Source organism: Ambystoma mexicanum, chromosome 3p (assembly GCF_040938575.1).
Source record: "Ambystoma mexicanum isolate Mex_15411 chromosome 3p, UKY_AmexF1_1, whole genome shotgun sequence".
Taxonomy (NCBI): Eukaryota; Metazoa; Chordata; class Amphibia; order Caudata; family Ambystomatidae; genus Ambystoma; species Ambystoma mexicanum.
Window position 1 is genome coordinate 46,788,709 of NC_090925.1, and position 72,089 is coordinate 46,860,797.

General features: G+C 45.5%; 1 protein-coding gene across 1 annotated transcript; it reads left to right on the top strand.

The window, feature by feature from the left end:
* The first annotated feature begins 47,084 nt into the window (after window positions 1–47,084).
* Window positions 47,085–48,029, top strand: LOC138579480 (olfactory receptor 5AR1-like). The gene has a single exon (XM_069649810.1). It carries the CDS (start codon window positions 47,085–47,087, stop codon window positions 48,027–48,029), a length of 945 nt encoding a protein of 314 aa, XP_069505911.1.
* The last annotated feature ends 24,060 nt before the right edge of the window (window positions 48,030–72,089 follow it).

The window sequence follows — 72,089 nt, forward strand, 5'->3', positions numbered from 1 at the left end:
ACTGGACCTAGCATTAAAAATAAGAAATACATGCATTCACTGCAAGTGTGTGCTGCGCTCCGGGCAACCACCCAAAGAACAGTACAGCTTTAAATAAATGTGATGAATACAGCCTCTTCCTGGGAGTTCTTCTTCTGGAGGAGTGGGCTGCTGGATAAATAGAAATATCAGGGTGGTATCCAGTGCTCTGAACAAATCCCAGGCCTCAGCGAGGCCGGTGCCTCTTAATTAATCATGTAAATCCCTCCTAGAGCCCTATGCTCTGTTACAAAAAGCAAGTCAGACCACTGTGTGCTGTCTGATATAACTCTGAAGCATGTGGGTTACAAAGTGAAGGCATCCCATTTCTAACCAGTGTACTGACCTACCCTTTCATCTGGCAGCTAAAAGAAAACAAGCAGTGGCAATTCTAATAGCTTTGGCATTTACTCGTATTTGCATGTTGCATTTATAGGCACCTGGGTGCAAGGAGGAAAGTGCAGTTTGAAAGGTGGATATGATAAGGGGTGCAGAATAGGAAGGGGAATAGAGCAAGGGAGGAATCCATTGATAGAGGGTGCCATTGATGATGAGCAAGAGAATGAGAGAGGAATAGAGCAAGGGGGGAAGCAATTGATAGAGGGTGCGATTGATGATGAGCAAGAGAATGAGAAGGGGGGTAGAGCAAGGGCGCAGGGCATTGATAGAGAGGGCCATCGATGATGAGCAAGAGAATCAGAAGGAGAATAGAGCAAGGGAGGAAGCCATTGATAGAAGGTGCCATTGATGATGAGCAAGAGAATGAGAAGAGGAATAGAGCAAGGGGGGAAGCCATTGATAGAGGGTGCCATTGATGATGAGCAAGAGAATGAGAAGAGGAATACAGCAAGGGGGGAAGCCTTTGATAGAGGGTGCCATTGATGATGCGCAAGAGACTGAGAAGAGGAATAGAGCAAGGGAAGAAGCCATTCATATAGGGTGCCATTGATGATAAGCAAGAGAATGAGAAGAGGAATAGAGCAAGGGGGGAAGCCTTTGATAGCGGGTGCCATTGATGATGAGCAAGAGAATGAGAAGAGGAATAGAGCAAGGGGGGAGCCTTTGATAGAAGGTGCCATTGATGATGAGCAAGAGGATGAGAAGAGGAATAGAGCAAGGGAGGAAGCCATTCATATAGGGTGCCATTGATGATAAGCAAGAGAATGAGAAGGGTTGTAGAGCAAGGGAGTGGGGCATTGATAGAGGGGGCCATAGATGATGAGCAAGAGAATGAGAAGGAGAATAGAGCAAGGGAGGAAGCCATTGATAGAGGGTGCCATCGATGATGAGCAAGAGAATGAGAAGGGGAGTAGAGCAAGGGAGCAGGGCATTGATAGAGGGGGCCATCGATGATGAGCAAGAGAATGAGAAGGGGAATAGAGCAAGGGAGGAAGCCATTGATAGAGGCTGCCATTGATGATGAGCAAGAGAATGACAAAGGGAATAGAGCAAGGGTGGAAGCCATTGATAGAGGGAGCCATCGATGATGCGCAAGAGAATGAAAAGGAGAATAGAGGAGTAAAGGAGGAAGCCATTTATAAAGGGTGCCATTGATGATGAGCAAGAGAATGAGAAGGGGAGTAGAGCAAGGGAGCAGGGCAATGATAGAGGGGGCCATCGATAATGAGCAAGAGAACGAGAAGGGGAATAGAGCAAGGGAGGAAGCCATTGGTGGAAGGTGCCATTGATGATGAGCAAGAGAATGAGAAGGGGAATAGAGCAAGGGAGGAAGCCACTGAAAGAAGGCGCCGTCGATGATGAGCAAGAGAATGACAAAGGGAATAGAGCAAGGGGGGAAACCATTGATAGAGAGCGACATTGATGATGAGCAAGAGAATGAGAAGGGAATAGAGCAAGGGAGGTAGCCATTGATAGAGGGTGCCATCGATGATGAGCAAGAGAATGAGAAGGGGAATAGAGCAAGGGAGGAAGTAATTGATAGAGGGTGCCATCGATGATGAGCAAGAGAATGAGAAGGGTGATAGAGCAAGGGGGAAGCCATTGGTGGAAGGTGCCATTGATGATGAGCAAGCGAATGAGAAAGGGAATAGAGCAAGGTAGGAAGTAATTGATAAAGGGTGCCATCAATGATGAGCAAGAGAATGAGAAGGGGAATAGAGCAAGGGAGGAAGCCATTGATAGAGGATGCCATTGATGAAGAGCAATAGAATGAGAAGGGTAATAGAGCAAGGGGGAAGCCATTGAGAGAGGGGGCCATTGACGATGACAAAGAGAATTTATTTATTTGCATTTTTAAAGCGCTCACACAGCCCGCGGGCATCGAGGCACTGTTACAGGAATTGTTTGTTTTTTAGTTGAGTCATTTTTTTTTCTTAGTTGCATATTTATAACGTACTTAAATACCCAGAGGTTTCTAAGCGCGGATCCGGGATCAAACATGTCTTACTTCCAAGGCGAACACGTTGCCGCTGAGCTATCCTCCCAGGACACGTTGCCATGGAGATATCCCCCCGGGACTGAGAATGAGAAGGGGAGTAGAGCAAGGGAGGGAGTGATTGATAGAGGGGCCATCGATGTTGAGCAATAGAATGAGAAGGGTAATAGAGCAAGGGACGAAGCCATTGATAGAAGGTGCCATTGATAATGAGCAAGATGAAATATGAGCGAGAAGGGGACAGCGTGAGAGTGTAAGAAAGGAGAGATAGGACGAGAGGGGATAGCGAGAGGGGTTAATGTGGGTGGAGGGATATATGGGGTAGAGTGGAGTAAGGTGGGTGGGGAATAGAGGGTGTAAGACAGGGGTAAAGGAGATGAGTACGGTGCATGGTGCTAAGAGTTCCTGACTGGTTTGACAGAAAGATACTGACTGGGAGGCTCATCGTTGCTTGTTGACTGGATATCCTGGAGAGGCTAGCAGTGTGACAGATGCTGGTTTGAGGACACAGAAGACCTGTTCATTGCTGATGGTCCCTGGATTGATGGGAAGATGCTGATTGGATGTCTCATCATTGCTTGGAGGACTGGTAGATGCTGTTCTAATGACACAGAAGACTGGCTCTGGTGCTGATGATCCCTGGTAATTCAACCAAGCAATAACGAGCCGTTCCATCAGCATATTCTCACTAAATTGACTGGACAGAAAGAAGATGCTGGCAGTGGGCCACACTGGCATATGCTGCTATTTTGAGGGCACATAAGGCTGACTGTGATGTGCATGGTGCCCCGCTGACTTGACATGTTTCTGTTTAATGATGCATTGTTGCTTGGTTGACTTGGGACCAATGGGATGCTGACGAAACTAAGCAGCATAGCAGAGAGTGTTTTGCAAACACAGAAGACTGGTTGTAGCATAGCAGTAATAGGAAGAGGCTGGTAGTCTGCCTGACTTGAACAGACAACATGCTTAGCTGGAAAATAATCAACAACCTAGCTCAGTTTCAAGGAGGAGAATGTTTAATCTTTTAAGCGAAGCTGTCACTGCCATTAATGATGTATCTCTGCTTAAAATCCAAAGAGTCACATGGCATAATCAACAAATCACTATGTCTCTTGTCTCCACATTTATTTTGTAAATAAATGTGACCTCTTTTCAAACAGCAGAACCACTTTGCATGTTATGTAGTTGTAATCAAAAATGCTAGGACCTCACAAAGTTCTAGTGGCACATAAAGGAGACATGGCCCAATAGAGTGAATACCTGTCACAATCCTGCTAGATTAATAAGTCTTTGCCATGTCAAGCTGTGACTGGAAAAGAATCACATGTACTCAGGTCTCTGGGTAGTGCTCAGCAATAACCTTAGCAGAATGTGTCTAAGAAATGTGAAGCCCAGGAATTGAACATGCTGGCAGAAGGGAGAATTTCCATTTGGTCTGTAAAACATGCATCCAGCTATCTAACAAATCTAACTATCTAAGATGCAGGAATATACTTCTTGGTTTAAGCATTCAGGCTGTGTTATTCTACCCTCAGTGTGTTCATAATGGCCAGGCCTACAGTCACACTAGCAACGTATTCTGTCGGTTCGCTGTACCCTTTGTGCTGCTTTAATCGTAGAGCTCTGCAGTTGAAGTTTTCTCTTTTCCAGCACCACATGTTTTTGCTAATTCTGTCACCTCATTCACAATCTGGTCTCATGGCATACTTGTCAAAGAATGACAAGTTAATTTTCATTGCTTTAATTAGTTCACATACATTCGGCGAATCAAGATCCTTTCTCTGAAGTTCCTCAGATAACATGTTAATATTTCAGAGACTCACTTCCATACTTAGCAAAGTTACTAAAAACACAGAGCTCTAAATATTTCTGAGAGGTCCCTTGGCTTTTGAAGTAGACCCCTTCTCATTGTGATTCTTTTGCATTGAGAACAACAACTCAAATGTTTACATGAGTGTACCAATAAAGCCGCCTGATAACAGCAAGTCTTTCTAATTAAAAAAAGTGCAAGTATTTTCTAATTTAAATACCAATTTTCCTTACGTGCTTTTGCAAATGTTTGATATACGTAAATATCTTCAAGGGTTAATACAGAAATAAAATATCTTAATGACAGTTTCGCTGATGCAGGGTTTAGACAATGTGTATGGCAGTGAATATAAATCACCTGTGGAGCAGTTTGATTTATTTTTGCCTGCACGCCAATAACACAGCCATGTCTTTTGTTTCATCAAATAACACTGCAAAGTACTTCATCACTTTCCTGACAATAGTCTCAGATACAAGATTTGACACTATTGAAAATCATCAAAGAAATCCAAAACCCTACAGCCCTGCGGAGTTGGTCGCACAGTCTTTTGTCTCTGCTAGGAATGCCTACTGCGAACTGCCTCCTGATTTGCTTTGGACTTCCAGTCCTCTTTCTGCTTCAATTGCTGTAGCTGTTGCCGTTCACTTCAAATACTACCAGACGCCGCGGAGTGGGCCACGGAGTCGGTCGCAGAGTCTTTTGCTCTTTGTGCTCTGCGGGCTCCACTGTCCCGCTCCCACCCAACACACTTCTGGACACACTCAATAACACCCTGTATCCCGCCCCCTGAACTAACAACTTGAACCGATCAGTGCCGGCAGACTACATTCTCCCAATTGTGAACAACTGCCCTCTCTTCCTTAAAGATGGTACCAAGTCTTTTTGCCTTCTAGCTGCTACCAAGAACATACAAAACAAACAAGCTGCACGCTGTACTCACGGAAGCATTCACTGAGCCCTCGTCCGTGCTGCCTCCGCCTTCATCCATCTGTATGGCAGCATGCAGTCATGCATACGCTCACCCCACGGATACAGTCTGAATTCTCAGAACTCAAACCTACAAGCAGAATACGACAGAAGCTGAGAGACCGGAAGGGTATGACCCTTGGATCCAGCCCGCCGCTCACTAGACTCCACACGCCATGTTGATTCTATTTTCTTTTCCCAACGTCCTCAAACACTCGAAAGAGCAACAAATTACTGCCTGGAGGCACGCGTGAGAGCGAAAGGGCTTGACCCGTGGATTCGGGCCACCCCACGACAGCTCCTGCAACCTGGATAAAGGAAATGTATATCTAATATTGCCCATGAGAAACAACTGAAACCCAGGAACTATTGTACGGAGGAACTAGGGAGACCGAGAGGGCACTGTCCTTGGATCCCTTTCCAAGAGAAGCTTGCCACCACGCTCTACTCAGAACTTCATCCGCTTTCTTTTGGAAGGCCCACGATCCACCCCAATCATCAAATTAGTTTTCGGCGGTAAAAGGGAGACCGGGAGGGCTTTGCCCTTAGATCCTGCCCACCACTGACTATACCTTCATTACCAGGAATCCATAAAGCAAACAGAAGATAAAGGACAATCTCTATCAACCAATTGTCACCTGCAATAACATACTGAACAGTCTGTGACAAAATTCACATATCTAATCCCCAGCCAATTTAATCCTTCGAGACAAAAAGCAAAGCCCCACCTCCGACCCATTTTCCAACATGTCCGCCACTCCCCAGATTAGACAACCTAATCTACTTGGCCCCAAGACAAGGCAACGAGGAAAGCTAGGCATAAAATCTACAAGCCTTCTCCCTGCAGATTCATCACAACTGACTCTCGAACAATCAATGCTGAAGCAAAAGAGTAAAAAAGGAGCCGCTGATCCAGCCAATCAAAAAGCACATCTCGAAGATGACAGGTCTCAAGAAGATGTGAGGCCAGTAATCACTCCTAGCCACTCCCCCCCTTTTGCATAATGAACAATCAATCCACTTCAACAAAGCAGCCACTACTGTCCACAAGCAACAGGCCAGCGATATGAAGGTATATAACACCAAATCAACTTACCCACAGGTTCACCTCCCGGCGGAACTACCGCTGGTCCCTGCTGATCCCTCCATCACCGAACGACACACAGACCATCCCACTTGCTCTTCCCCCACCCCTCCACTCTCCAATTCGGAAGATGTCAGGCAGCTTGAATGTCCGCAACGAAATCAACCACCCTTGGAAAAGTCAGCAATGAAACAAGACCAGTCCACCCTACAAACACCGAATGCATCAAGCAACCAACATCAAAATATGCCGGCGGAAGCTCCTAACAAATCTGTCAATTCAAAGGGCACCCGTCAACAACCGAACAATCCCTCCACTGCCCTAACAAAAAAAGAAAAAGCAGGACTTGCCAAATTACTGTGGCTACAAACCTACACAACCCAAACATTTCTTAACCAACCGAATTTACAACAACCATGTAGAGAGACCAAAAAGGTTGCACGTCTCTCCCTTGAAAATACTGAAATAGAATCAATCATGAGTAGCGCAGAAAGAACAAGGAAGTGTTTGGGGACTCCACTCAGCCGGAACAATTGCATTCCACCTCAACTCCTTTTACAAAATCATTCCATCCCCCCATTTTCTCCAATCCCCTTGTAAAACTTGAACATCAGAAACCAAGCAATCTTGCACGCCTACCTGACAACCAGTTCAATTATGAATCGAAAGAGCCTTTTCATACCTCATATCAGCCAAATGATAACCAAAAACACCCACTATACCACAATCCCTAAAAGACAAACCTACATGCCCAACCCCGGAAAACCACAATGTTAAGACGGATTTCTGAACTCTGTCCTGGTGGCGCAGAAGTTCAGAAGGCCAACCTAATTACTTGGAACAGGGTAACCTCTGGACGAGCCAGACCAATCAAGGTAGCGATCGCGGCGGTCAAGACGAGGTCTCAAGAGGGGTGAGGGTGACTGAAAGCCCGCAATGAGCACACAAAGCAAGATCACTTACAAACTACTCCAAACAGTTGTTATATTAAAAATATATACACATTTATTTCAAGGCCTTTAAAACAATGACCGTAGCGAGAAAATCACAATATCACAATATTAAACCAACACATACCATATCAACACAATATATATACAAATACGACAGTCGCAAGCGTTATATGCATGAAATGTGTAGTCCACCTAAAAGGGAGGGAAAACAGGCAGTGCAAAATAATGCTTAGACCCAGTTCACCTTCAGAGGCACCTAACTAGATGGAAGTCCGAGCCCTGCGAAGAGTGGAGCCTTGTGCTCAAAAGTACCTGCATGCGCTGGTGCCAACGGGCACAAGGAGAAGCTCTTCGAGGGAAATCAGGCAGTTCAGTTTAGTGCACAACAGAAGAACAAGTTCCGCGACTCAAGCGCAGCCTCCACAGTGGGTAGAAGCAGAGCGCGAGTACGGAAAAGGGTTGCTGTTTTACACAGCGGGGAAAAGCAATGGGCTCCTGCAGGAGGGCGACCAGATCCTAGCTATGCTACTCACCGGTCCCCGATGCAAGCAGACCCAGGCTTCTCCGCGTTAGTTTCAGCAGCTGGTAGGTTCAGAAGAGCAGGGAACGCCTCATCGTCGTGTTGAGTAAAAAGACGTCCCAATCGAAGAAACCGGCACAGTTTGTTACCACAGCAGGGCAACGGAGCGGCCGTGTGTATCTGAGCCAAATGTACACTACTCACTTCAGACTTGGGAACGCCAAGTGTACGAAGCGTGTGAGAGTGACAAGGACTCGAAATACTACACAACCTGGTGGCGGTTACAGAGCAAGACTCCCGTGTAAGCTGGTCAGTCAGCTGGATGGCCCAGAGACGCTTCCGAAGGCTTACGAGCAGGAGATGGTGAAGATGCCGAGAATAGCTGTTCCCGCTATTCCAAGGGTCGAAGTACCAGTACAGGCCTTCTGGTTCGATCAAAGGCGAAAAGGGTTTCACAAGGCGACAGCCCTGCAGAGGAGAAGTCCTTCAGCGGGTCACCAGCGATTCCTCGGTCCAGCCTCTTGGGTCTTGCCTCCCAAGGGTCCATCCCACCGAGGTTGTTACCCAACCAGGCACGGTGGCCTCAAGGGAGCCACACCCTGTCTCTTCTCTTCTAAGAACGAAAGACTGTAAAGGAGCCTAAGGAAAAGCAGAGAAAGGATCGACTATGCAAGGATACACAAGAAACCTCAGGTAGGGACTTCGCTCCTGATATACCCTTTCTCAGATTAGCATGGTCATCGAAACTCCAGGTCATATAACTGCAATCCCCTTCCGGGTTGCACCAAACCATTTTGCCCAGTATATGTTGTTGTCAAAGGGATTGTTGAATGTTATCATCTCAGTCGGGAACAGTGGGTACTCCTTTTCATGTTTACGTCTACTAACACCTTCATCCGAATTGTTTTCTCAGTAGTTTTGTGATATTGTGTAATTCAGATCTTGATCACACACAGTTCTACTAGTACTAATATTATCTTCCCTAGTAATACCTTCAGCGAATCCACTAACTTGTTGGCATACATGTCCATATGTATGACAACCAGCTCTAGTCTTTTCAGTGTTCCTTTAGCTTCCTTCTCCATTTTGGTGTGCATTTTCGATAATCTTGTCACTGCTTCTGTTAGTGTGCAATTCTCTCTGTCATTTGCTTGTACCAAATGTTGTTAGATACTCAAGCAGTGACAGAAAGATATCGGTTCACCACTCCTATGGCTACCCTTTCCACCTGACAGGGCCATCCACCCTGCTGAATTTGGGGTAATGTTAGTTGAGGATACAGCCATAACACTAGCAACAAGGGATATTCGCCAAAAAATTAGAGCAAAAACACCACTTGGAAATAAGAGACAAGATAAGCACTTTTTTTAATAACCGTCTCCGTTACCTGATGGGCGCTCGCGAGCCAGCAACCAAAATGGCCACTAACTACTAAGCTCTGCGTGAAGCTGGCTGAGGGAGAATGCCGTAAGCAGCTTTAGCCCATTGCTGTTGCTCCCGGGGCTTCCATTGGATGCGGGAGACGCTTCTCCTGAAGAGGCTGCGACCGGTGAATGCTGCACCTGGTCGGCGTTTGGAGTCCCCTCCGAGCCCATTCTGCCAGGGCCTGTGTGCCTGCTGTTCACTCCTGCTGGGTGGCAGTGGCTGGGTGGTAGGGCTGGGTACAGGGGACTGCGGGCAAGCACACAGCACCGATGTAATCTGCTGCTTGAGGTTGCAGGCCCCCTGTGGTGGTGTGAAGCAGGGTGAGATAGCTCCGATGGGCCCGGGGTGAGTGCCCCCCCTAGTTGGGCCCGCTGGCTGTCTTGGAGGGGCCCACACTGATCCGGGGAGGAGGAGGTACACTGGCTTGTGCCGCTCATGGCACTGGGTCTCCCCGGGATCATGGGGAGGAGGACTGTTTGAGGTGTACATTGGAAGAGCACAATTGGAGTGAGTCCTCCGGATGGAGATGGGTTCCCTTGGGGCAGATAGCCCGGTAGGACCCTACGTGGGCTCTGCTATGCTACACTGCACCGGATGGTAAAAGGGCACAAAAAGTAGGGCCGCCTGCAGTTCACAAAAAAGGAGGGGTTGCCACTGAAAGGGGGCACCATGGTTTCCCCCAGACCCAGGGAAAATGATGCAGGAACCTTTTTGGAACTGCGTACAGGTGTGCTAATGCACGGGGGAGTCAGCCCCCCGACCGGCCGAGCACAGAGTGGGGGTACTCGAGGGCACAGGCACCGAAGTATCAGAAATAATTTTGAGGCCTTCAGAGTGAAATGAAAGATGTATGGGTCAAAAATGAAGACCTGGAGGTGCACTCTAGACTTAATAACGTCAGTGAGATGGGAATACCGGGGACAGTGTCTTCACACAACATGGAGGTGCTGCAAAATCCCCCTCTTTTTGCCGAGTTCATACTGGAGAGAGACTACAGGATATCAGGTCAGGTGCAGAGACCAGGGCAGAGCCCTCGCAACAGTCTATATGAAAGTGCTAAATTACCGTGACCAGGACACCATCTTTTACAGGACCAGTGAGCTGGGGAACACTCAATACAGGGAAGCTAGAATATCCTTTTTTCAAGACATTACTCCATCGATGCAAAAGGCTAGGCTCTCATTCCTGGTGCCGAAATGTATGCTACAAGTGTCAGGGGGTCCCCGAATGGGATCCTCTATCTGCTATATATTGTGTGTCATTTGCGGGAGGCGGACTACTCTATGACCCTCCCGGGACAGTGCTCTTTTGTGGTTTGAAAAAGACAATCTGTAACGAAAAAAGGGCCATTTGCTAAGCATAATGTTGGAATAGGTCCTCTCCCCTCACTGGGTGGACGGATGAGGTTTGTGCGGACTAGGTCATTGTGTCTGGCACACCCGGATATTGCCCATCAGTTAAATGTTGGTGTCGGGTTCGGGTGGGGAGCGGTTTGCTACTGTTAAGGGGGATTGGCTAGTATGGTTGGAGGGGGGTTTGGAGGGGAGTGCAGAAGTATGCAGGTTGTTCAAATGGGGGTGGCGGGAGGGGCGAGAGGGATCAGTGTGGGGTGAGGGGGTTAATTTACAAAAGTATTCACATCATCTCATGGAGGGCTGGTGCAAGACGAAATGCTAGAGCTTTTAAGAGGCATGGCAGATTGTAACATCATAATCTGGAATGTATGGGGTTGAATAATCCAAGGAAATGTAAGAAGGTGATACATTACTGCGAGAGACATGGGGCTAATGCAATCATGTTGCAGGAGACCCACCTGATGGGGAGGGCTAAAGAAGGGGTCACAAAATCCTGGGGTTCCAGCAAATACTACTCCTTATAGTTTAATTATTCAGCTGGGGTGATGACATTGATTCACAAGGCACTACGGTTTCACCTGCTGGAGTTGGTGGTTGATCCATGTGGTATATTTGTCACTGGGCCTCATTACGAGTCGGCTGTGCCAGAATCCGGTGATTCTGTGACGACGGTTACTCCACTTCCGCGACCGCAAGGTTGTGGCAATAAGGGCCGATTACGTCACTTGGGTCGCGCGCAACACACCGAGGTGGAAACAGAGTCACCGCTGTCATGTAAACACCCATGCACATGGACTTTACGCCACAGAAAACGGTGCTAAACCCATGTCCGCCCCCGCCGACACGGAAACACCGGAAGCGGAAACACCAACACCGGAAGCGGAAACAGCATGACCGCGGGAATAAAACAGAAACAGAGAGGCGGCCATTATACAAAGCACAATCCACTGCCATCCTCAGACACCACAGGTCAGATTAACTCCCTGAGACTGACAACTCATCGAATGGCATCCAGGATACCAGCACGCAGACAGCGAAAGCCGCGCTTTAGTGAGGCTGAGCTCACAGTTCTGGTGGACCACATTGTTGAGCGTGCGGAAATGCTCTTTAGGGTAGACCAGCGGTGCACTACTCAGCAACGGCGCAAGGAGGTGTGGGCGGAGGCAGCACGTAAGTGCACAGTGGTCGGTGTGACCACATGCTCTGTGAAGGACTGCCATAAGAGGTGGGATGACCTCAGGCTCCGGTTGCGCAACCTCATGACTGCACACCGCCAACACAGCACTGGCACTGGTGGAGGCCCTGCATCCCCTCTTAAGTTGCAACCGTGGGAGGAGCGCTGCAGCAGTGTCATGCACCTCGAAGGCATCCACGGCATAGGAGAGGCAGAGGCAGGAGTGAGCCCACCTGCACATGCTGGTAAGTGCACATAGTACAAAGCCATAAGTGTGAATGGGAGTGACCCAATGGACCCACTCACAATGCCCCCACCCCAACAGGGCAGGAGTGACCCAATGGACCCACTCACAATGCCCCCCCAACAGGGCAGGAGTGACCCAATGGACCCACTCACAATGCCCCCCCCAACAGGGCAGGAGTGACCCAATGGACCCACTGACTGGCCAGATGACAAGTAACACATCCCCAAAGCATGAACCCTGGAAATGCACACAGTGCGTGCCTGACTGAAGCAGACACACGCACTCCTGAGTGCATCAATAGTCACAAGTGTGTACATGCAAGTGGTCATGGATTATGTCGGATGCATGTGATGGACACACACAACTAACAGCATGCCCTCTGTATCCCCACAGTCGAGACAAGTGACAGCGACGGCCAAGAAGCAACGCAGCGGCCGCCTGCACGCTCCGAACTCAGCACTTCTGCCCAGGAGGATGATGCTAGCTGCTCCAGCACACAAGGACCGGCTGCATCAGGCACACCGGCTACATCAGGCACACCGGCTACATCAGGAACACCAGCATACGCCACCATCCCCATGCAGGCACCCACCCTAGCCCCGGATGATGATTTGCAGCCCATCTGCACAGCTGAGAAGGCTGCATCAAGTGATGGAAGTGGGCCGGCCATGCAGGCCGAAGCAGTACAACAGGGTGAGGGGGACAACCTGGATGAGGTGTCACCCATCCATGGCCTACAGTTCAGCCCCCAAGAACTGCACAGCCCCATGCGCTCCCCAACTCCCTCCATGGCTGAGCTCAGTACATGCTTGCAGCACTTTGAGCAACAACAGGCCACCCTGATGCATCTGGTGTAAAGTCAGCTGGAGGAGGCCAGGCTGCAGCGTGAGGAGGCCGTGCATCAGCGGGAGGAGGCCAGGCTGCAGCGTGAGAGCAATGCTACGTCGGTGCGGCAGCTCTCCAGGTCGATTGGATGATTTGCGGCCACCATTGTCACCCTGGCACGCCATGTCAGGGAAGGGAACAGTGTGCAATCCAGCATTGCTCAGTCAATGTTGGTAGCCCAGCAGGTGTTTCAAGGGCACTTGCCCACAGTCACACCGACAGTCTCCTCAGCCAGCACCACCCCATCCAGCTCTGCCACTGCCAGGACACAGAGGCGTTCTAGTCGGGTGACTGGAGCCGCCAGCAAGGACACGGCACCGCATAAGCGCACCCGCAAATAGTGGCATGTGGGGATGCCAGTCAACATGACATTTGGGGACGCCATGGGTGTAGGGGGGTGGGTACATTTGGGTGGTGGGGGAGGTCCATTAGGGGGTTAGTTGTTTGGGGCCTGGTTGGGGGTGTGTACGTTCCACGGGTGTACAGCTTACCTACCCAATGCACTTTCTTACCTGGTTTATTGAAAATACTACACCTTTGAAAAGTACCATAATGAGTGGACATCTGTCATTTCATATGCAGTACAATTAAATGGTATTTCCGGTCCTACATTTTTATTGTCCCTACGGGTCGGCCATGTGTTTTTAAACATTAATCGGTCGATCGTAGTAAAATTTGCTAAGGACCTGACCCGACCTTTCGTCCACTTAACAAACGATAAATCTCACTTTTACATAAATAGACAATTATCTCCATATTTATGGCTCTCTAGGGCTGCAAAGCACGTGGACAATATACAAAGATGGAGCGTAGAATTCAAGTTCTCAGGGATGGCTTTACACAGAATGTTGCAAAGTAAGAATGTATGCACGTTCACAGTGAAGGTCAGCTGCTTCGAATTATTGCTTGCGGGCCAGAGGGGCCCACAACTCGCAGTATAAGGTTCTATTGTTTTTTGACCTTGACAGACAGGCACTGTGCCTAAAGACTTCTTTTGAAGGAGGGGTGCAATAACATAAGAGATGATAAGGATGAAATTTCAGAAACGAGACCGATTTTCATGTTTGTTCACTATGAGAAAGATCGTTGGCACAGACGGAGAGGTATTTAGGGACTGCATTATGCCTAGACAATGGAAAATGCAAATCTAATGTAAGTAACCCTTTAGATGATTTTATCCCGGAATATATTAACAATAGCGTAGCGTTAAAGGCCGGTTAAGTTGGACTTGTTCGTTCAATGTTGCATTTTGTTCCGCGCACTAACAACGCTGAAGTGGTCCCCTGGCGCTCAGGCGGCACTGAAAAAGGCAGAGGAGTGGGGGGGTTAGTGGGAATAACGTAAGATACTCTGTTGCACTATCCTCGCTAGCAAATAGTTTCAGGCCTAATAAATCAAATTAATAATTTAATGAAGATCGGCTGGAAAGACTAATTTATGTTTTTAATACAGGTACATCCTTCCATACTGCCAATGCCATCGTTTCCAGACCCCGGCCGACGGGTTCTTCAGCTGCCAGGTGCATCTCCATGTCAACAACTTCACCACCCTGACCACTTTATGGGACGATCGGCAAGGGCCAAATTGCCCTTACGCGGTACTAGCGGCTAGAAGCAACATACCAACCGTTAACGGTGGGGTAGTGCCTCGTTGTTGGAACAGCCTTGCGATTATAGTGTGACCATAGTGCTTCTTTTATCGTAAACCAACACCCTGTGTACCGCAAGGAACAGCGCGTGACTCAAGATGAACTTTTGCGGATCGAGAGCAAAGACAAATGCGAATCGCTGAATATTCTCTAAACATTTGACGTCAAATAAATGTACTTTACCAATTGTACAATCTTGCTGTTTGCTTTTAAACCACAGTTTCATATTCCGAATTGTGGTGCGCTGTGTTGTGAGATGATCTGTGTTGTTTTACGGGTTCTGTGTGAAGTCGCGTAGAAGTCGACTGGGCGCGTTTGGCTACGCAGCCCAGTAACGTCACGGAGAGAGGCAGGGAATATGAATGCTTTGTTGATGTCAGGCTCAGGGGCGGGGGATATGATTTAGTGCCGCAAAAGCAGGTCAGCCAGGGCGATGGGGCAAGTGATAGGATTATCACATAATGTTGGCGCACAGCAGCCTGATTTATCGTTTGTTTAGTGAACGAAAAGTCGGGTAAGGTCCATAGGAAATTTTTCTACGATCGACAGATCCATGCCTGAAAACACATGGCAGACCCGTAGGGACAATTACAATTTGGTCACGGAAATACACTTTATTCATTAAGTGGCATCACCATATCCCTGAAATGCTGTGGATGTGTTGTCTCTCAAAAGTAAATGCGAATCAGTGCAACCCGTGCTCGTTGTCCATCTAGTGGACCCCCAGGAGGTGGTTGTGCCATCCCATCCCCATCCCCATCCCCATCTCCGTCTCTGTCACCATCCCCATCTTCATCATCTACCTCTGGGGGCATTGGAATGTTCCTGCGCTGGCACAGATTGTGCAGCATGGCACAAACGAGCGTAATTTTACCCGTCTTCACTGGGCTGTACAGCAGTGATCCGCTAGATCTGCTTAAACAGCGGAACCAGGCCTTCAGTAGTCCAAATGTCCTCTCAATCATGCCACGTGTGCAGACATGTGCCCTGTTGTACGCATCCTCATGCCTGTTCCTTGGCCTGCGTACAGGCATCATCAGCCATGGCGTGAGTGCATATCCGGAATCTCCTACATGGAATGTAGATGTGGAAGACATGTCAGTGTTGGTAGTATCATGTCTTCATCAGATGCAGTGCAATCTTGTGTCATTGTTCATTCATGCGTATGTGTCATGCAGTGTTTTCACTGATGGGTGTTAATCTTCTATGGCCATCATAGTGGGGGTTGGCAGCTGGACATTGACTAATGCATTGGTGTGCATGTGGCTTGTGAGTATGGCATTGTGTAGTGATGTGCACACATGGCAGGGTCACTCCACAGTGATGATATAGTAGATGCAGGACGTCTCATGTGCAGCCATCATGTGCATTGTGAGTGCTGTGTTGCATATTATGGGGGGGGTTTCTGTGGCTCCAGGTGTGTGTGCCAGCGGGAGATCAGGTTGTGTGTGTCAGCTGGCAGGGTGTGTACGGCCACACTGTGGCTACCTGTCATGTGTTGCTTTGTGAAGTTTGGGTTCTGCTGTCTATTCAGTGGATGGGCGGGGATGATGCATGTGCAGTCGCAGCAGCCCACTCATGTAGCTCATTGCCCTGGTCACACACACACTCCCCACTTACACAGGTCCGGAGCATTGGCAGTTGTACTTACCCAATAGCCATGTGCTTTGTCCAGCATAGCGTTCCATGTACCATGGCAATGTTGAATTCCGCAGTACCATTGAGTCATGGGTTGAGCCCGGGAAACGTGCGCAGCAATGTGTAATCACTAGCGTTGCATCACATACCATCTGTACATTCAGTGAGTGGTACTGTTTCCTATTGCAGAACACTATTTCAATTGCACGTGGTACTGTCAGCTCAATGTGGGTGCAGTCGAGTGCACCTATGCAATTTTGCATGCCTGCTATGGCATGGAAGGCCAACTTGGTGGCAATCACCTAGGGGAGGGTACGGGGTAGGGCAATCTGTTCAGACACATGGCACAACAGGGCATCCAGTACCTGAACCAGGATTATTGAGAAACAGGGTTGTGATAGGCCGTGCAGCTCACCGACTGTGTCTTGATAGGTACCAGTGCCAAGAAAGTGAAGTACAGACACGACCTTCAGGAGGGGTGGGGGGTGGCAGTGGGGGTGTCTATGTGACTGCTAATGTCGTCCTCTATCAGGCCAGTGATGTACAGGATTGTTGGACGGTCCAGCCGGTATAATGTGTGGATATTTCCTGGGGTCAGGTTCCAGGGTGAGGCCCTGATGCATGGTATTGCAGGCTGCCTGCAGGGTGCTGCCGGCTGGACAATGGGGTTTGCCATGGGTACAGGGTTAGCTGGTTGCCGCCTGCGCCTCCTATGCCTACGCCTCCTCCTCCTCCTCTGCAACATTATTGCCATCATGTGCAGTGCTGCCTGTTGGTTGAGTAGGCCCAGTCCCAATACTACTAGAGCTGCTGCCTGCATGGTTCTGTTTTGAGTTGGGCTGGGTGTGGCCCTTTTGTACGCACCCAGTGGCCTGCTGGGTCCAGCTGGGCTGATTTGGTGCACCTGTGGCCTGATTCAGGACACCAGGCACAGTTTAACGTCATGTTCGCTGTGGCGACGGTGCCGCCACCATGAGCCCTGTTTTACTGCCATTTTGTTGTCGGTGTTTCCATGTCTGCGCTAGTTGTGATGCTCGTGGTGTTTCGTATTGCCGGCAACAGAGGAGTTTCCGTGCAGGCAGAGTTTACGGGAGCTTTAACTCCGCGGTGGCGGTTGGAGGTGGTGCTGTTTCCGGGTTCGCAGGTCATGATTAGGCGGACGCGGAAACGATGCCGGTATGGTTATACCGGCTGCGTTAATTCCGGACCGGAGCACTTGTAATGAGGCCCATTGTGTCTGGGAGATGGGCCCATGTTTTGGTGACATTTGTGAATATCTATGGTGCCAATGTTGATGATCCCAGCTTCTTTGCATCCCTACTCTCCAGCTGTTACACGTATATGCATACTACTATTATCTGGGTGGGAGAAGTGAATGTTGTTATGAGATATCGTTGGACAGGTCAGGTGGTGTGCCCACCCGACATTGCGGGCTGCGGCTCAAGTAGGCAGATATATATTGAAATTGGGTCTAGTGGATGTGTCGAGAGTACTGCATCAGGGTTGAGAGAGTTCTCCTTCCACTCGTCAGTACATGGTACGTCGTCCAGGTTAGATTATATTTTTTCAGGTCTCTACTTGATGAGAATGATGAAGGATTGCACTTTATTCCCAAGAACGCTATCAGATCATTCCTCGGTCCTGTGGTCTTTGGAGCTGGGGAGGGGGATGGTACCCAGGCCAAGGTGGAGATTTAAGGCATCAGCCCTAGAAGATATCATGTTTCGCACCGAGGTGGCTGTTTCGGTGCGTCTATATTTTGAAGAGAACATGGGTTCTGTTGGCTCAATGGCATCTGTTTGAGAGGCATTTAAAGTTTGTCCTGTGAGGGAGGTGTATGTCCCTGGAAATGGGCATGTTCAAAACCATTAGCAGACAACCGACCAGTCTGGAAGGGGACCTTAAGTTAATCGAAGCTACACTAGCCAATGTAGATGATGCTAAAACCAGGGCTGAATTGAAGGTAAAACTGGGCCAGTTCAAAGAGTTTGCTGAGCGGGAGGTTAAATACCTGACACAGCTGATAATGGCAAGGAGATACAGTGAGGAGGTTGACATGGGTGTTTGCTGGCGGCCATGTTGCGCAGGTAGAGAGGAGCCCCGGATATTACGGTGATACGTACTCCGGAAGGGGGAATGGTGACAGCGTCGAACGATATACTGGATGCCTATGGTCGATATTTTAGAGATATTTATGCCTCGAGGGGTGGGGTGGAGGAGGGGCCCTGGCCGAATATCTTGAATCTGCTGAGTTGACTAGTCTTGGCCCAGAGGCAAGACATGGGCTGACAAAGCCTATCACGGTAGAGGACATATTGGCAGCAGCGCAGGCTCGCGCCTCGGCTAAAGCACCCGAGTTGCATGGGATAGTCGCAGAATTCTACAAGGAGATGGGGCCGGAGGTAGCCAATCATATGGTGGGTGTGTGGCATGAGTCATTGGGGTTGGGTTGGCTGCCCCCCTTGCTAGGAGAAGCAGTCATATTCCTACTTTTGAAGGAGGGGAAAGACCCCCTGGATTGTGCCTTGAACTGCCCAATGTATGTTTTGAATCGGGATACAAAGATTTTTGAGAACGTTCTGGCAGATAGGCTGCTCCTATTTGTGTTGGATCTGGAACATGTGGATCAATCAGGCTTCATTCCATAGAGGTCAACAGAATTAAACCTTTGTAGATTCTTCTTCATACTGCCTCAGATTGACCCAAAGTACACACTGTTGCAGCTCTTATGGATATGGAAAAAGCATTTGTCTCTGTTGAATGGGGTTATCTATTTGCGGTGTTGAGGGTGGTGGGTGTCCCATCATTCTGTCTCTCAGCGGTGAAGCTATTATATTCTGGTGCATCAGAGAGAAGCAGGGCTTCCCACTTTGCCCGCTCCTCTTTGCTCTAGCTATAGAGCCACTGGCATCCAGATTGCAGAAGTTTCATATTATCATCGTGGGTTGCGCTGGGGGTATGAGGGAATTGGTATCTCTATACGCTGACGACAAGATACTCTCACCATTTGGCACAAGAATTGGCCAAATTCAGAAGGTACTCAGGTCTTCGAGTGAACTGGTCTAAATCAATATTACTCCCTCTGACGGTGGTAACGGAGAAACCAGGGGACCTGGAAGGTTTTAGATGGTAAAAGAGCTCTGTCAAATATCTGGGTGTGATGGTTAATAGGGACTCCCGGTCTCCCCTGGCCGAGAATCATCTGGCATATCTGGATGCCCTGAGAAGAAGGTGGACAGATGGTGCACACTACCCTTGTCATTGTTGGGAAGGGGTCGCTGTTGCTAAAATGCTGGTGGTCCCCAAGGTACAGTATATGTTTCAGAACATCCCGGTGTGGCCTGGCTTATCCTTCGTTAGTACTTTGAGGTTATTGATGGTTAGGCTTTCATGGCACCCCAAGCCCCCTAGGATTGTGTGGAAGACCCTTATTCTCCCGTGGGACATGGGGGGCATAGGAGCATGTGACATGGAGTTGTATTTCATTGCAGCTCAATTACACTTTGTTTCATTCTGGATGCCGAACTCACGCTGGACCCTCATGCCCGTATTGAAAAATGTTCAGTGAGGCTGCATGCCATTCAGGGGGTTCTGGTATCCAGGAAAATGAAAGATAATTGCATATTTGACCCAGTCACATTCACGGTGCATGCATGGAAAAGGGCTCTTAGGAGACTGGTGGTTGAGTTCCCGTTTGACCCGGGGCTTCATCTTTGAATGATTGAGTGTCTTTGCCCCACTTGTGATGAGGCGTTGGAGAATGAATGGCGAGGACTGTGAAGAAGCACAATGGGGGATTTATATCTAGAGGGGAATTTTGTGTCACAGGATGTGTTATTAGCTAAAGGGGGGGCGTGGGGCTCAGCAGACGGCTTTAGAATGTCCGTGTTAGGACCGCTTTAAAATCATGGTGCCCTACTTTCCTGGCTCTCCTCCTGCCTTTTCTAATTCCTATGTACCTTTTTAATTCAGAATCTGCCAAGCGTGTGGTGTCCACTATTTACGTAATGACTCAACAGGACTCTCCCCAAAGTGACGCTGAACTGTAGTGGGTGGTGGGAGGGGGATTCACTGATAAACAATGGGCTATGATGGGCTTGCGGTCACATTGGGGAGCGTTTAATACTGGCTTGCAATTAATTCAATTGGAAACCCTACACGGGGTATACTTGACGGTATCTCGGCATGCTCTATTTGACAAATCTAAAAGGGATGGTTGCCCAAGATGTCGGATGCCAGCTGCTGACACTCTCCACATGTTGTGGTCCTGTCCTCAGCTGGGGGAGTTCTGGGGGGAGGTGACGGGTACTCTCAATGAGGTACTGAACCACAGTGTACTGTGCAATCTGTTATTTTGTATGTTTGGGTGGCTACCAGCGGCCCCCTTCTCAAGTAGGAAACTTTTGACTACAAGCAGGGTAGTGGCTAGGAATTGCATATTGATTCGGTAGACCAGCCACCTACCCCCCGGATGCTTGATGGTCTGACCAGGGTAATCGAACTTGATAAAGACTATGGACTGGGTCCATGGACGAGGCACCGAGATATATGGGCCCCCCTGAGGACTTACTTACTGGCACAGTGTCCGGACCCGACTGCTGAGGTATCACCCGCTGCGTAGAACGGCTCGAAGTCTAATGTTTGTCCACTCATGTCTTTATTATTGTAGAGGCGTGTAACCTTGTGTACTGTACTGGCATGTTTAACACAATATGCACTGTCCCAGCTATCTGTTGGTAACAACCTGCGTATGTACGATGTGAATCCAAATTCAATAAACAAAAATAAAAACATAAGTAAGTCTCCATTACCTGTGCTGCTTGGTTCCTGTTGCAGCTTTATTTATTTATTGAATTGGACTTTTATAACGCGCTTAATGCCGTACCTGAGTTTGGTTTCAAAGCACAGATCTGGGATTCAGACACCTGTTGCTCCATACGGTCTTGCTTTCAAGACCAGCGCATTGCCCCCGTGCTATCCTCCGTTCATCTTCAAGATATGAGTTGCCCACCTGAAAAAATGTAAAACAAGCATTATTGTATTAGTATTGTAAAAGTTCAATCCCTGCGGACCACCTAGTCTGCCGTAGCAAAAATGAATAGTTGTTCTCAAACAGCTTTAATTCTAGGATCCTGGAGTACTGTGAGGACAGATGGGTTTCCTATTTTGAGTTGTGGGTAAACTTGTGCCAGATATGCTATGAAGACACAGAAATACACATTAGGATGAAGTCAACGGGTTCTGTTGAATCTCCTAACAAATTTGACAAATTGGCCTTGCAAGGTTTCAGGATGGGGATCAGTGGGCAGCATTGAAGAAATGCAATAAAAACAGCACATTCATGATGAATGTTTCTGGAAAGAAAAATAACAAACAGTGTACCCTTACTTTGGATGTGTAAGAAGTCCTTGCCCTAACTCTGCAGCCCATAACAAATAACCATTGGGTGTCCTCTGCTGGGCTGTGCTGATTCCAGATGATTATTTTGACCTTCATGTTGAGGATCGTTGGCCCTGTCGACGTCGTGCTAGCAGAGGCCATTGCTTTGTAGGGCTTGATGCCGCAGAGGTGATTCCAAGTGGTCCTCCCGACCAGTTTCACTGCTCTCTCAGTCACAAGTTCAACCTCATGCAGGCTTGTAAACCATGGGGCATCCCACTTGCGGGAAAAGTTACACAAAAGAACTCTATCACCTGGATACAACAGTGGCTGCTTGAGTAAGTCCTCGTTGGTCTCTGCTGTTGCTCTCTTCTCCGGCTTCAGGACTCTCCTGTTGTCTTTGAAGCTGGCGAGAAATAAAAGAGGCACTAGCAATCAAGGAAGTCGTACACTCATACATTTCTTGTTCGCTTTCTTGTTCAAAGGAGGTTTGTCAGGCATTTTGGTGCTGGACTGCCCTTGTGGACGGGACAAACACTGATATGCAAATTAATATTCCTCCTTTGTGAAAAGTACATTAAGCAAAAAGCGATGGCTGCTGACTCTCAAAGCGGGTAAAAACCACTAAACTGGTTATCATGACATGCTCTTTCTAGAGAGGGGCGCCTGCTACCTTTTTTGTATTTTTGCAAGGAACTTGGGGTTGGTCACCCTAAGTTACCTGGCGGAACCCAGACGTGGACCGCTTGCTCGCGGTGCTCAGAATGGCACAGTTCTACCCGACTAGGCTAAACCACGTGTCCTGGTTTACTGTTCGTACTTCAAGTTCAAGTGAGTTTTACCAGGCATTTTGGTGCTGGACTGCCTGTGTGGGTGGGACAAAGACTGATATGCAAATTCATATTTCTCCTTTGTGAAAAGTACAGTAAGCAAAAAGCGATGGCTGCTGACTCTCAAAACGGGTAAAAACCACAGAACTGGTTATCATGACATGTTCTTGTAAAGAGGGGCTCCTACTACCTTTTTTGTATTTTTGCAAGGAACGTGGGGTTGGTCACCCTAAGTTGGCTGGGGGAACCCAGACGTGGACCGCTTGCTCATGGTGCTCAGAATAGCACAGTTCTACCTCACTGATGAGGCCCAACAAGGCCGAAACATGTGTCTGGGTTTGCTGTTGCCTCTCTTGTTGCAAGGAGGTTAGCCAAGCATTTTGGTACTGGACTGCCCTTGTGGGCGGGATGAAGGCTGATATGCAAATGGACATTTCCCCTTTGTGAAAAGTTTAGTGGACAAAAAGCGAGGGCTGCGGACTCTCAAAGTGGGTAAAAATCACAGAACAGGTTATCATGCCATGTTCTTTCTAGAGAGGAGCACCTGCTACCTATTTTGGGTTTTGGCAAAGGAAATTGGGGTTGGTCACCCTAATTTACCTGGGGGAACCCAGACGTAGACCCCTTGCTCACTGTGCACAGAGGGGCACAGCTCCACCTCATTGATGAGGCCCGACAAGGCCAAAAGACGTGTCAGGGTTTACTGTTGGTACTCTTGTTCAAGTGAGGTTTACCAGGCATTTTGGTGCTGGACTGCCTGTGTGGGCGGGACAAAGACTGATATGCAAATTAATATTCCTCCTTTGTGAATAGTACACTAAGCAAAAAGCGATGGCTGCTGACTCTCAAAGCGGGTAAAAACCACAAAACTGGTTATCATGACATGTTCTTTCTAGAGAGGGGCGCCTGCTACCTTTTTTGTATTTTTGCAAGGAACTTGGGTTGGTCACACTAAGTTACCTGGGGGAACTGGGATGTGGAGCCCTTGTCCACTGTGCTTAGAGAGGCACAGCTCCACCTCACTGATGAGGCCCGACACGGCTGAAACATGTGTCTGGGATTGCTGTTGGCACTCTTGTTCAAAGAAGGATTGCCAGGCATTTTGGTGCTGGACTGCCCTTGTGGGCGGGACAAAGACTGAAATGCAAATGGATATTCCCCCTTTGTGAAAAGTGCAGTGAGCAAAAGTGATGGCTGAGGACTCTGAAAGTGGGTAAAAACCACAGAACAGGTTAAGATGCCATGTTCTCTCTAGAGAGGGGCTCATGCTACTTTTTTGCATTTTTGCAAGGAATTTGGGGTTGGTGACACTAAGTTACCTGGGGGAACTGGGATGTAGATCCCTTGTACACTGTGCTTAGAGAGGCACAGCTCCACCTCACTGATGAGGCCCAACTAGGCTGAAACATGTTTCTAGGGTTGCTCTTAGCACTCTTGTTCAAAGGAGGTTTGCCAGGAATAGCGGTGCTGAATTGGAAAAAAGACTGATATGCAAATGGATATTCCTCCTCTGTGAAAAGTACAGTGAGCAAAAGGTGATGGCTGCGGACTGTCAAAGTGTGTAAAAACCACCAAACAGGTTATCATGTCATGTTCTTTTTAGAAAGGGGAGCCTGTTACCTTTTTTGTATTTCTGACCAAGGCTCCGCTTCCATCCCACAAACTTCTTAATTTGCTGCAATGGTAGCCCCGGGCATAGTGTATATTAGAATAATGCCACTGTTTTATCCGACGGTTCTTATGTTTTAAGATGCCAGAGCTCTTGAATAGTATGAATGTAGTGTACAAGGGCTCTTCATCTTCCCCCATTTTGCGTGCCATAATCACAATAATATCTGACGTGTCTGGGTACTGTGTCTATAGAGTTTGTCATACGGCCGCTCGGCAGTTAGAAAATGCAATGCCACAGTGTGCCATGTCCTGGCTGGCTACTCCTGGGTACCCCACCCTTTTCAATACGTCATCAGCGGCTTCCCTGTGGATCACCACTAAACACACCTTTACGTCTCCCTCTGCTAATTTCTTTCCGCTGTCATCTTTCCATTTCATTTATCCATTTCCCCGCACCCACAGTCAACAAAAGTAGCCTAAACGTTAAGTTTCCTTATCTATATGCTTTCATGGTATGTGTTGAGTATGCCCCCCTCCCTTTTTTTCAGTAAGGGTAAATGTGTAAACCTGATATCTCCATTTGTTCCTCTTGTCAGCCTGATCTGCCTATCTGATCTCTCTGCATCTTTGATGTCAGCATATGCCGTTGCTGGTTGTCCCTTCTTTCATCAGGGAAGGTCCGTAGGCCTCTGCACATATGGGATTAGGTTGTCCATACTGCGTGATGCATCCCTGGACTGTCGTGATCTGTTGTCCTTGTCCCCCCTAGATATCCCTCTGTCTCTTCCTAATTCCCATATCACGCTTCTTTCTGCAGTTCTCCCTGTCGATCGACACCTGGGTCGCCCCTTTCCCTCGTCCTCACTTCTCCCAAAGCCCTCACCTGATTCAGTGTCTGCATGTCAATGGCAATATTGTCTGCAACGCTGAGCCTCCTTGAGGTTGTGTCTTTGCTTAGCTTCCCCTCAATGTCAATCAAGTTCCCGCTATGCCTCCTCCCGGAAGACCCTCTGCCTGTCCTGCCTGGTGGTGTAGCAGTCCTGTCCTGTGTGGTGCCACTCTCGCGCCTTGAAACACTTTTGTATAGGTGCGTTATAAATACCATATCATATAATATCACTGTCTGGCTCTGTTTGCCTGTCTCCTCCCACCTTGTCATCTATCATGCCCATTCCCCACTTGTTCCTTATGTCTCTCAATGCACGCTCCTCCTCCTCCTTGCATTTGTGCTCTCTTATGATTCGCTCTATTTCCGACTTTCTCTATTCCCTTCTTACTAAAAATTGCCTTTACTTATCGTCTTCTTCCCTTTGCCTCTTTAACTCTTCAAGCTCCGTCCTCCTCCTCATCTCTCGCTGCTCCCACTCCTTATCTTCTTCCCTTTGCTTGTCCCTTCACACTCTCTTGTGCTCTTCCATCTCGTCCCTCTCTCACCTTTCCACTTTCTCCATCATCTCTGCCCATTCTCATGCTTTGCTGCTCCCATATGACCCTCTATTTCGTAACTCACCCTGCTGATTCTCCCGTTGTCTTCCCATCCAATTTTTGAAGTATCTGCCCTCCTATCAATTCTTTCGATGCTATGCCCTGTAGCCCTTCCTTAGTGCTCATCTGGATCTCGCTGTGTGCTCCTTTCCCACCATCTGTCTGTCCGACCTCTTTCTGGCCCTCTCGCTTGGTGTATGATGGAGGTTGAAATATTGGGTTTGTGTCCCCCTCAGCTGCTTTTAGCACCCATATAGGACATAGCTTCTGCGCTCCTGCTGCAGCCCCTTCTTTCTCATGTTCAGAAGGATGTAGTGGAGCGGGGCCCAAGGGTGAAGCACCCGGTGTCTCCTGCTGGTTCAGCATCCATTGATGTCTTGCTACTTCCCCCTCGTCCTACTTGATCATTTTCCAGAGTTCCAATATCGTCATGCGATTGGCCAACATCTTACCCTTATAGTTGTCTTGGGTGACATGTGTGTCTATAATGGTTGCTGCACATTTTTGAAGAAACTTCTGCATTGTGTCCATGGTTTAGTCAATTTACACTCTGTGCTCTTCGTCCATTCTGTGCTATATTTACAAATTGTGTCTTTATATCGCAGAAGGGCCTTACATAGGTGTTGTAGGGGCGTATCCCACCGCACATCCCCTGATACATTGCTTTATACTTACTTGGCCTCAAGTTGAGGCTAATGATACTTCTGTTATTATACAAGCACAAAAGACCACTTTCAATTCAATTTTCTAAATTTCACAAATATCAGTTCTCATCAATTCTTCATGAACCTCTCTGGCTCTCAAACAACCTGTCAGGCGTGCTCCACACAGTGTCCTTCTACAACTCTCTGCCTCATCAGACACACCCACCAATCTTGTGCATGCGCCTTTCCGCGCTCCACCACCGAACAGCCTCCACTGTCAATTTTAAGTTCTCAACACCAACTTATTTACCTCTTTGTGCACTTCCAGTTCTAAGCAGAGGACCTACGGGTAATGTCACCACTTCAATAAATATGGGAGTGCTAGAGACCACTTACACCACGCACAATACTAATTTCTCATTACACAGACGTATACCAATATTTCTCAAGTTCAATCTGTACCTACAGCGTTGCCTTGTAGATAAAAGGCCACTGCAAGATTTAACCAGAAGAACACTTTCTGCAATCTAGACTAGCTCCCTTTGCTAAGCTTTTACACAGGGATACCATCAGCCATGATCCGATCTAAAATGCCCAACCCACAGGGAATCCAACATTCTCATAACTTCTGTCATCCGTACCCTTAAGTCAATAGTATAGGTTATTCACCAGAATTTGTTTACCTCAAGACTGAATGTTCCCTAACCACCAAAATGACATCTATACCCCTGTTCATTTCCCTACTCTGCTTCACAATACTCAACACTACTAGACAATACTCAAAAATGCTTGTTACCACCCCACACCCAAGATTACTTTAGCACCCCTCCCAATTGCTGTGTAGCTGAGTCAATATTTACACTTCGTGATTCACTGACACTGTTCAGCTACTGGCTCCCTCAAAGCTGCCACATCACCTTTCTGGTCTGCTGGATTCCTCAGGGACCGCTGCCGGGATACTTTCAAGCTGGCTACTGACGGCATTTGCACAGAGACCACTTGTTGACTTAGGTATGGTAGAGGTCTGGGGGTTACTATGAGTACACCCAATCCGCTCCCAGGACCCAGCAACCCTCCCCAGTATACAAATGGAGGACTCAGCCAAAAGCAGGTTAGAACATAAACTGACAATGATGATGCATAACATTTGAAAATTCCCAGATTAACCACTGCCGAGCCTGTGTCAAGCCATTTTGTTGCCCTTTCCCCAAAAAACCTACAGGTCCTTCTGGTTGGGTGATTGGAGTGGTATCCCTTATGAATAGCACCTATAGACCTTGGTTGATTGGCCCTCACATGTCAGGTGTCTGGCCTACCCCTTCCCCAATGAAACTATCTATTACATTGTTGCAGGGTTGCAGGATTACAATTGGCCCTTGCCCTCAGTCATCCACAACTGGATTTCTGCTCCCTGATTGGCTGGAGTGGATCTACCCAGGCCTGGGACCCATCTCTATACTCAGCACTCTGTGCACCTTTTCAATGTGATGTGTTCCCAATGTATCTGTTAGCAGTACACCACTTTTGCCTGTGAGAGAGCCTTCAACATTGCAACATTGTTAAGGATTCCATGTTTCACTTCATGTCTGTGTTGCTTAGAACCGTTCGGCTTCCTGCCGTGGGTGAATAACCATTGTATAGCTAGGCTGCATCACGTGGTTGAGGACCATGACATTCTGCTCTTCTGGTCTGCAATTTATGAGGATTTATTCTGTTTTTCTGCAGATGGCCCCTTGTCGTTTTAGGTTCGGAATGTGTTGCTTATCTCTGACCTTGGCTGCAGGCCCTGGCCTTCCTGTTCTGTGTAGCCTCGTTCTGCTTTCCCTCCTCTTTCATCCTGTGGCTTGTGGCCTCATATAATCCTCATTATACTTATACTATGATAGCTAAATATCTATACCATGCTATGTTTCCCAAAGGTTAGTCGTGGCTGGGCCTTTTCGGCTCCTTATGTGATCCCGTAGTTCCATAGAGTTAGTTGCAATAAACATCTGCAAGCTTGCTCTGGATCTCTTTGTTTGCCATTGCGTCGGGGAAAAAAACACACATTTTGAACCTCCCCCCCCTATAACTTTACACCCCCTGGACAAAACCTCAGCAAACGTCAGAGAATCAATCTGACAGGGCCATATGTAAAGTTTTGTGAGGATTCGTCAAGGGTGGGCAAAGTTATAAGCCGGACAAAAAGTGCTTTCCATATGGGTTGAGCAACTTAACCTTAACAACCAGGCCCTGTAATATATATATACAAATGTGTACATACCAACAAGGACTTCCCCACATTTGAAAGAGAGTTAAAAGACTGATCATATGATGCACTCATTGCAACACAGAGGACAAGAGAGAAACAATTGTATTTTTATTTCTAAATGCAGATATGCACGGTGTTGTGTGAACATTGGTTGTCTCTTCTTTGAAAAAAATATTGTGATTGGATGATCCTCCGAGAGACCAGACACCGACGCATTGTCCCCAGAGAACACTTCAGGTGAGCAGCGTGTTGAGAGTTCAACATTGTGGAAGAACTAAGCAACTCACCAATTATGAAATCCCCTGATATTTCCAACCAGCTTAAATATTCCCGCTTAATCAGCTTCAGTGACGGTGGTGCCTGTGGAATGCAGACCAGGTGAGTGTGCCCTTCACACAGGGACTGCTTTGAATTCCGCAAGTCTGAATCATGAGACTCCAGTAGGGTTGGAAATAGGAGACTACAGGAAGGTGAGTAAAAGCCCATGCAGGGAGCATAAGAGTGACCCTCCCTATGTTCCCCAGCATAGAGCTCAGCACAGGAGCTGAACGTCGAGTGGCAGTCACACAAAATATTGCAGGTGACAGAAGGTGAGTAACCATCTTGACTCCACTTTTACTTTGCTTAGTTGTCTCAGTCTACTAGAGTCACCCAACCTGGTGGACATATGGTAGAGGGCCTGCCTTCCTTTCAAGGAAATATCCCATACAAAATGCATTAAGCTACTCCATAGTGACAGTTCTGACTGATACCAAGTGAAGGTTTAATCTGCCTGTCCAAGTGCAATGTATTGATCTCAGCAAATGTGCCTGTGAGTTGCGGAAGAACCTTCAAGGATTACAATTGCAAAACCTCTCTGGTAGGTGAGATACTTTATTCACCTCTAAATGTGATGGTGAGGGTGGATTTAATAATCCAGAACAGGAGAGCCACAGCTGTTCACTGAAGATACATGCCAGGGTGCAGAGCTGCAGGGCATGGCATGGATAGGGTCATGTTGGCAAGAGCTCCCAGGATGGGACATCACCACATGAACTCCAAAGGTGCCCTGGGAGGCATGTATTGTTTCTGCCTCACAGGGTTTCCTTCTAAACCCCCACCCTATCGTGTGCAGACACCCAGTTGAGTGTGATCTGCCCTTTGAAGCACTCCATGTTTTGGCAAGTAGCCAATTAATAACATGAAAATGAAAAATGTAATTCCAACTTTTGTGAATACATAAAACATCCATAAAATCAGTGTATGTAGGGCTTCCTTAAAGGGCATATGAGCCTCTGAACATCACGGTTAAAAAACTGATCACCGTTGCTCCACCTTTCATCATTCTGTTGTCGATTTAAATGTGTCTCTACTTGAGCCGACCTTGCATGACCCGCCGTGCCCCCGCCCCCCGCGAGGTCCTTCCTTCCTGGGCACGGTGTCCCCCACATTAGCTGCTCCCAAGACCTCAGAGGAGTGGGTAGGCGTGCTGGGCCTCTTGCTCAGGCCTCAGGCCCATCATTGAGTTAGTACAGGACAGACTCCCCGGGACGGCTCTGTGAAGAGCTTTGCTAAGGGAAATCCTTCTGTGTGCAACCTTGCCTTCCTTCCCCTCTGCAACACTGGCTGGATTTCACCTCGGCTTCCCATGGCCCCTGCTGTATGTCAGTACCATCTGGCACATTGTGTGACCACTCACCCCTCTTTATTTCATCCTTCTCTCCCTTACCGCCTCTCGCACGTGTGTGTCTGTGGTGGGGACTGCCCCACTCCCTCCTTTCCTCTTAAGTACATCCATGGTCACAGGCAGGTCTGCTTGCACCTGTTGTCTTTCCTCTGCCATCACCACTCATAGCTCTCCCCTGCATCTTGCCTAAACAGGGGGCGGGGGGCTAGGAGAGGGGAGATGGAGCAACTGGCCCCCAGGCAACTGTGCTGGAAAAATTTCCAAAGTGGATGTACTGAGCATTTGCAAGACTTCTTCAGAATCATGTGTGTTGTTATGCTATTCTAATGGTATGTTATTTGCATTTTAGACTCCGCACCTCATTATCACAGGGGTCTACAGCACCAAGCCTTGCCCATATAGAGTTGTTACCCCTCCTGTGAATAATGTTGAGTTTACGTGACCCGTGAGTGCAGCAAATTAGGGAAAGCCTTCAGAAATGTGCTTGGATGTGAGATACACTTAAAACCTCTTTTTTAATGTGTGGAAATGGCACATTTTAAATCAAATATGTTATGCATGGGTGAATAGTGACAGGGTGGGTTTTAGCAGGTACAGAGTGCACGTGGTTGCTCTATTGATGCTGAGGAATCACCAGAAGACCACCCCCCTCCCCCCAGTCTTGCTGGGCAGGCTTGAGTCTTCCTCCCTTTACACTCCTTACAATGGCCCAGAAAGGAAAGAGGAGGCCCTTAAGAAGTCACTTAAGAATTAGCAATGTTAGACAGTGCCCTGAATGCACTCATGCACTGCTTTTCCAAACACATTTAGCATTCTCATTGGAAATATTGTGTGACCTCATATTCACAAGAGACATATGTTTGTATAAACACGTAATTGTATTCACCTGAAACACTGATCTACTTCAACATTAATAGCATCATGAACAGTGTACAGCAGGACTACAGTTTCAAAACACACCATAGCCATTCTCTTCAGGGGAAACTGTTGTGTTCAGCAATACTGTGTGCTGAGTACACATATAGAAGCATGCTAGTACTCTACAACAAAGTGTTGCTTCTCAGATGTCTGTGCCAAGGAATAATACCCTTCTCAATATATTGGCTTGTTAATCTGGCACCACATAAAATGGCTTTGAAATATTGGGCTCATTATATGGCACCACAGAACATGGCCTCGGAATAATGGGCTCATTATATGGCACCACAGTACATGGTCTCGGAATAATGGGCTCATTATATGGCACCACAGTACATGGTCTCGGAATAATGGGCTCATAATATGGCACCACAGTACATGGCCTCGGAATAATGGGCTCTTAATATGGCACCACAGAACATGGCCTCGGAATAATGGGCTCATCATATGGCACCACAGAACATGGCCTCAAAATATTGGGCTCATAATATGGTGCTACAGAATATGGCCTTGGAATATTGGGCTCATAATATGGCACCACAGAACATGGCCTCGGAATATTGGGTTCATAATATGGCACCACAGAACATGGCCTCGGAATATTGGGTTCATAATATGGCACCACAATACATGGCCTCGGAATAATGGGCTCATAATATGGCACCACAGTACATGGCCTCGGAATAATGGGCTCTTAATATGGCACCACAGAACATGGCCTCGGAATAATGGGCTCATCATATGGCACCACAGAACATGGCCTCAAAATATTGGGCTCATAATATGGTGCTACAGAATATGGCCTTGGAATATTGGGCTCATAATATGGCACCACAGAACATGGCCTCGGAATATTGGGTTCATAATATGGCACCACAGAACATGGCCTCGGAATATTGGGTTCATAATATGGCACCACAATACATGGCCTCGGAATAATGGGCTCATTATATGGCACCACAGTACATGGTCTCGGAATAATGGGCTCATTATATGGCACCACAGTACATGGTCTCGGAATAATGGGCTCATAATATGGCACCACAGTACATGGTCTCGGAATAATGGGCTCATCATATGGCACCACAGAACATGGCCTCAAAATATTGGGCTCATAATATGGTGCTACAGAATATGGCCTTGGAATATTGGGCTCATAATATGGCACCACAGAACATGGCCTCGGAATATTGGGTTCATAATATGGCACCACAGAACATGGCCTCGGAATATTGGGTTCATAATATGGCACCACAATACATGGCCTCGGAATAATGGGCTCATAATATGGCACCACAGTACATGGTCTCGGAATAATGGGCTCATAATATGGCACCACAGTACATGGCCTCGGAATATTGGGTTCATAATATGGCACCACAGAACATGGCCTCGGAATATTGGGTTCATAATATGGCACCACAGAACATGGCCTCGGAATAATGGGCTCATAATATGGCACCACAGAACATGGCCTCGGAATAATGGGCTCATCATATGGCACCACAGTACATGGCCTCGGAATAATGGGCTCTTAATATGGCACCACAGAACATGGCCTCGGAATAATGGGCTCATCATATGGCACCACAGAACATGGCCTCAAAATATTGGGCTCATAATATGGTGCTACAGAATATGGCCTTGGAATATTGGGCTCATAATATGGCACCACAGAACATGGCCTCGGAATATTGGGTTCATAATATGGCACCACAGAACATGGCCTCGGAATATTGGGTTCATAATATGGCACCACAATACATGGCCTCGGAATAATGGGCTCATTATATGGCACCACAGTACATGGTCTCGGAATAATGGGCTCATTATATGGCACCACAGTACATGGTCTCGGAATAATGGGCTCATAATATGGCACCACAGTACATGGCCTCGGAATAATGGGCTCTTAATATGGCACCACAGAACATGGCCTCGGAATAATGGGCTCATCATATGGCACCACAGAACATGGCCTCAAAATATTGGGCTCATAATATGGTGCTACAGAATATGGCCTTGGAATATTGGGCTCATAATATGGCACCACAGAACATGGCCTCGGAATAATGGGCTCATTATATGGCACCACAGTACATGGTCTCGGAATAATGGGCTCATTATATGGCACCACAGTACATGGTCTCGGAATAATGGGCTCATAATATGGCACCACAGTACATGGCCTCGGAATAATGGGCTCTTAATATGGCACCACAGAACATGGCCTCGGAATAATGGGCTCATCATATGGCACCACAGAACATGGCCTCAAAATATTGGGCTCATAATATGGCACCACAGAACATGGCCTCGGAATATTGGGTTCATAATATGGCACCACAGAACATGGCCTCGGAATATTGGGTTCATAATATGGCACCACAATACATGGCCTCGGAATAATGGGCTCATTATATGGCACCACAGTACATGGTCTCGGAATAATGGGCTCATTATATGGCACCACAGTACATGGTCTCGGAATAATGGGCTCATAATATGGCACCACAGAACATGGACCCAGAATAATGGGCTCATAATATGGCACCACAGAACATGGACTCAGAATAATGGGCTCATAATATGGCACCACAGAAAATGGCCCCAGAATATTGGGCTCATAATATGGCACCACAGAACATGGCCTTGGAATATTGGGCTCATAATATGGCACCACAGAACATGGCCTCGGAATATTGGGTTCATAATATGGCACCACAGAACACGGCCTCTGAATATTGGGCACATGATATGGCACCACAGAACATGGCCTCTGAATATTGGGCACATGATATGGCACCACAGAACATGGCCTCAGAATAATGGGCTCATAATATGGCACCACAGAACATGGCCTCTGAATATTGGGCTCATAATATGGCATCACTGAACATGGCCTCTGAATATTGGGCTCATAATATGGCATCACTGAACATGGCCTCTGAATATTGGGCTCATAATATGACATCACTGAACATGGCCTCTGAATATTGGGCTCATAATATGGCATCACTGAACATGGCCTCTGAATATTGGGCTCATAATATGACATCACTGAACATGGCCTCTGAATATTGGGCTCATATTATGGCATCACTGAACATGGCCTCGGAATATTGAGCTCATTATATGGCACCACAGAACATGGCCTCGGAATAATGGGCTCATAATATGGCATCACTGAACATGGCCTCGGAATAATGGGCTCATAATATGGCACCACAGAACATGGCCTCGGAATATTGAGCTTATAATATGGCACCACAGAACATGGCCTCGGAATAATGGGCTCATAATATGGCACCACAGAACATGGCCTCGGAATATTGAGCTCATAATATGGTACCAGAGAACATATCCTCGGAATAATGGGCTCATAATATGGCATCACAGAACATGGCCTCGGAATATTGGGCTCATTATATGGCACCACAGAACATGGCCCCAGAATATTGGTCTCATAATACGGTACCACAGTACATGGCCTCGGAATAATGGGCTCATAATATGACACCATAGAACATGGCTTCCGAATAATGGGAAAAAAACCATCCCATCAACCTGATAGCAGCTACATTAACAATAAAGTTTGCATTTAGATTGGCATATTCACGAAAAGATCACAATAAATTGCAACATTCTCCATTTGTGTGGTCTCTCGGTGCTGATGGATGGCCAGGTCTGGCAGCTTTTATCCCGGCAGGCTGAGCCATGTCGCCTTTCCCGACACTACAGCATGTGGTATGAGGGGGCATTCAGCTTGTTCTCTCAGAATGGCCAGGCTTTGCTACCTTCAGTAGCATCTTATTGTGATTGCTGGAGTAGGTTTCTTCTCTGGAGTTATTAGTGAGTATGGCTTGTTAGATCACGGCAGTCAGGCTGTGCACCTCACTGCAAAGCCTGGATGTTAGTGTGAGTTTATTCACTGCCATAGTTGTGAGCACGATTTGCTGTTCTGTGGACTTGCTCATACTTTGCAACCTTCCATGACACTTGACATTGGGCTTGGATGCTGATGTGGATGAACATTGTCGCAGTTTATTACACGGTCACACCCAAGTCAGGGAGCTCCTTCCCCACAAGGACTGTGGCAATGAATAGCTTTTCTTGATTGATATCAGGTTCTTTTGGTCAGGCCTCCAACCCGTCTTGCACACAACCCCAAAAAATACCTGGTGGCACAATGGACTAGGAACCAGGCCAGTTTGTATTAAGAATATAGTTATTAATTAATTTATTTAGCCAAATATCACAACTAGATTACGTCAGCCCAAAATGTTGACGTACCCCCTGCAGAGATATGCTGCCACAATTAATTCCTTTTACATCACACACACGACAGAAGAAGAACAATTCACACACAGAGATGGCAAACAGGGTTATCCTTTTCTTCCAGCAACCCTCACCCCCCAAACATCATTTAGGCTTGACTCTTTTGAATGGAAGGCAGTGGCAGGGAGTGGGAACACAATGGAAACATTGGATTTTGAATATTACTCACAGAAACAATATGGGAGACAGATCGGTAATGGTAAAATTCATTTTTCAGAGCACAGTGGGAAAATCAGTTTTGAATTACTTAGCACAGCTGCAATGGGAAAGAATAGAAAGACATTGGAAATTTGTTTTTCTACACCTAAAAAGGACAGGCAGGGCTTCAGGATATTAGTCAGCACACAATGGGAAAATTGGTTGTTGGGTTGTAATCACAGATTCAATTTGAGAACGAAAATGCAAATAGAGAATTTGTTTTGCATAGCACAATGGGTACACCAGGGTCAATTTCGTTTTGGCTTCCCACTTCTGATTTAACATGAAGGGGATCAATGGGGAATTTTGTGTTTTACCCCCTGCACCCACCCATGGATGCAGGGTTTGCGGGGGTTAATTCTTTTGGCAAATCTTTATGACTATACCGGCTCACAAACCACTGGGAAAATATTGCTGGGTTCGAATGCCAACCATACAGATCCTGTGAATTAAATGGAGGAATTCATTGATTTACCTTGATAAATATGCTAAGGATCTACAGAGGCAAACAGGGGATTTTGAATGGGGAGAGGACTAAAACAATGCAAAAAAATATATAAGGCCTACACATTCTATGGCTTTTGGGGTTAGTTCTACTTATAGGAGAGGTCTGGTCTGGGCATCAGGGAGCATCAGGGCACACCGCTGGGGCAGCCAAGCAGGTCAGTCAAGGATCTCCTCTCTTTCCTTCAAGGGGTCCCAATCATTTTCAATGTCTCCTGGCTCCTGTCTCCACTAAAGATTAGGCCTCTCTCTCCTGGGATGTTCTCACCTTATTTTGGCACAAGGTCACCTCTTGGACTTAGTGGAAGAACCCAGCTATGGCACTTCACGGGTGTCATATGAATTATTGTTGGCATGCTTTTATCAACAGTTTGCATCCTGGGAAGGCCCAAATCACATTTCCATTAATAACGTTATTTGTGTTTATCCCACCAAAACCATTTTAGCCTTTAATAAAAGCCTAGAATGACTGGTGTGCGATGTACCTTTTCCATGTTATACCATAAAATGTGATTCTCCCATTTAAAAGCAATGTGCAGTTTTGCTCCTCAGTTGATAGACCCCCCCCAGCCGCCCTTTTTAAGTTTCACTTCTCCCCTGTTAGGCACATATCATCAGCAGAGGGATCTGTGTTTATATTAACTTACCCTTTCAAGGTCTAATGGCCACTAATGGCCATACTAATGCACTTTTTATGGGACTTGTGACCTGGAGGACAGAGGTGCTGCAGAATAGACCTAAGCGTATCTGGTATTGCTCTCATTTCTGATCTAAGAAGTAATTATTTTCTTGTATATTTAAGGAATGGTTCTGATGGATGAAGGCAGCCAGGCCTGACTCTCTAGGGCAACAGGGAGACCCTGGAGTTTGGTTTGACATCTGAAGAAATCACTGTTCCTGTCCTTTGCAGCAAACAACTGGTAAACTCATAAATTCATTTGAAATGACAATTAAGGCACACAATTTCCAAAAATCCAGGCGAGTTGTTTTAAAAGTGTCCATGTGGATGAGCTTGTGATAGGCAGAAACCAAGTTCACATAAATGATTAGTCTATATGAAGACAAAATGAAATGACAGGCTTTTATTTATTTGCCATGTAAAATGCTTTGTTTCACTGTGACTGCTTGAAACACAATCTGGCATTTCATTGAAGATACTGTGCACTCCGGTTGCATGAGGTTGTCAAAACATAATTGCCCCGTGTCTTTCTCTTCCTTCATGAAAGGCATTGCACAGATTTTATCATCTTCAGATTTTTAGGCCCACTTTCTTTCCTTTTTGATTTGTTTTCACTCGGCCCTATGTCTGACATCATTTCTGTGCTGGCCTTTTATTTTGGGTGATCCCTGATAACTGACTCTGGCCTATGTATTTCTCACTTACAGGGGCTATTTCACCACAAAATATGTACATTTTGGAAAGGAAGTAGATAGGGATGTGTCTGTGGATGGACATGGATGAACATGTGGCTTCACACATGGCATGTGACTGGTGATGTGACCAGTGCTGTGGCTGTGGAAACTGATGCAGAACTGGTTATTGATAAGCGGTGGATGATAGTGGATATTTTTACAATGATTTGAGAGGCAGTCTAAATGTAGATGTGATGTGGTGGTGTAGACTGATTCAGGTGATGACAATGGTCATGTGGATAGTGACAATGAGGTTGATGGTGATCTGAATAGTATTGATGGATTTTGACTACTCCATCAAACGTCATGCTCAAGACAGTACACCGGAAACCACCTCATCAGCAGTTTGGAAGAAAAGAACGGAAAGAAGGAAAAACAAAGGAAAAGAGCCTATTCCTGCTATGCACCCTGCCTCTGCAACAGGTTCCAAACTCAGATAAGTCTGTCCTCTCCATCCTACAATTCATGGAGAATCTGAAGAGCCCACTGCTCAAAGAACATCTTGCCCTTCTCTGATCACTTGACTTAACCATATTGTCCTCATTGAGCACGACCCCTCCCGTCGCCCACCTATCCCAGCTCCTATGCTATCCCTACAGCCAACTTGTTACCCCCTGAGTGTGTCCACTTTATGTAGTGCTCCATTGCCTCTCAATTAAGTGCATGCTTTGCAAATCCCATAGATACATGCACACACACATACAGTAAAAGGCATGGGTGCAACACATCAAAAAGCAATGTAATTGATCCTTCTTGTGCCTGCATATTGTCAAGCTTGCAATTATTGTCAGATGCAAAAACAGCAAGACTTCCAGTGGGAAGGGAGGATTCAATATGGAAAAGAAAGGGCAGCACAAGGGATGAGAGGATGGTCAATGTGGAAAGAGGATGAGGGAGGTGCATGGCAAACAGAACAGCACTGATTGACACATCTATTGGTTTCTCAACACACTCAATGTGTCAATGTTTTTATTTTTATTATTACTTGTCTTTTAACCATTTAAAAGGTTTTTGCAAGTCATCTTGTGTTCTTTGTGACGCTTGTTTTCTGGTATTCACCTCACCACTTAGGTAGGTAGAATCTCAGCGTCGTTTATGATTTGGGCGGTTGTGACCTGTGTTGGATCTGGTACTACAGCCGAGCAAAGCTGCATCTAGAAATTTGGCAGATGCCATTGTCCATCTTGAGGATTCTCCAGAAATTAACCTCGTCCAAATCGTAACTTTGTCTGTTGCCGATGGGTAAGATATAAGTGGTGAGATGTAAGCTTCTCTCTCTTTGGTCAATTGTGGGCAGGTGGTGAGGAGATGCCTTATTGTTTCTGGTTGCTTTCGGTTGCCACAAAGACGGAAGAGACTAGATGCTGCCAGACATCTAGTGGTTAGAACTTCCCTGGTGTGTAGTAAGTTTAGTCAGGCTCTCATGAAGAGTTTTCATAGCGTTTTGTTTGGAAATTTTTCACAATACTTTAGTAGTTTTCTTAGTTTGTTGTATACTGGTGGTAAGTGCAATAGTAGTTTATTTTCGAGGACTATATCATTTGTAGTGGTCCAGTCTTGGAGTTCGATCTTGGTTGATACTCTTCCCGGGTTGCCGATGAGCTGTTCTTCTGTCCAGGCAAGTTCTTCAAGTTTTACTTGAAGAGTTTTGACCCAGCTGTTCAATGGGTTTCAAGTCCCCTTTTTGATTTCTGCCGCGATTACTTGGTAGACTGGAATAGTGTTGGTTTGTAGAGTCTTTCTGTACAGTTGCATAGCGCTCTTGTCCACTACTGCCGCTAGGGAAAGGAGACCCAGTTCGCGCCGAATTGCAGCCATGGAGGTTGATTTGGGTAGGCCGAGGACCGATTTCCACAGGTAGCGTTCCAGTTGCAACCAGATTGATGCAGGCATGGTTAAGGAGGCGTTCATTCCGTATGTCATGGTCGGGATGATTTTTGACTTGAAGAATTGTATGGCTATAGACAGTGAAAATTTGCCAATTTTTTTGTCTACTTCTCTTGTCTGGGCTGCGAGGTTTCTTATTTTGTCCCATGACATTTTTGCATTGTAGTTTCTTTCAACAAGTTGTCGATCCAGATACCTAGATACTTGTACTCTTTGACCACTTTGATCTTAACATTGTCTAGGTACCAGGTGTGGTCTGCCAAATGTTTTCCGTCCCTGCTGTTTGCAGATTTGGAGAGGAGGAGTACTTTGGTTTTGGATTTGTTTATTTTGAGGTTGTTTTCTTTCATATATGCCGCTAGATTGGTTAATTGGCGTTGAAGTCCAATTTTGGTCTGGTTCAGTTGGACCAGGTCGTCGGCGTACCATAGTCTGGACACACAGGTCTGACCTATTTTTGGTGGAAAGGATCGGATGTTATTTTCTGAGTTTTGGAAGTCTCCAAGAAACGCAATGAACAAGACTGGAGCAAGCGGGCATCCTGGTTTCACCCCTCGCTCCGAGTGCATACTGCCCGAGAGCAGGCCCGTGTGATTGAGGTGAACACGGGGTGATGTTTTGGTGTGCAGTGCCATGATCCGGTCCAGTATACCCGGGGGGCATTCCTACGTTTTTAATTTGGTCCACAGTATACTGCAGTCGACCTTGTCGAAGGCCTGCAAGAGGTCCACCGTTGTATTCATTTCCATTTTTGAAATGCATTATGGCATATGTACAAGTGAGACAGCTAGGCTGTAAGGATCACTGTTTACTAAAAGCTCAGGAGTGTACAATAATTTTGTGATATCTCCAAATATTTCATGCAGGGAGATTTCTATGCCATGCAAAAAGGTGGTATCAGTAATTTTAGAAGAATATGTGCAGTGTATTAGTCTAGTTAGGGCCTCATTACACGGTAGGCAGTAAGGGTTTACCGGTACCGGTAAGGGCACTGGTACAGGTAAACCCTTACCGCCTTACTACGAGTTCCCTTTGCGGGACCCGACCTTAACGGCTGGTTTTACCAGCCGTTAAAGTAGGGGGCCGCAAAGGGACCTTGGTGCTAATTACGGTAGCGCAATTTGGGGTACCGTAATTAGCACCTTCCCCATTCCCATTATGCCCTATGGGGGCAAAAATGTGAATGGGGAAGTGCCTTGGTGAATGGGGAATTACCGCCCCCGCTCACCTTGGAGTAGGGCGGTAATTCCGCCATCCACCAAGGCGGACACGGTTAAATACCGGCGGCAACCATGGCGCTAATAGCACCATGGTTACCGCCTACCGTGTAATGAGGCCCTTAGTCTGTACTCACCAAAAAGTGTTACATCAGATTTCTATAAAAAGCTTGGAGTAACGCTCATTGACTGGCCATCTACTATTGTGTTATGTGGGGATCTGAATTTTGATCCTGAATCTTCTTTTAAAAGCTGCATACTGAGATGTTTTTTCTTATTCCTATAAAACTTCAAATTATCTGTTTGATGCCATTACAAACACAGGGAAAAGCGTATATACATATTTTATGTTACTGTGCATAATAATGTACATGTATTGATCAGGGATTTGCTTCATCACATCTGCTTCCGTTAGTAGCCTGCCTGTTTTTAGCTGCCACACTATCTGCTCTCTCATCTCTGGCTACAGCGGTCAGTCTCTTTATGAGCGCTAAAAAGATACAAAGTAGATGGAAAATTCATCAGGAAACTGAAGGTTTCCATACATGAATATCACTGAACTGGGACTATGTATTGAGGCTACTCATACTACTGAGGATCCAGACATACTGTGGGATACCTTTAAGGCATTCCTTAAGGGATCCATGATTAGCTTAGTTGGAAATCAGAATAAGGAGCTGAGAAAGGAATTATCTGATTTGAGGGGTTGGATAAGAGATATGGAGACAATACATGGAGTGAACATAGCACTGAATAAATAAAGCCAAGGTGGACAGAATAAACTGGTGCAGAGAAGAGCTAAAATTTAATAGGGTGGCATAAATCCATGTAGCTACTAAGTAGACGACAATAGCTACTGGGAGAACATTATTTAGTAAACACTGGCTCTTTAAACTAGGGAAACAACTAGGCTACACATATTTAAAAAAAACATTTGACAGTACTTTCTGATTAATTAGTAGTAACAACGTTATTGCCTAATTTATTATTGATTATTTTCAGAAAGAGCATCATGAAGTATGTATCACGAGTCAGGGTAGGATTTACCTATGTTATCAAAGGAAAGTATAAAGAGGTTGTCAGAACAAAATTCTGTTGAATAGATCTATAGGTTCAAACAGCATATTCTCTAGGAGTAAACCTTTCAGAGAAGATAAGATCACAGTAGAGGTCCTAAGAAATATGTGTTAAACCACTGTATGATTGACATACTCTATCTATTATGACAAATGGGGCTGCCCCTTCCTTCTGTTCTTTGAAACACATGTACAGTTTTAATTCACATTGTCCCAATTGCTCACTTGTCACACTCATCACTGTCTTACATGTATGTTCAATAACCGCCTTGAAAAGGACCCTAGAGGTCGAAACACATGTCGGCTGACCTTCAACACTACATGTCTTCACTACACTAATAAAACCACATCGGGTTCTGAATGAAACTATTGTAGTGGATATCCATCTTTTTTAAATCAAACAGCGCAAGATATCCAGGACTGTACTACTTTCACTCTACCCAAACAGGAGGTGTGGCAGCACCTCCACGAACCCGCAACTATACTGCTACAAAACAAACTCAGTTCAGCCTAGAGCCCTACCATTCTGTGTTTCATTCAGAAGTGTCCTGTCCATTCGGCCCTGATGCCATAGATCTAGAAGATCGAGCTATTAGGACTTTGATGGTCTCGCATTCCAGAGGAATTCTTCTTTGCATCTTCTTTGATAACTATATGCACAGTGGGTTGGGCTTCTTAAACACATCTCCAAAGTAGTTTAACCAATTGTATTCCGAGACCACATTCGTCTGCATTGGGCCTTGTGCCGACAGTTGTCGATTAATTATGCCCCAAAATGTTTTAGAAGTTCCAGGAGTCACTGCCTCCAGCATCATTTGACCATCGTACTTGCTGCTCCTAAATCTTTGGGGCCTGGACCAATTTCTGTAAACATTGTACAGATCCCTTCTTTTGGTAGACGATTGGGTGTGAATAACCCTGATGGTGAAGTGCTCGGATCGCCTTTCTCAGGGCACTTTTCCGGATAGATGTCTCCTCAGCAAAATATTGCTCATGTCTGCAAGACTTTAGCCCAGTTTTTACTCTAGTGGAGTCCAAGTCCCAAAGAAATTCAACAAAGTCCGCCGGTGTATATAAAATGTCCACACCAGATCAACTTTGGAGCATAAAACGTCCCCTAATTTTGCCTTTAAACCCAAGCTTTTCTAAGGAATCATAATATTTGATTATTTTCTGGAATTCACAGTAACAGCGGGACAGAAACATTTCTCTGTTTTTTGTGATCTAAATGCAAAGTAGTCCTGTATTGAAATGTCGTCACTTATTCCCATCTCTTCAATCATCAGCGTCTCACAACAGTTAAAGAGACCAAGGAAGGAACCAAGTAATCAATCACTGATCTTGCATTCCCATTCTTCCAGGTGCCCGCCGGGATCTAGACCCCTGTTACATTACCATTGCAATTTGCAGATTCCACTCCAAGAAAAATGTATTCCATTTGTCTCTGTTACTTCTCCCCATAGAGTTCTTATTAATCGTAAGTAGATTTGGCAAACATTGTGAATTCAGATTTGCGGCCAATACGAGACCATCATATCCAAATCTAGAATCGACTTCTATGCGCAAAATAGAGAGTTCCTCCAGAAACACAGACACGTTGCAATGGGAAGGGTTCCAATATAAATTATAAACCATCATGGCTCCAGTTTTTTTCATTCTTATTTTTATTTTTTATCGTTTTATTGTACAATTAGTTTATTACAAACCTTATACATATTACATAATCAACCTTAATAATTTCACATATCATTTACAGTCAATAAAATAAATTATACAAGTGTAAAATGTGTTTTGTGTTCATTAACTACAGTTTTGCGAATGTAAAATGTTAGAATCTTCTGTGCATTCCAACATTCAGCAAATCTATCAATGATATTCAATCGACAATCTTACTATGTTTCAAGAATTTGAATACTCTGATTACTAGGGAGCAAGTTGAGCCTTGTAAGATATATCTCCAGAAGTTCATTGAATTCAATGAGTCTATGTAATAGACACATTTCGATAAGAGGCCTTGCCTCTACCTCTGAAGTACGTTACAGTCAATCAGTAGACGTTTAAGGGTTTCTATTTCTGTGCCACAGTGTCTACAAAGAGCATTTTCGTACATTTACCGTATTCATTTTATTTCTTTAGCAGCGTGTTAAGCCGAAACATTAGGAAGGTATCTCTGTACCGACGATCTGGAGATTGAGCTAGATATTTCTGTATTGTGACTTTCTTTTTACATTCATGGGTTCTAGTTGTTTTTCCCGATTTAAGAGAGATTCTTAAAGCCATAATTCCTTGTACCTGAGAGCAGATAAATCCAGATTTTACCCTTAATGAATTTCATATCGCTGTTAAGAGGCTTCCCGAAGGCCTACTGCCGTTATGGTGGGTTGAGAGTTGTTGTATAATCGTGAAACCATCCTTAACACCACCCTGCAGGCAGGTCTCCTGAAAGAGGACCAGATCATATTTGTTGAAAATGAACATACTCATACCTTCACCCCTAAAAGAACTGGAACACCCTGATTTCCAACATATGAGTTTCACCTGTTCCTCGGCTAAATCCATTCTTCGGTTGCATTCTATTTTTCATCGGCAGAAAGTACTTTTTCACCTCAAAACAGAATGGCAATAAGTACTGCCACTGAACACAATCTACTGCAGCCTCCTGTCTCCTATTGTCTTCTTGTCTCATCGCAAAAAGAGATCTGACTCAGCGATAGCCACTGAATATAAGAATTATATGATTTTTTCTCTGAAACAAGTATGTTGTCTTGTCACAACAAGATGGATTACAGTTAGAACCACTGAATGTAATCTCTTCTCTGTTTCTGAAAAATGTGTTGATCTTCTTCTCCTCACTGTGGCAATAAATGTTCTTTATGACATGCAAGGTGGTCACTAGGATTTTTTCTTCCCCTGCTTGCAATCAGTTGTCACAAAAAGGTGTCCTAGTATTTAGATGTTCTCTCTCTCCCTTAACTCAATCCTACGTTGATGTTCTACCTCTCCCAAAGATAAACCCTGTTTTAATGTTCTTCCTCAACTAAAGCCTGCTCTCATTTTCTACATGTTCCTCAACTAGATCCTATTTTAATGTGCTATCTCTCCCTCAACTATATCGGACTAATGTTCAGCCCCCTCCCCCAATTGAAGTTTGTTCTCTCACCTGCTCTTCAATCCCCTTCTACTTCCTTTTCGTGCAGACAATGGATCCCAAGATGTATCTGCAAATGGCTCATTGACAGAATTTGTGTCTGAACCAACTGAAAGGTTTTGTCACAACTCTGCTTTAACGCCCAATATTTAGGAATGTTGCAAACTTATTTGCCAAGCATACATGTTTTTCATACGCATTCCAAAACTGTTCCAGGGCCCTGAATGAATCTAGGTGATAATCCAGAGGCAGGAGAAATGACCTAATGGCCAGTTATTTTAGCACAGAGTGAATAAACATATTGGGTTGCTCATCAGTGAAATTAAATTAACGTAAAATCTGTGTTTGAGTCAAGTGATTTGCTGTCACAACTGCATCCAGCACCCCATTGATCTTCCTCATGTAGGAGTCATTGGACGGCCCAAGTTCAAACATTTGTAGATAAGCGCTCAGCTGGCTTGGTCATGGGTTTCTAATGGTGGTATATGCAGAGCATATCACACACTAACACCAATTTAACAGAAACATAAGAGTGTTTTTCTGGGCTTTTAGGTGGTTCACTAACTTGTTTATTGGCTTAAAGTCTCATGAAATTCTCTTTGCAGGTTTCTTATAGGCTTTGTAACAGAGTAACAGAGGTTCTGTGTATAAGAGAAGTGTGCCATGACAAACATTCTTCATTCAAATTTGACTTTTATCAACCAAGGTGTGGTTTCGGTGTGCCAGATTTCATAATGTCTCTCAAAATAAGTTTGCTTAATGTGACAAATGCCCAAAAGAGCAACGGTCTATGCTTGACACAATTGTTTAACATATATGGTCCTAGATGAATATCTGCAAGTTCTATGGCTGCAAATTGAGGAAGCCAGAAGAGTGATTTATACATTCTGCTACAGTATGAGTGAGGCTACTGGATTTGAAGTATAACTTGCATCTTGTCCCGTAGTCACTAATTTTGCATCATACATTTGCAGAGTAATGGGATATGCAAGCCTCTTTCAGCAAATGCAAACCTTACTATGCCCCTACTTAATGGGGGCATTAGAATGAAGCCTTTGTTTCCTCTTCATACCATGATCGAGGGAACCAAAATATTCATAGTGCTTCACAGCCAAATAGCAGTTATCCACAAAGAATTTGGGATAAACTATTTCAAAGGAATATACTACTAGACTAAACTGGTCCAGGCTTAAAGAACTCCCGTTAACTATATCAACTAATCTACAATAATTGATGATTTTGCTGCTTGTGCATACATTGCTTTTTAAGGTATCAATCTGTGCATATATTAAGAAGTTATGATAATTGAAAGAACTAGAACACAAGTTTTGTTTGAAACTTTAAATGTCCAATGAGATATTGAATCCTGTATACCTGGCCTCCCATCATATTGCCCCCTTCCTTGTGTCCCACATCATCACCCACATCACAGTCACAGCCACATCGATAATTGATTAGTACGCAATAAAGTCAGGAACATAAATTCCATTTCCAAACTACCAGCTCGAGAGAAACACATTCCTTCAGGGACAGAGGCAGGAGCTGGCTGGACAGATGAACTGTGATGCTGGTAATAAAGTTCCTCAAACCTCACTGAAGTCTCTGTGGCACTACTACAGTTATCTGCGAAGCACCCACTCTCCGCAGCAAGGTGTATGCTTTTCACATCTTTCAAGGTAATCTAGACTCACATGTCTGGGATATTATATTCTAGCAGGCCTTCAGTATCATGGGGCCTCATTACGAGGTTGGAGGTAGCCATGCCGCTATTTGCGGCATGGCTGCCTCCAAACTCGGGTCCGGCTCCGGGTTCCTTGAATGAGGAATTACCGGGCCATTACAACCTAGGAGGACCCGACAGGGCTCAATGGGAATGGGGAGGGAGCTAACAACGGGCCCGTTAACAGGACAGACGTCCAGAGCGGGTCCCACGAGGGAATCACGTAATAGGGCGGAATGGGTTTAACAGCCCTGGCACCGTTACTGGCGCCGTTAAACCCATTCCACCTGGGTCGTAGTGAGGCCCATGGTGTATATGTCTGCATCTATTAAGCATTCCCTCAATGTACAATCTCTAACATTGCAATGAGGAATTCTGGCAAACATATGCCTGCTATGTAACTCCAGGAACGAGCATTTGCAATCTGTGGAAAGATATGGAGATGAGCAGCATCCTATATTTAATAATGCATGCATGTACACTACATACTACCCACCCATCAATTGGTGATTGTGAAATTTCATGGAGATACATAGACGTTTGGAAGTGTGGGTTTATTGCCCATTCAATATGACATTGAATGTTAGCTTTGCAACACTGGTAAACATGTATTGGTATCTTGTCTTATTTACTTTTTTTCTCCTATCTATTTTCCAAGAATTAAATGTCATAGAGTAAATGGAAAAGCAAAATCAAACATCCATAATGGAATTCATTATTGTGGGGTTCTTGGTTGCCCCGGAGCTCCAACCACTGCTTTTTTCATCATTCTTGCTCATCTACCTTGTAACAATCTGTGGAAATCTAGTCATCATAGTGACAGTAACTCTGGACCGACATCTGAAAACTCCAATGTACTTCTTTCTCCAGAATCTTTCTTTCTTAGATATCTTTTGCATGTCGGTCACGTTCCCAAAACTGATGGCCTCCTTCTTGGATGAGAGAAGGAGCATCTCTTTCAACGGCTGTATGACCCAAATCTACTTCTTCCTGTCTTTCACAAGCACGGAATTCTACCTTCTCGCTGCCATGGCGTATGATCGCTATGTGGCCATCTGCCATCCTTTACGATACACCAGCATCATGAACAAAAGGTCCTGCCTGTTGCTGGTTGCTCTTTCCTGGTTGCCAGGTTTTTTGGACACAGTACCGCATGCAGTCATGGCATCACGTCTGACCTTCTGTGGGTCCAATGAAATTCACCACTTCTTCTGTGACCTTACTGCCCTGATGACTCTGTCCTGCAGTGACACACACACTTTGGAAAGTCTCATCTATGTAGAAGGCATATTTGCGGGACTCATTCCCTTTTCACTAACGATAACCTCTTATGTCTACATCATCTCAGTGATATTAAAAATCCGCTCTGCTGAAGGGAGACGCAAGGCCTTCTCCACCTGCACCTCCCACCTGACTGTTGTTACTCTTTTCTATGGCACTGTTATCTGCATGTACGTGCGTCCAGCATCATCCTATTCACTAGATCAAGGGAAGATTCTTGCCATACTGTATACCACCTTAATTCCAATGTTTAACCCTTTGATTTACAGCCTTAGAAACAAAGAAATGAAAGGAGCTTTCACAAGACTTATAGGTATCTCTGTGCCCTCATTAAGGAAGTGATGAGAGAGGCAGGTTTTAGGCTCATGAAGAACATTAAGTAAGCATTGAGAACCATGTAATGCCTAGGGGTCTCATCAGGGGCTGGGGAGGAGCAGCAAAACCGTGGCTGTAATCCTGAGTTTGGACAGAAGGTTTGAACTTTACCTCCAGCTTTTAGCTGGAGGTAAATCTCCAGCTTTCTGCCCAATCATGGTGTGATTACCACCAGCTGTAATAGCACCAAAACACCTCATAAAGTCCCATGGACTCTTAGAAAAATGGGAATTTACAGCAATATCGCACCTCAGGATCCAGTGCTAATAGTGCCAGACCGAGTTTGGGGAATGCTATTTGTGTTGGCTGTATCCCAGCACAATTACTGCTGGGATACCGCTAAGGCAGTGATGAGGCCCTAAAAATGCAATGTCAACAGGTCACTGCAGCGTTTTGGATCACTTCTAAGGTCTTCTTTCTCTTTTTGACAAAATGCACAGTTCTATATATTTGAGGCACCAGATCGATGCTATGAAACGATCAACAGATTGAAAAGGTGCTTACCTTCGACCACTTACTGTCAGTATCACATTGTCATTATGGGGACCTCAGAAATGACTCTTGGATGACTAACACAATTCTGAGGAGGCTGATGTAGAAGAGTGTGTACTCACTCATTAGGAATTACCCAAGATAAAACTTGTGTCAATGTGGAGTCCGCCTTGTAGGTGCATTCTTTCAGCTAATTTATGCATGGGTGGATAGAGCTCAGATTCATGTTATGATTTATCTAAACAACATTTCTTCTCCATTATGAAAATTCACTACAGTAAAAGTCTAAAACTCTGGTGTGTATTATTTCACTTTGTTCCTGCTGTTTGCTTGACCCTGATTTCTTTATTTTGCTGAAGGTATATTGACAGCGGATAAAATAATCTGTTGCTTTCTTGAATCATTGTTCATAAATCTTCAAAAGCAGAACAGATATGCCTTATTGAACTTCAAGATACATAATTGGATACTTGAATAATGTAGAATTCAAAGAGTTCAGTAATTTTGTTGTCAGGAGGTTACACTCTTCATAAACCTTACCATCAGGGTGTGTAAAAAGGGACAGCTCTAAACACATTGTGCATGTAATACATTTTTGACTGAGGTGAGTTAGGATTTGTGCTGAAAGTCTTGAAGGGATCCCATTATTTCATCATTAGTGTAAGGTAGATTTGTTTTCCCCCAAATTAACATTTCGTAGCATGATCTGTTGCCATGTTGTTGCCACACTTCTTCTGACATAGTGGCTTAAGGCATGAGTGCATTTTTGCCATTTTATGTAAAGGAAACGAAACAATGAGACACAGTATATTCCATTCTACTGAAAGGTATATTAAAATTAAACACAGAGAGAACCATTGATAATATTTAAGTTCACAGCTACTACTGACAAGTTGACCCCTGCCCATGGAAAATAATTGTATTGTTGCTTTACAACTACTTTTTAGAGTGTTGTCCATGGGTTACTGTCACCAAAAATTATGTATAATTTGGTTATCACATTGTCTTTGAATTGTGTTGAGCGCTGTGAGGGGTCAGAAATGTGAGTTGGACAACCTGGTGAAGATATTTCAAAAGATGCCATTTGATTAAATTAAAAGGGTGGATACACCCCTCATTATCCCTACTATGAGGAGGATTTCCCTGCTAGAAATAAAATAAAGAAAACACTCTAACAAAGGATATCTGTACTCACACTAATACATACAATGTATCTCAATAAGGTAATGAAGGCAGTACAAAGACAGCAGCATCATAACAGATCCACAGTTAAATTAACAATAGAACATTAGTCTCTCCTTATCATCTCAGTGAATTTCTCTTCCCCAGATTCAAGCCAGACTCTGCTCCACAGTTCCAAAAAGAAACAAGGAAATCCTGGTTTGTAGCAAAGAACTTCAATTAGACAACAGAAAGTTTCACTATTCCAGTGGATCAACAAAAACACATTGTTTTTCTTTTCCTCTTTCAATAGTTAGATTCAAACTTGTCTTCCTCAAATACACAAATAATCTTTTATCAGCAACATAAATTGCCTTTGTCATGATGCTTTGCCACAAGTTATTACTTCTGTTGCAGTTGTATTCAATTCTTTCTTCAGCAATGGAAGTCTGTCAAAATAGGTTCACAGCACTTCTTCATCGTCTACCTGGTGTACTCCCATGCCAGGCCTACTACTTGAAAGGTTCGCTGATTGGGTATACTCCCCTGCCTGAACAGTAATTCACAAAAACACAAGTGCCTCTGTGGTTAAGATAGACTTTTAACAGTTTTGCATTGTTCATTATTTTTCAACATCAACGTTTAAGCAACGCTTCAGGGAATGCCAGATTCCCATTGGTGTTCTTTAGTACTCTTTCGCACTTTCCAGCACCTCTGCAAACCATGCTCCTCTCCTTCTGAATAACCCTTTTTGGAAGGGCAGCCTTCTTGCCACTCTTGCTTCCCCACTGCTTTAACAAGGAAACACTGTCAAAGATATGGTTTGATTCTGCTTTGTCCTTGGCTTTGGCAGTGTGGGTTTATTCCAGCTCGTGTTATATGCTTCTTCAAATATGGGCAATACACTTTGCAACCCTTGGAACTACCGTAAGTCCCCTCATGCCTTTGGCAAAGGAGTTGGTTTTACATAGCTACAATCTTGTTTTTTTTGGTTTGGGCATTAAGCATTAGGTTTTAAAAGTATTGCCCCGTCTTGTTGCCTGGTTCTCAATAAAATTGCATGCTAAAATATACAATCATTTGGATTTGGAAAATATGGTTTTCTCTGGTTTCCAATAGTTTGGTATTCATAATTGCCTTTGTTTTCACTTTCACTCACACGCAAGTGATTTCTACTCTGGAAATGCCTGTATTGTGCCCACCAGGGGTCTCGGAGCGCTCTGAGGTCACTTTCAGCTTGTGATCTCACCAGGTAAGACGTGCACATCCGATTCCCTCGCTGCTCACAGGTACTCTGCTTCAGTGGCTCCTCTCGACCTGGCAATCTGCTACTTTTGATTCGCTGCCACCCGCGCCACTTGTAGAAGGAGCTTCCTTTGCATTGTAGGCTCCCTGTTACTCGCCGGCAACCTGAGACAGCCTCATGGGCAATAAAGCTTCCACGCTTTCGCTATCCAGAACTTCTGCAGAACAGTTCTTCAGCGGGTAAGCTTTCCTCTTTCACGCTTCCCGCTGCACGACTTCTGCAATTAAGACAATTGGAGGCAAGGACCCTCTGAAGGCTGGCTACTGTTCTCTACTCAAGAGTGGTCCTAGCATCTTCTCTTTCCAACCAGGTTCTGCTCAGGCTGCTCACACTGCTCTCCCAGCTCACTAATGCACTTGAAGGGGCATTTAAACCCTCCCAGGGCCTCATTACGAGTCCGGCAGTAGCCGTGCTGGAAAATCCAGCAGGCTGCCGCCAGACCGGTAATATCATTCTGCCTCCGTGATTGCCGGAATCACCGGGGCATTACAACCCCGGTGACCCGGTAATTACGGTGGCGGAATTCTGTAAATCCCCATTCCCATGGAGTCCCATAGGACTCCATGGGGATGGGGACCATGGAAACACTGGTTCCGTCTATGACAGAGCCGGTGTTTCCATGTCCGCCTGCAGGCAGGTGGTGTTACTTCCTCCAGGTCACACCTGGCAGGAGTGACACCAACCGCCTGCAGAACTCAGAATCAGCTGATCCGGAAACAACGGTGGTGGCGGATTTACCACCACCATTGTTTCCGGACTGGCTGACTCATAATGAGGCCCCCAGTCTCCCTCAGGTGTGGGTCATTTTTATCAACAAGCTGATTTTCTCCTGTAGGTTTGATCCTCTTTAGACGTCTTCTTCATCCCAGTACTTTGGGAATTATGGGACTTGAGGTCCCTAATGATAAAGTTAGTTTATCTTACCTCTTCTCTTTTGTAATAAGCCATTAGAAGGTTGGTGTATTAGGGAAGTTGAACAAGGGGGTTTCCCTTTTCTCCTGACCTTCTCTCCCCCTCATGTGATCCTCCGACAGAACACCACCCCAGGGTCAGGATCAGAAAGCATCTGCCTTTTCCTAGCCACATGAGAAGGGTTGCAGGCCAGGTTTTCTGGGGGAATCACCTCTGATATATCACATAACCCTAGACAAGATGATATCATGAATAACCGAAATAAATGGTTTTAAAAGTTACTTGTTTGAAATTATGCCTAGTTTGTTGTGAACGCTACTGACAAGGAGGATAATAGTGGGTGGTAAGTGGTAGGTGGTATGGTTTCTTGAGTGTAGTATCCATTAATCAGCCAGCATTCAACAAAGGAACTTCATGATACTATCAAGATGATGGAGAAACTCACGTCCCTGAACCAGTTCACAGGTTATCCAGCCCGCTGAATAGTAAATCCAACAGAAATTACATTTGCTGTAATAAGCTCAGACAAGTCAGCAATTGTTTTACAAAAGCTGCAGGGCCCAAGTGTTTGCTGATGTGTCAGCTATTCTGTGTTCATGCACTATAACACTGAATTCTTATGAAGGTAATGATTAGACGTTGACCAGTTTGAGCATGGCTGAAGGAAAGGTATGTACAATTATCTGATATTACATGAGTGATAAAAACATACTGCAGGTTTCTCTGTGTTAAACAGGGAGCTTTTTGTAATCCTTGTTCGTGTTTTGTGAATGGGGCGATACATGATCCTCTAGCTATGATGTGGAATAAGTTAACCTGATGTTGACGAATGAGATGGACACAAAATTGAACGAGTACATGAGTTCGATGCAGTATTCTCGGGGAGTCCTAAGAAGGGCAGTACCATCTGTTTGTACCTCTTTTAAATAGTGCCTCCACTGGGAGTGGTTATAGATATCGACTGATATAATAGGAGACATTGGGCCTCATTACGAGGTAGGAGGTAAGGGATTACAGGCACCGGTAAGTGTGACGGTGCCGGTAATCCCTTACCTCCATATTCCGAGGTCCCTTAGTGGGTCCCTTCCTTAACGCCTGGTTTGACCAGGTGGTAAGGATGGGACCCGCTAAGGGACTTCAGAGCTAATAACGGTACTGCAAATTGCGGTACCGCTATTAGCTACTTCCTCATTCCCATTGAGCCCTATGGGGGCTCAAATGGGAATGGGGAATGGTTCTCAGAATGGGGATTTACTGGGTCCTCCAAGGTTGGAATGACCCGGTAAGTACCCATTCCGAGAACCCGGACCCGGTATGTGGTAAGGGGGTAGCCATGGTGCTAATAGCACCATGGCTACCTCGTAATGAGGCCCATTGAGACATCAATAACAACTCAACTCCCAATGGTTGTCAATCAGTACTTCTTTTGGGTAAACTTTATGTGGATTATATAAGTAAGTAACATAACTAGCAGCGGCAACTCTGGGGTACCCTTGACAATAAATTGAACAAAATACATGTGCATAAAGTGCAGTTATACATAATTCACATTTTTTTCACTATAACTGGACAACAAACACCTGGGCAAACATGAAATATATTATTCCCACCTATTTAGAGTCCACAAGTCCTTCTCAATGTACCGCTTCATAAAACCCAACAAATGAAGTGGGTGTGGAACGTATGCATTTAAACTATGATGTTCAATACCATCCGCACAACACAGTATTGTTATACCAAAGACGTTGCCTTTGACACAGGATGGATTCCCCTGATCCCCATCAAGGTATTAATGTGAAGCACTAAATAAGGATACTTCAACGTGTGGGGAGCCTTTTTTGGTGGGTACCTGCTCTGGTGGACCTCGGCGCCCTTTTGCTAATAATTTGTGATTCACAATTACGGTCGCATGCCTGGGATTTAACCCATGAACATTGAACTAAAGCATTCAACTTATGAACTTTGAAACAAACAAATTGGGTAAGAAAGAACAGTGAGCGATTTATTTAACAAAACAATCTCAATTATCGAGAAGCCATTTAATACTAATCAATTTCTCATAATTGTTTTTTCTCATTGTTGTTTTGTGTTATTTGTTATTATTGTTTTTTCTGTTCTTTTATTTCTGAAAAATACTTTTTCTCTCAACCCTAACAATCCTACCTTTTTTCCTCCCTCAAATGGTCATTCATTAATGTTGTTAAAAATTTCATTTTTGGATGCTTTTTTTGTATATTTTGGAATGGATTGATACTTTGCTTGCTATAAATTTCATGATTACCCCTGATTTGATAAAGACATAGATTGTCGAAACAAGTGTAATCACATAGGGCATTTTTCTAAGAATCAATGTGGAAATAAAAGCTCAAAACTTGACTTGGAGTATAAGAGGTATTGATTGATCCTACCTTTCAACGTTACGACAAGGGCGCATGACATCAGTATGAGTAACACTAAATAAGGATAGTTCATTCACAAAACTTCCCTTAAAGTGGCAACCAATATTTTTTTCAGTTTTAACATGGAAACCTCTGCTAGAGTCTCAGCATTTCATATTAGTGTCACCTTTCTCAAATGGTGGCTACTGTCTACAAAAACAAACAAAACTAAAATCAAAAGTTAAGCAAGCTCATATTTCTGATGAGTGACACCTGCCCTCAGTTATACTTCAATTGTCTGGTGGTGGGCTTCAATTTCTTGATATTCGACAGGCTGGCTGGGATGGGGAAGACACCCTTCTTTTTCTTTGTGCGGCTCACATTGCTGGAAAGCATTTGATTTGCGGGGAAGACATGCCAGCCTTGTTGGGTTAGGCAAAAGCTTTGGGCTGTGTCAGGGTAGTCCGGATGGTGGCTTCCTGGGTTCATATGGTGGTGGGTGGAAGCTGGGTCTTACAGAGCCTGGTAGGGTAGGGGTACCGACCACTTATTTTGCAGGAGAGGCAGCGATGGCCTGGAAAGCAGCAATGTCTAGCTGTTTAAAGGATGACTGAATTGTTGCCCTTTTTGAATGAGTTTGTGGCGAGAGAGCATAGGGGTTGACTCTTGTGCGTAAACAATCATCTTACTTGAGGTCACTCTTAATTACTGAGTGTTCTCAATGATACTGAACGAGCTAGAAGGGCTTTTCACACAGCTTCTTACTGAGAAAAAACAGACCGTGAGGTATTGCCACCTGCCAAGGGTGTAGAAGCCCTGGCTGTTTTGGTATTTATTATCACATAAAATGATTGTGGTAAGTACATCTCAGAAAGACTGATCTGATAACCAGATATACCTTTCATTAAATTCCACACCAAAGCTATAGTGTATACCTGTGTCTTGCTGGGTTAATATCCAGATATGCAGCACCAACAGCCTAGTGGCACAGTGCAGATCCAGAGTTCACAGGAGCCCATCAGCGATCTGCTGTGATAGCCAAGTCACTTCAGCGCAGAGGCTGCACTTAAAGTTTGCATTTCTTGTTCAAAGGAACATATTCATGAGTAATTAGTATTCTCGTGGCAGTTTAATCTTTAAACATAAAGGCATACCTGAGTTTAGGCTATGGTGAAGAGTAATAATAAACCGCATTAGATTAATATCAATAATCTGCCAGCACTGTGAGCTCAGGCCTGCTATAGATGGATTATGTGTACTCTGGTCAGACAGCCTGGTCCTGATACTTGCAGGGCAGGAGACTGAATGGTTGGGCCTCTCTGTTTGATCCTTTGTGAGGTCTGGTAACATTTATCTACAGAAGGCCAGATTCCCAGCAGAGGCTGTCCTGGGAAACAGGAATCAAAGGGCACACCCATCCCAAAAGGAATACCCTCACACCATCATGCTGCATTCCAATAGAGCTAATGATATTATAGACAAGGCAACAGTGTTAGTGTAGACAGAGGACACTCAGCATAGTTGGAGGAAGATTCCACCATTTTGTTTGAATCTAGACCTTTGTCCCTTCATATCCCTTCCTTTTCCTTTAGCAGAGCACACTTTGGGTATGACGTCAGAAGGCAGAGACCACTTGTCTCAAAAACAGGGATTGGACCCCACAAGCAGGCTTGCTTTAGTCCATTCGTCTTTGGGCCTTTTTCAATAAAAGAGGGTGTCTTCCACTCCTTTATTGATTCACTCTTGAACAAACACCTGAGGAATAATTCATTGGACCTCTGTTGGAACAGTTGAATCTTCAAGCCCTCCACCAGTGAGGTGAAAACTGAGTGCCCAAGAAGAGGCACACTCTGCTGCCTACCACTCCTGAGGGCACATTGAGGGTGACTTGCTTCTGGAACTAGATCTGGAACTCTGCCAGCCACACTGCTGCCCAGGACCTCACCTTGTTGAAGGACTCCTGTAGATGTGCGCTAGCCTCCCCTGTGCGTGTAGAAGGACTACACTTGCCCCTGAGACCCTAAAGTGAGGCTCAGAGTACCTAAGTGCTAGATCAGCCAAAATTCCTGTTTTTGTGCTGTAAAACCACTGTGAGCCATGGTTGCAGCCCATTTAACCTCATCTAACCAACAGGACCAAATAGAGATGCCTGTGGCACTTGGACGATCTTCGAGCTGCTGGACTGCATGCTCAGACCAATAAGCTGCTGCACCATGTCAGCTGAGTGTGTTGTTGCCTCAGCTTGCAGTTGAAGCACTGCCACATCTGTCAAGTTCAAACGACCTTTCGAACCACCAGCATGTTCATTGGTGAGCTTCATCAATTGTTGTAGCAATTCTGGTGCATTATTGAACTGCAACCTTTGAATGCTGTGTCAAACGCCCGACTCGAACTATGCATCCAGTCACCAACATCTTTGCTACCGAACCGAAGGTGGTGGTCTTTATGATTCACACTTCATCGAGTACCTCATAGAACCAATAATCTAAAACAGCATATCCATTCACCACCAACTTTGCAGTAAAAATAACTGTAGAAAGAACCCTGGTGGCGCTCATGATCTGCTGATCTTCAAGAAGTGCTTCGAACCACAGCAAACATCAGCACAACTCTAGCTCAAGACCACTTCCCGTCTCGGGCATTGTGACCTCCATTTCTAATTCTGATTCAAACCAAACAAACAGTACAGCAGAGCCTGGCACTATGCTATTGAACCACCACGAACATCAACGTTATTATTAACTGGTAACTGTCATCCTGGTCCATCTTTGGGCCATCGAGACTGGCAGGTCACCTTGAATCCATTTTCACACCAGATGAAATCCTTTTTTAAGAAATGGAGGGTTTTTACTTGCCTTTCTCCCCTGTTTCACTACCCAGAGTGCGGTTTCTTTCTATCTTTGCACATTCCGTGTACTTTGTACACGGATGGGTTTTGGGCAGTGTTTTTCTATTCAGCTATTATTGCAGACTGTGTCTTTAATTAAAGTATATACATTTTTATAGCACCTTGATTGGACATTCGATTTATTTTGGACTGTTGTACTTTGCGATTTGGTTAGCTTCTGGACTGTAGCCTACGTTACCATAAAAGGTAAAGTGGGTCTATCTCTTGTCCATTTCATGTTTATGGTTGGGATCATCCTTGTTCTCTAGAAGTGTGAGGGCTGAGTAGGTGGTTTAGCCACTACTCATCCTTCTACTCCTGTGGGGAAGAAGTCATTTTGTCATATTCACCATATGTGAATTAGCCACATTATCGGTGGAGAGGTGAACAGAATGAAGTCAGTGCTTTATTTTATTTAAAGAGGATAGGAAGCAGGGCCTTATCCTGGTTACTATAATGATGAATATATAACCATTGCAGTCCAACTGCATGGGGTGCTTGACAGAGAACATGTTTGCTGGAACTGCAGGAAAGACTTCCCACTTCATGTTAAGTCTCCGTGGGATGAGAGGCATTGAATGAGGAGGAAAAGGATTCTCTACAAGGGTCTGTGTAAGAAAGGCCATGTTGACAATCCGGCAACACTCTGGTTCTGAGGGGTAGAAAACAGTGGCACAGGACCACCATGTTATAAAATGCAGAGCACAGCCCCTCTGTAGAAAGTGAAACAGCAGATATATATGTAGACTCATTTATTTTTGTGTAGGTGTGAAGGAAAGGGGAGGCCAGAAACATGGACAGCCACAGAGATGCCTTGCATAAATAACCCACAAGTTAGGGTTATATAACTCCCTGAACAGACAGATCACTGCTGGCCAGTTCAGACCCAGATAAGTGTTCACACAGCAGGTCTGATTTACTTTTTTAAAAGTGGTATGTATCTTCAAGGGATTCATATGCTTAATTCAGAGTTACTGGTACCATGCACAACACTGAACACTATCTCTGATCATTCTATTTAGCCAAGAGGGCCTGGGCTCAATAGTGTGTCTCACATTTACTTCTGGGCACCAAAGACTTCTATAATGATTTATATAAGGACTGTCTATTACACTGTCTCTAGAAATGTGAGGGAACACTGGAAAGCTGGGAGGAGAGATCGGCCAACAGAGAGCTAGAGCAGGCCTAAATAATTACCTGAGGGTAATGCTACAGAGCTGCAGTCCTCCTTTCAGCAGGGTCCCTTTATCTGTCTCATCACCAAAGGCAAAGATGAGCTTTCTTTTCACAGAGCCAGTGGGCTGCACCACTATACCCCTCTCCAGAGGAGCATAGCTGAAGGGTACATGTGTTCCTTCATTTACCTCTTGAAGGCCTCATGTGTCGCTCATCCTCAGGCCGTACAAAGGGCAGCCATTTCAGGTGAGTGAAAGAGAATGTAACAAAGGTCTGTTTCATATTTCCTCTCTAGGAAACACTGGGCCTCATTCCGAGTATGGCGGTAAGGGATACCGGTCACCGTTAATGAGACCGGTGCCGGTAATCCCTTACCGCCACATTCCGAGTTCCCTTTGCGCCCTCGTCCTTAACGCCTGCTTTTAGCTTTTAGCAGGTGTTAGGGACAAGGGCGCAAAGGGGCTTTTTAGCCAATAACGGTGACTGTAAAGTACGGTCACCGTTATTTGCAATTTCCCCATTCCCATTGAGTCCTATGGAGGCTCATTTGGGAATGGGGAAGGGCCCTGGGGAATGGGAAATTACCGCCCTGGTCAACTCGGAATAGGGCGGTAATTTCCCATTCCACCAGGGCGGTGCCGGTACGGGTCCGGTGCCGACCAAGGCGCTACTACCGCCATTGGTTAGCGCCAGACTCGGAATGAGGCCCACTGTATTGTATATACACAAGTAGCTGCACAGAGTGAGCATGTCATGTAGTACAATTAAAGAACACTGCACTAGGGCAGATATATATTTAAAATACATAGGGCCTCATTATGAGGCTTGCGCTCACGGAATGAAGGGGGCCGGTAAGGGACCTGCCCCCTTCATTCCGTCAGGGCTGATTACAGGGTTCCCATCGTGGGACCCGGATCGGACGCCAGGGAAAACCAGGCGTGTTTTCCGGGTCCCGCGACGGGAAGAAGGAGGTAACAATGGGACACTTATGATGTGCCCGTTGTTACCTCCATCCCCATTCCCATTGAGCCCTATGGGGGCTCAAATGGGAATGGAGAATGGTTCCTGCAAGGAGGATTTACCGGGTCCTCCTATGTCGGAATGACCCGATAAGTCTCCATTGCAGGAACCTGGAAAAGGAGCCCGGTTTGGAGGCAGCCATGGAGCTAATAGCTCCAAACTCGTAATGAGGCCCATAGTCTGTTTTAAAAACAAATAGAAACAAAGACAATACTGTGACAGATTACATTATTACATGTCATAAAAAGTCTTACAAGACACACGTAGGGCCTGATTCACAGAAGTGTTTTATAATAGCATAATCCTATAGGAAAACACTCTTTGAATCAGGCCCTAATGTATGTGTCACTATTTCAAATCAGTATTTCAAATTAAATCACATAGTAAATGTCCTCAACTAATACAACTATGTATGCTATTTTATTCATTGGTATCCCCTTATTTTATGAGCGGGTTCACCCGTCCCACTCCTTGGGATAGACCTTGTCCTCAAGTTTTCTAAGTACTTATTGTATTGTGCATTTGGTTATAAAATAAACTTTTAGCACTTGTTAAACATTAACATTAATATTACATATTCATTCATCCTTGTGACCAAACATTTATTACAGTTGTTTACATTTAAAATGCATACTACCCTAATACAATAAAGTGTAATAAAAGCTATTAATAGATGTATTATAAAACATTTAAATAAGTTATATAAAAATACACTTGTACAATTATTACTCAACTATTCATCTAAAAGCCCTGGTAGAAAGACAAAAATCAGTCAATACTAAAATGCTTCTACTGTGAAGTAACTGTGTCTCCTCTCTTGAGTTACGCATCTTACTAGAACCCTTGCACCTATGGATTGTATTCAATGTTCAAAGAGATTTAAGTCCAAGTTACAAAAGTCCCAATGCCTCATTCCAGATGTTAAATGCAGATCCAGAGGTTCAGCCCCAAATACTACTCCAGAATTCCTCACTCAAAATAAATTCCTCCTTTCCTACTAGGTTATGATAGCCCTTTAGATAGTATACTTTCAGATGCGGGCATGACGTGAGCATATGGCGACTGGTCTCTATCGATATCTTGCATAATCGGCATATCATTTCTTTATGTAGATGGTTGTTATCTGTCCATATGGGGAATCTCGCCCCATAGAGGTAGCCATGTGGTTTTTCTGTCACCATCCACCAGGGACTCCTCACTCTAATGCAATGAGCTGGCGGCAGGTGAAGGCAACTGGTCATTTGAAACCCCAACCTCCTAGCACAGTAATGCACCAAAGCCCTCCAGACTTGCTTCTGCGGGGAGGATGTAGGGCAGATGGGAGTCAGCATAGGCCAGTACTGGAGTCTCAGTGAGTCATTTCTTATAGTGGGCAAATGTTCGATCACACTCAATGATCTAACATAGACCAAAAGGCTCTTGTGGGTGTTGGAGTGCTGCACAGCTGGTCTTCAGTTACGGCACTTTCTACTTCAGAGCAGGGTAACCCATGGTGAGGTCAGTCAGTGTACAAGCAATGCTGGCAGCCCTAGGAATTATCCTCCCATAATAGGTGCAGAAACAAAGTAAACTCCTCATCTCTCTCCGAGTCTTGGCTAATTGTGGAGTGCTTCAATCTTTGAGGGATCCATGCTGCCTCCCTCTGCAGACACCACATGGTTGATGTATTTCATGCTGCTGAAGCACATCATTATTTTACTTTCTGATGACTACGATTGGAGAACCGTAGGGCTGCATGACTCCTGGAAGACTCCAGCATGCATCAGCTCCTGGGGCAGCTGCCTCAATATCTTTCTCAACCAGGTGTCACTGTTCAGCCTGATGTGGTGTACCACTCCATGCTTTTCACTCAGGTCCCAGTCACTCATCAGGAAGACTTCACCCTCAGTATCAACTGTTCACCAAGCTGACCATGGTGAATATAGGACGCACCAACTTGTCCAACAATGGCTCAATGAAATGTGTCTAGAAGTGTTTGATCCACAACTCTCAGACTTCATCATTGACAGCAGCCTGTACTTCCAGAAACACATAGCCAAGAAGGCACAAATAGCGTGGCTGAGAATCTCTACCCTTTGAAAAATCAAACCTTTCATCCCGCCACAGGACCTTCGGACTGTAGTGCATGCCCTTGTGGTCTCACACTCGATGGGGAAAATGCTTTCCTGACAGGGCTCCAAGCTGCTCACTTGGCTCCCCTAAAAGCAGTCCACCACGGTGTAGCAAGTCTTATTACAGGAGCACAGACATTTCACTGAATAACCTGCATCTTACGCAAATTACATTGACTTCCACTTCAAGCGAGGATACTGCTCGAGACTGCATGTATAATCTGCAAAGGAGTCACAGGTAGCACACCAGCATATCTGACTGCTAATCTCCAGATATCTGGTGGCACACGTACCTCGCACAGCAAATCGACAAACCAAATTGATTCACAACTTGTCCGCAAAGAGAGGATCCAGAAACAATTATTCTCCTACGTCAATAGGAATGAGGAAAACCCATCTAATGATTAGCTGTATAACACATGGGATAGTTACAAACAACAAAGAATGATCCTCATTAAACTATTATAGTTCATTCAGTTATACAAACATTTGTAAAACAGCGTTTATATAAATCTTTTTGAAATCATTATCATAAATGTCACAATTCATAATATGATCTGTTGAAATTCATAATGTAGCCTGGATCCCCATCCAAAGATATCATAATAATACACAATACATCTCAACAAAAGTCCTATTTTTTATGAAACACACAATGGCCCTAATTCATGGAATAATTTGCACGGAAAATAGGGGGCATGCGCACGAAATCGCACGGAAGCACCGGTTTGTGTATTCATGGAACACAATGCGCAGGGCTTACCAGGGGCTTGCAAGGAATCTGCACCGGTCCAACATGTCACTGCCACACCAAAAAAATGCCTTGCGCGAGACTCGTAGCGAAGGGGCGTTGGGCTCTGCGCAGTCACCTAAAAAGGGGGCGAAACACATGGAATGGGGAACAACAAGTGAAAATATGGGGTGTAACGAGGGATGTACCAAAGTAAAATCCTTGCAACGCCCATACGCACGCTAAAAACCTGTATTCATGGAATTGAACAGGGCTCTAATAGCGCGGAAAAAGACGTTCAAATCCAGAAACAGGTACGCCACGTGAAAGCTGGCGTAAGCATCACCTCGCACTAAAACAAATGCATGAAAAGGGTGCGCGAACAGCAGACGCGCCTATACAGCTACGATGAATGTACCATTTGTTGCAGCAGTGATCGTGGGACACCGCAGGAGGAGGAGGACGGCCAGGGCATAGATTTTTCTACCTAGGACCAGCCTTTTTGTGATGCCTGATGACCAAGTCTATGGCAGGTATAGGTTTCCACCTCATATCATATTAGACCTGGTCACGGAGTGGGAGGATGACCTGATATCACCCACCCTGTGCTCCCAAGCATTGAGCCCCTTGGAAAAGGTGCTCAATGTTCTGCATTTTTTTGCCACTTGTTCATTTGAGCGGACATCTGCCATACCTGGGGGCATTTCACAGCCCACGCAGTCACGCTGTCTACACTAGGTGTTGGCAATCATGATTGCACGCCCTTCAGTCTGCAGGCACATCTACATGCCCAGGAAACCTGCATAAAGGTAGACCGTGGTCCAGGATATTTATGGGCTGGCGCACTTCCCTAAAGTGCTTGGTGCGATTGATTGCACCCATGTGGCTCTACGTCCACCTAGGGCCACAGAGCACATCTATCGTATTCGCAAGCACTGGCATTCCATCAACGTGCAGGTTGTATGTGATGCCAAGGGTCTCATTACTTCTGTATATGCAAACTATCCAGGGTCCACCCATGATAGTTTCATATCAGAACAGAATGTCACCCCTACACCGGGCCCGGGAAGCTGGGAGGCATATCAACACAAGGCTCATTGGTGAGTATAAACGCCCGTGCACATGCATGTATGTCACACACACGGACAAATACACAGCAATGACAAACATTTTAACCTCTACAGGGAACAGTGCCTACCTTCTGAGCACCTACATGATAACGCCAATACGGAACCCCACCACACCACCCCAGGTAAGATGCAACACAGCCCATAAAGCCATGATTACCTACACATGCCACCCGGTGCACCCCTATGCAAATATGCTAGATGAGTTCACTAGGCATGCCTGCACGTACACCACTGCACATGTGTAGTCCCTGAGGAGTTAATGGCACACCTCAAGGGCAATCAATGAAAATAATAACAAAGACCACAACCAGGAAAGAGCAAAACAAAATATGACATGCCAACATCTGGTCACGGGGGAAGAAAAATGAAAAGAAATGGCCATCTTGGAACAGGGGTGTGGGGCGGTCCACCCAGAAGAGGGGAGGGACAGGGTGATATTCCCTCCATGGGTACAGGGACTGCACGGCTATGATGGGTTGGGAGGGCTGTCACTGTTGTCGCCACCTTCCTGTGTAGAATGCGAAGGTGGTGGTGGTAAGGTAGGTTGACCACATAAGTCCTTGGCCTGGTCCTCCATGACAGCGTCCAGACAGGACCCAGATAAATGCATTTGGAACACAAAGCCTCGGAGGTCCGCATGCAACACCTCACGGGATGCACATCCGAGATGGTATGATCCAAATGTTCCATCTGCTGTTGGCACTGTGTACTGAGGGCTAACTCTCACACTTCCATTGAAGCTCTGAGGGCCAGTAACTCTTGCCTCAGGGCTGCCCTGTGTGCTTGACCCTCTGCAAGCAGGAATGCCTGCAGAGCCCTCAGTTTAGCCCATTGATTCCTGTTGCTGGCCTCCGTGTGCTGCCTGTGTGAGCAGCATATGGACCACAATGCCTGCAGATGGCGCACTACCTGTGTTTCTCATGAGAACATGAAATTGGCCACCCCATGCCCTGAGCCAACATCTTATAGGAAGCACCCTGTTGCTGTGCAAGACGTAACATTGACTGCTCCCACATATTCTCCCTAGCCACAACACGTCAACCACGTGTGCTTGCCCCACGGCTGCTGGACCCAAAGGAGCATGTCCCTTGATGTGAAGCTGCTGTCTGTGGCTGCAAGACTGCATCCCTCCCTTGGTCATCAATCCCAGGACCGGAAGCCAATAGATTGGAGCGTGGTCTTGCAGCCGTAACAACCACAGACCGATGTGGCAACACTGACTGGCCCTGTGAGGGGGCGTTACCCCCGGCAGTCATGCAGGCTACATCAGCACCATCAGTTGATGCACTCACCACCGACAGCATAGGGGAATGGATGTCCGACTCACCACCAGAGCCACTGGTATCATTGGAGGTGGACTCATACTGAGTCGTGCCCCGGATGGACTGTAGCACCGGTGGATTTTCATGGGCTGCCACAACACATCCTCCACTGGTGCTCTCTCTGGGCTCAGGCTCCCGTTTCTCCTCTACCTCCTCCCCTGAATCTGGTGGCTCATCACCTGCACATGGACACATAAAGACATGAAGAATCATATTAATTGCTTCTACTACATGCATTGTCATCACAGTGCTGTCCTGCAACACATTTACATGCATGTTAACATGCCATAATTTGTATTCATGCATTATGTACAAAAATCCCTGAAATCATGGCGTCTGCACACTTGCCACCACATCCCATGTCTCTGACCATGTAAGCACTGCAGACATTCTCAACCGACACGTGTGGTGTCCCCGGTGTGTCATATGGAGAGAGTGAGGACATGTACTTGGAGATAGGATGAGTGGACAGTGACACACAAGAAGGACAGGGCCATGCACCCATGGGGGTGTGGGGGTGGTGTCCAGTGTGGCAGGTCAACATAGATGACTCCAGTCTGATTTCTTACAAGGGGCCCAGTGCCATAGCTGCGGCAGGGATTTGCACGGTGTAGCAAAATGCTAGGAAACTCATGGCACAATGTCCCACACACTGACATTGTGCATGGAAGGTATGTGTAGCATGAAGCCACCTATGGACATGTATGGATGGAACCTCTACTACATGCAGTGCATGATGAATATCACGTGCTTCAGACACAAGCACTTGACTGGCATAGCTGAGTCACTAGCATCACTGATGTACATAGGCAGATGCCATCTTGTGTTGGCATGCTGGAAATGTGTATTAGTATCTGACGGTTGTGGATGACTACTGTCACAAAGCCATGGTCAACCGATGTGCAGCACATGTGTTGCATGCACTCTGCAGTACACTAAGCTCGAGCCAGTAGACCATGACATGGTTCACCCATGGAAGTCATACAAATGCAGGCAGAAGTGCCACAAAAACATACCAATTCATTCAATCTACATACACATATTCTGGATTCACACGTTTCTTCACTGACCTGATGTTTCCCCGTATTCTGGCAGGCATCCCACGCCTTGGATATGATGCACATGAATCAACTCGCTTATGGCCTCTTCATGTGGAGTGAGCTCCTCCTCCTGCAGTGACCCACCTCCAGTCATCATAGCAGAAGCAAAGTTGGCACCAAGTTTTTTTTGGTTTGACAGTGGAGTCCATTCCACTGCTTCATGACCTCATGAGCGGTGCACCTCTCATTCCCCAAGGCATTGATGCCATCCTTGACTCGCTTCCAGTGGATCATATGCTGAGCAGGGGTATGGGTGCCCCTTGGCCCCGTGCACATGCCACGGTGGTGGTTGCGCATGTAGTCCATGAGGATCTTGAATTCATGATCATTGAAGCTCCTCTTCCTTCACATGGCAGTCTCCTTTGTGCTTTGGGATTGAGCCTTTCCCTGTTTTGCACGCTTCTGCCTCTTGGAAGGTGGTGCAGACCCTGTGGGGCTGGGACCACTCAGGGCATTAGGGGCTGGACCACTAGTGGCCTGGGCCATGCCATTACCCACTGATGTTGGGTCAGTTACTGGCCCTGCAGGTCCCTCAACCTGGAAGCTGGGTCCAAGTGTTTTACGTTGTCGTCCCTTCCCCTTGGACAAACGGGCATCAGCTGCCCCTGCGTGTTTGTTTCCCTGGGGGGGGACAACAGATACTGCTGTAGCTCCCTGACCCTGGTTGTTGGGGACCGAAGCTGCCTCTGCAGGTGCCTCAACCTGGGAGCAGGGGAGAGCAGATGACCCTGCACCTCCCTGACCCAGGGTGCTGGGGTCAGGTGTTTTGCATTGCCGTCCCTTCCCATTGAACACACGGGCATCAGCTGACCCTACATGTCTGTGTCCCTGGTGGGGAAGGGCAACAGATACTGCTGTTGCTCCCTGACCCTGGTTGTTGGGGACATGAGCTTCCCCTGCAGGTGCCTCAACCTGGGAGCAGAGGAGAGCAGATGGCCCTGCAGCTCCCTGACCCAGGGTGCAGGGGACAGCAGCATCACCTGGAGATCCCTGACCCTGCTGGGGGGTGGTGCACAACTCTCCCTACATGTCCACGACCCTGGCCACTTCGGCCACCTCTGACAACTTCCCCTCTTGGGGCCTTCCCAACCATTGTACAGATGGATTTGTACAATGGGAGGCCCAACAAGCAATTGTCCTGGGAAATAGGAGTGAGGGGGCAGGGCATGTGATGTTAAACATACTAGTATGGTCCAGCAAGGCTCAATATTACCCCTGGTGAAAAAAATGTATGGGGTGCATAATGCACAGGCACCCCAAATATCAAGAAAGTGTGTACACGACCCCTCGGTAGCTCACATGAAAAGAAAAAGCATTACGCGGTACGCTGAGGCACACAGCAACACAAGAAATGCATACGCAAAACCCACGAAAGCCACTGTGATATTAAAAATGGGTGTATGTAATACACAGGGGCAGCCAGAGTATGAATAATGTGTACACGACTCACCGTTAGCCTCAAAAAAAGAAAAATACACACGCGTATGTGCGGATGCAAATCCCCCACCAAAATGTACAAACAGTAGTGAACAAAATGCGTGGTACCCCAAAAATCTCTGAAGTCCACATGTTCATTCGCTCCAACTCGCACATGCCATGTGATGTTCTCCTATGCACTCCTTTATCCCAAATCTGAACGCCAATGCCTAACGGCCAGCGCATGTCACGTAACTTACGCGATTAGGCCCTTTCCTCGGAGTTCATGTGTACGCACTGATTTTGTACGTGCAAAGTAACCATCACTCTGTTCCGGCTGCCCACACGAGTAACACAGAGGACCCATGCGCTCGTGCCTACGAGCCTTTTTACCTGCCTTCTATTGCCCTGAGCTGCCTCCTATGAGCCATCTGCTGCTGCCTGCCCACTGTGTGTGCCTGCTGCCCACCTGCCTTGCATTTTGAGTGCCTGCTGTCAAGCCATTGCCAGTGCTCCTGCCCTCGGCCCTGTGACCACCTCAGCTCATTCAGAAGACTCCCAACTTGCCAGAACATCACCACTGCTCCATAGCCCAGCCCCAGGACCACCTTGCGCACCCACCCCTACCTTGGGTGTTGCCATGTCTGAGCAAAAATCTCTAGATGCAAGTGGTAACCCCACGGCAGCGAGGCAGAGGGTTGTCAACTTCACAGCCAGGCAATCATCCTGGTGGAGCAGGTCCTGGGGCATTATGATGCCCTCTTTAACCCTGCAATGCAAGTCGGCAAGGAAGGATGGAAGCGGATCTGGGAGCAGATTGTGGGTGCCATCAACGTGGAGGGGGTGGCACCCCATGACTACCAGCATGTACAGAAGCGCTGGGAGGACCTGAAGTCCAGGACTCACAACAAGGTCCGGTGCTTCTTCCAGGCTGGTACCAACCAAGGGGGGCACCGGGGCAGGTTGAACACCACAGACATGTGGGTCTTGGAGAGGGTTTACCCGGCGCTGCACACTCAGGTCAGCCATTTGCAGGACTTTCTGGAGTCGTCAGGCGAGTGTCCATGTGTTGCTGTCCTCCACTGTGCATGTGCATGTTGATGTATGGTGGGAGTGGGCACCTTGGCCTTTCAGCAAGTATTCCTCTTGTACGGATGTCAGTGTGCATGTCCCAGTCAGTGCTGCACATGTGTTGGATGAAGCATGCTTGATTCCAACGGTGTTACTTTTGCAATGTGTGTTGTACTGCAGCATATTACAACATGCAAATGGTTTCTTACATGTGTCTGAGACGTGCCCGTTTGAAAGGTGTGACACATGGGTGTTGTCGTCAACATCATGAACAGGCATGGTGCACATGTGTATGTGTCTGAGATGTGACTGTGTGACTGGCCATCACTCCTGGATGGATGTGACAGGCGAATTTCAGTGTGTGCCCTACTCTTGCTGCCTGATGGACGTTGAGGGGACTCTGATGTGATAGCTTGGTGCACTGCTTGAGGACTGTCAGGTGATGTGTCTGTATGACATGTGTATGTCCTCTGATGCATGTGTGTGTAGAATGCACAATTTGTAGGTGGTGACAGTACCATGCCCAAGGATGTGATTGCATGTTGTGAAGGACAGACATGTATTTGCATGTATGTACATTGCATGTACCTGTGTGTTGTGGAGGGTGATGATAGTTGTGACCTTTGGCAGTGTACTTCATGTGCATATGTTTTTAAAAATTATTTTTTAATAAAACTTTATTTGCTTTTAGTCAAAAGAAAAAAAGACCTTTACAAATAATTTATGATACAATAAAATCTTCACTCAGTTACGTAACCACAAGACAAATGATTAAACATAAACATGACAAATGATTAAACATAACATAATCACCATAACAATTTTGATTTAAAAAAATAACTCAACCACCCATTTAAGTTTCTTAAAAGAAGAAAGTAATCCATATCTATTATGGCATACTTATATGTATTTCAGGAGCTCTATCAATTTCATTCTCAATTATATTTGTAAGCTTCGTTGTTTTGATTATAGAGATGTCCGTGGAGCCCCACATGCATTTTGTCCATATCCATTCTCTAGCAGAGATTTTATTGGCTTGCACAAACATGTTTATAACTGTACATCGCACATTTTCAAAGTAAATACAGTAAAGAAACAGGTCTTTTAAAGTCTCCCGTGATTGCTTGCAAAAACGACATATTTCATTATCATGTTCCAATTCATTTTTTTGCCAATATTTTTTTCTAATTCGCGTATGAAATAAGTCAAGTCGAAAATGCATAAATGTTCGACGGACATTAGAACAAGGGCATAGTGTTAGGTAAGACATGCGAGGTGTCTGCTTATGAATAAATTTGCGATATTCCACAAATGATGAATAGCTTTCCATTTTCATACACGTCTCAGCCCAGTCAAATTGAAATAATTTTTTCTTAATTTTCAATTGAAAGAGCTCCAAATCTTCCACCGGGAGATTAATCTTGACCAACAATGGCAGGAGGGTTATTATTTACTAACATTCTATTTAGTCCAATATATAAAGAATTATTACAAGGAAATAATATTTTTGCAAAATTTAGTAATAAACGCCAATTATATCTGGATCCAGGCGAGTTGAGACCCAGCTTGTGTCTATTCACAGCGCTAGGCAGAGATGGTGGTAAATCTAATGTGTATTTCCAGATCTGACCTTGTAATTGATCCAATAAGGGACCCAAATTGTACAAGAAAAGCTCAGCTCCGTATAGCATAATCGCTTCGACTTTTTTCAGGTAGAATTCAAAAAGTGGCGTCATCGAGAATTTACACATTTTCTGAAGCAACATTTTCATTTGGCATTTTAGTGGCATTGCTTTCATAGTTAAGCGTTCCTTTATACTTTTGTAGGAGGTATTCTTCGATATTATTAACCCTAAATAGGGTAAATTGAAGGAAATAGCAATGGGAGAAGAACCAGTTTTCCATACAAATTGACATACTTTTTTCTTATTTGCAAAAATGATGATGTTGGATTTTTGAGGGTTAACACAAAGATTGTTACTCTTACAGTAATGCATGAAACTTTCAAGTTTTGCTTGAAGACCAGCTTGCGTCCGATCAAAAAGCAGAATGTCATCTGCGTACGCTAACCATGATAGAGAAAAGGCTCTGATTCGAATTGCAAAAGATCTATCTACATTCCATAACTCTTCAATGTCAGCTAGATAAAGATTGAATAATATCGCTGCCAAGTTACAACCTTCTTTTACCCCTGTATAAGATGGAATAGCCTGCGTTAAAGAGCCTTCCCAATTGATTCTTACCTTGACATTTGTTTTGAAATGCAACATTTCAATGAGTGTAATGCGGTAAAGGGGGAATTTAGCTTTGCACAATTTTTCCCACAGAATACCTCTTATTACCCCATCAAAGGCTGCTTTCAAGTCAAGGGAAGCAACAAAAATAGGACTGTTGTTCGGGGAGGTAGCATGTGCAATGATGTGAGCCAACAGACACTCATTCAGAGGTGTCCCCATCCCTTTGCGAAACCCAACTTGAGACGGACTTAAAATATCATTACTGCTGGCAAGCCTTTCCATCTCTTGTAAAATCAAAGAGGCAAATGTTTTTGTCGCGACATCAATGATCGCGACAGGTCTATAGTTATTCAGATCTTCAATTGAACCTTTTTTATGAAGAGGGATGATGATTGATGTAAGCCAAGACACAGGGATCCTTTGTGAGCGAAATATTTCTTGAAATGCATTATGAAAAATAGAAGACCAAAATAGTGGGTCATCTTTAATTAGACAGGGCGGAAGACCGTCCGGACCTGCACAGTTAGAACTTTTTAGTCTCGTAATAGCCTCAAGAATATCCTTCTTTCCCCATGGACAGACATTAGGGAGTAGTTGGCAATCCGGAGGTGTGTCAAACGCTCCAAAATGTTCAGGCATTGCATATTTGGAAAGAAAAAAGGAAGTCCATGTTGCACAATCAATACCCAAATCAAATTCACGTGAGGGTCCTTTATCAATAGATCTTATCATGCTCCATATATCTTTAGTTTTATGATTACATAATAATTTTACTATTTTTTGATTTAGATATAATTTATTTGCAGCAGAAATCCCTTTTACTGCTCTTTTATATTTAAGTAAGATTTTTTTTTTAGTGAAATATATTCCACCGCGATACTCACCATGGACTTCCTTAACCTTCGAAGCTCAGCATTTTTCTTTCTTTTTAGAGCAGCGACTTCAACACAAAATTCACCTCTAATAATGCTTGGACCTTCTCCAGCCTTTAGCCATGCAATGTTCTCCAAGTGAGATGCAATCATTGCACAATTCCATTTTGTTATTATTGCATTATCCGTGCAGTTATTCACTGTCTCTTTCCAGAAATCTCTATTCAATAGCGAAGTCAATTTCCTACATGTGGCATACGACCAATTGATCTAACCACATGGTCTAACGCATTGAATTAGTGACAGCTGGGCTACCGGAGGACACAACATAAAGTATTTCGGAATAGACGTTGTAATCATGACGTGGTCCCCAAAGTCGGTTTTTAGGGTATTGATTTTAGTGAGACAACCAGATAGGTACTTCTTGGAGAATATGTGATCAATCCATGATTTGGCATTACCCCTTTTCCATGTAACCTTACTATGAGTATCTGTATGGTCTATCAGATATACGTTCCAAGCTTTGAAAAACTTGCACCATATATTTCCTTTCTGAATGGAGGCTTGAGAATAAAGAGAGTTAAAGCCCATATTGATCTCCTTAGTCCCTATATAGGTGTTGAAGTCCCCTCCAATAAGGATTTCTGCACTTGAGGTTTTACTAAAGGCTTCATTAAGGACATCACCCAAGATTTCACAAGCCATT

Excerpts from the sequence above, each read along its gene's own strand:
- LOC138579480 (XM_069649810.1), top strand. The coding sequence starts at position 47,085 with ATGGAAAAGCAAAATCAAACATCCATAATGGAATTCATTATTGTGGGG.